This window comes from Somniosus microcephalus, unplaced genomic scaffold, assembly GCF_052327205.1.
Source record: "Somniosus microcephalus isolate GS21.2 unplaced genomic scaffold, FLI_Smic_1.0 scaffold4, whole genome shotgun sequence".
Classification (NCBI taxonomy): domain Eukaryota; kingdom Metazoa; phylum Chordata; class Chondrichthyes; order Squaliformes; family Somniosidae; genus Somniosus; species Somniosus microcephalus.
This window is the reverse complement of record NW_028225191.1, coordinates 255,606-327,694: the sequence shown is the minus strand read 5'-3', so window position 1 is coordinate 327,694 and position 72,089 is coordinate 255,606. Positions and strand designations below refer to the sequence as shown.

At 48.7% G+C, this 72,089-nt stretch overlaps 1 protein-coding gene and 1 pseudogene across 1 annotated transcript; both read right to left on the bottom strand.

The window, feature by feature from the left end:
• Positions 1–16,087: 16,087 nt before the first annotated feature.
• LOC147084021 (uncharacterized) lies at positions 16,088–31,234 on the bottom strand. Its single transcript, XM_085979936.1, has 2 exons — positions 31,215–31,234; positions 16,088–17,156 (listed from the first exon to the last, which is right to left on the bottom strand). The coding sequence occupies exons 1-2, from the start codon at positions 31,232–31,234 to the stop codon at positions 16,112–16,114; spliced, it is 1,065 nt and encodes a 354-aa protein (XP_085836062.1). The 3' UTR covers positions 16,088–16,111.
• Positions 31,235–37,915: 6,681 nt separating this feature from the next.
• Positions 37,916–38,953, bottom strand: LOC147084020 (ferritin heavy chain pseudogene; annotated as a pseudogene).
• Positions 38,954–72,089: the final 33,136 nt, after the last annotated feature.

The window sequence follows — 72,089 nt, the reverse complement described above, 5'->3', positions numbered from 1 at the left end:
CGCTCGATTCATCAGGACCTGAATATCATCGGCCTTTGCACATGGAAGGAGAGAGCAGCGATCGCAGCACTGACAAACCGCTCACGTGTTCCGTGTGTGGACTCGCCTTCAGCCGATCGCCTGACCTGGCGAGACACATGCACCGTCACACCGGGGAGAAACCGGGTAAAGGTGGGGACGGCGGGAAGAGATTCAGTTCCCCGTCTACATCAGAAATTCATCGGCGCAATCACACTGGGGACAGTCCATTCACCTGCTCCATGTGTGGGAAGGGATTTGTTTATTCATCCCACCTGCTGACACACCAGCTTGTTCACTCTGATGAGAAACCATTTAAATGTTCTGACTGCGGGAAGAGCTTCAAATACTCCAGGGTCCTGAAGCAACACCAGCTTGTTCACACCGATGAGAGACCGTTTACATGTTCTGACTGCGGGAAGAGCTTCAAATGCCCTGGGCATCTGAAGGATCACCAGCTTGTTCACACCGATGGGAAACCGTTTACATGTTCCGACTGTGGGAAGAGTTTTAAAAGCTCCGGGGTTCTGACCAGACACCAGCGAGTTCACACTGGGGAGAGGCCATTTCCCTGCTCTGTGTGTGGGAAGGGATTCTCTGATTCATCTACCCTGCTGACACACCAGCTTGTTCACACTGATGAGAGAGTGTTTAAATGTTCTGTGTGTGAAAAGAGTTTCAAAAGCTCCAGTGCCCTGAAGCGACACCATCTTGTTCACAATGATGTGAAACCATTTAAATGTTCTGACTGTGGGAAGAGCTTTAAATGCTCCGGGGCTCTGACCAGACACCAGCTTGTTCACACTGATGTGAAACCATTTAAATGTTCTGACTGTGGGGAGAGCTTTAAAAGCCCCGGGGTTCTGACCAGACACCAGCGAGTTCACACCGGGGAGAGGCCATTTCCCTGCTCTGTGTGTGGGAAGCGATTCTCTAATTCATCCAACTTGCTGAGACACCAGCTTGTTCACACTGATGAGAGAGTGTTTACATGTTCTGACTGTGGGAAGAGCTTTAAATGCTCCAATCACCTGCTGAGACACCAGCGAGTTCAGACTGTTCTGTAGCGCAGGGCCCTGCAGACAGCTGGGGTGACATGAACGTGGAATGGATGAATGTTTTATAAATTCTTGTACTATTGTTTAATCTTTCAATCTGTTGTGCTGATGATTCCCTTGATTTGACTGTTAATGTTATTTTTGTTTTTCTCCTTATCACAGGCAATTGCCTATTAAAAGTCAACCATCTCAACCAATAAAACCTGCAACATAACAAAAAAAGTTTAAAGGAAACTTAAATTAAATTAAAATTCTATTTTCGGTGGCGATGATGCACGCCAGTCCCTCCGGTACCCACCAGTCACGGAAGGCCTCGAGCGCGCCGGTGGACTGTTCATGTTATTACATTGAATGTACAGCACAGAAACAGGCCATTCAGCCCAACTGGTCCATGCCGGGGTTTATGCTCCACACGAGCCTCCTCCGACATATCCTCCTATGTTTATCTGGCTTCTCCTTAAATACATCTATACCATTGGTCTCAACTACTCCTTGTGGGAGCGAGTTCCCCATTCTCATCACTCTCTGGGTAAAGAAGTTTCTCCTAAATTCCCTCCTGGATTTATCAGTGACTATTATATTTATGGCCCCATAAATATGATGAGATTCTGTTAAGCGGCCCAGTATGTTGTTGTACTTTGTCTTTTTCTGATGAATGAAACATTACTGAGCCCCTGTACCCGTGTTATGGGATGAAGTGCCAGACAAGTGAAGGCACAACGTCTGGGTGTGAATCTGATAACCTCACGGACCGTATAGGTGTGATAACCAGACGGGCTTGTGGTTATAGTCTGGTCACAGATGGACTAAATTCCCTGAATTAGCAGGAGTTCAGGAGGCGGCCAACAGACGGGTCCAAACAGTCCCATTTCCTGAGCGGTAACCAAGCTTGTGTATAAGAACAGGCCACTTAAATCGTTGTCAGTTGGAACAGACTCGAGAAGATTGCGCGTCAATCCACTGTACTTCTATTCTCCAGATTGAGGGAATTATCACCCGATCTGTGTTATGCAGCGCTCTTAATAAAGGCTGGAGAGACAATTTGTGTTTTTGTGAGCTTGATTATCTGGTATCCGAAACCCTGGGACTCCCGATCATTAGAGTCAACCTCAGTGTGTGGAAAGGGATTCCCTGGTGTATCCCACCCGCTGACACACCAGAGTGTCCACAGTGTGACTGCGGTGGGTCGATTCCACTGTTTCCGATGCCTTTAATCACATCCAGGACTGAACCATGTTAATTCAGGCAACTGGGGCTTGTTAATGTTAAAACCCCAATAACGGGGCTGGATTTAAAGATTATTCCCTGTTCTCTCAGTACTAGCGTGCAGAGAGAAGCTGATGTTATAGAATCATAGAGCACAGTAGGATGCCTTTCGGCCCATCGTGCTGGTGCCAGCTCTCTGAAAGAGCGATGCAATTAGTCCCACTGCCCTGCTCTTTCCCCACAGCCCTGCAAATTTCTGCTTTTAGTATATATCCAATTCCCTTTTGAAAGTTACTATTGAATCTGCTTCCACCTCCCATTCAGGCAGTGCATTCCAGATCATCACAATTCGCTGTGTAAAAAAAGTCTCCTCATTTCCTTTCTCGATTCTTTTGCCAATGATCTGAAATCTGTGTCCTCTCGTTACCGACCCTCCTGCCAGTGACAACAGCTTCTCCTTCTTTGCTCGATCAAAACCTCTCATAATTTTGAGCACCTCGATCACAGCTCCACTTAACCGTCTCTGCTCCAAGTTACATTGCCAACGTTTTGTGAATTGTTGCTGTGATCGAGGTGCTGGATGTCCGTGCCTGGGGAATGGGACATTCTATCCTCGTGAGCGCCGAGTGTCAGCATCCAGCAATCTCTGGTCAGGGACTGTCTTTTTAAACTGCCTCACCTCAGCTTTTTGACTCCCTGATTTCATTATTAAACATTTCAGAGTTTTTGCAGAGTGACCAAGGCTGAACAGATAAATGTGAGGTATTACATTTTGGTAGGAAGAATGGGGAGGTCACTTATCACTTGGAGGGTGCGAGTCTAGGTGGGGTAGAGGAACAAAGGGATCTCGGAGTACAAATACACAAATTACCAAAAGTTCCGACACAGGTTAGCAAGGCCATAAAAAAAGCAAACCAAACACTAGGGTTTATTTCTAGAGGGATAGAATTGAAAAGTAGTGAAGTTATGCTAAACCTGTATCGAACCTTGGTTAGACCACACTTAGAGTACTGCGTACAGTTCTGGTCGCCATATTATAAAAAGGATATAGAGGCACTGGAGAGGGTGCAGAGAAGATTTACAAGGGTGATACCAGAAATGCGAGGGTGTACATATCAGTAAAGGATGAACTGGCTGGGTCTCTTTTCTCTTGAAAACAGAAGGCTGAGGGGTGACCTAATAGAGGTCTTTAAAATTATGAAAAATGTTGATAGAGTGGATACAGAGAGAATGTTTCCACTTGTGGGGAAGAGCATAACTAGAGGCCTCAATATAAGATAGTCACCAAGAAATCCAATAGGGAATTCAGAAGAAACTTCTTTACCCAGAGAGTGGTGAGAATGTGGAACTCGCTGCCACAGGGAGTGGTTGAAGCGAATAGTATCGATGCATTTAAGGGGAGGCTAGACAGGCATATGAGGGAGAAGGGAATCGAGGGTTATGCTGATAGATTTAGATGAGGAAAGACGGGAGGAGGCTCGAGTGGAGCATAAACACCGGCATGGACTGGTTGGGCCGAATGGCCTGTTTCTGTGCCGTATATCTGATGTAATCCTATGTCAAGTATCCCAGCTGGCTTAGCTCCAGGCACTTTAGCTCAGTGGGCAGCACTCTCACCTCTGAGTCAGAAGGTCGTGGGTTCAAGTCCCAGTCCAGAGACTTGAGCATAAAAATCTAGGCTGACACTCCAGTACTGAGAGAGTGCTGCACTGTCAGAGGCGCCGTCTTTCGGATGAGATGTTAAACCGAGGCCCTCGTCTGCTCTTTCAGGTGGATGTAAAAGCTCCCATGGCACTACATTGAAGAAGAGCAGGGGAGTTCTCCCCGGTGTCCTGGGGCCAATATTTATCCCTCAATCAACATCACTGAAATAGATTATCTGGTCATTGTCACATTGCTGTTTGTGGGAGCTTGCTGTGCACCAATTGGCTGCCGTGTTTCCTACATTACAACAGTGACTACACTTCAGAAGTTCTTCATTGGCTGTAAAGCGCTCTGGGACATCCTGAGGTTGTGAAAGGCGCTATATAAATGCAAGTTTTTCTTTCTCAGCAAGAGGGCGAGTGTCAGTGGTTGGAGGGAGGAGCTCAGTGTTGTCACTGGGTGGACACAGACAGATTGAAGCTAAAAGACAGAGAATGCTGAAGTTTGGAATGATAACACCCAAAGTCAGGAGTTGGGCCCTTTGCCTAGATAAGGGAGGTGGTTGCTAAGAGACCCACAGACCTAATAACACTGCAAACTGCTCAGGCAGCAGACTTGTTGCAACATGTGAGGTCACGAGTGAGTTGGTGCCCAGACAACAGAGCCTCAGGCATTCCTGAGAGACACAAACCGGTTCTGTAACTGGGAGAATAGGTTGAGGGACCACGATAGGGTTCCCCTTGTCCTCACCTTTCACCCCACCAGCCTCCACATTCAACGGATCATCCTCCGCCATTTCTGCTACCTCCAAAGTGATCCCACCACCAAACGCATCTTCCCCTCCCCTTTCAGCATTCCGTAGGGACCGCTCCCTCCGAGACACCCTAGTCCACTCCTCTATCACCCCCAGCACCCCTTCCCCTTCCCCTGGCACCTTCCCGTGTAAGCACAGGAGATGTAACACCTGCCCCTATACCTCCCCCCTTCCCACTGTCCAGGGCCCCAAACACCCCTTCCAGGTGAAACAGCGATTTACTTGTACTTCCTGCAATCTAGTATACTGTATTCGCTGCTCACGATGTGGTCTCCTCTACATTGGGGAGACCAAACGCAGATTGGGTGACCGCTTTGCGGAATACCTCCGTTCAGTCCGTAAGGGTGACCCCGAGCTTCCGGTCGCCTGTCATTTTAATTCACCGCCCCATTCCCACTCGGACTTCACCGTCCTTAGCCTCTTGCATTGTCCCATGGAAGCTCAACGTAAACTCGAGGAACAGCACCTCATCTTCCGATTAGGCACTTTGCAGCCTTCCGGACTCAATATCGAGTTCAACAATTTCAGATCATAACCTCAGCCTGATGCGCTATCAATTACTCATAAAAGACGGAGAGTTACTAAAGGCTTTTATTAGCAAAGAACAGAGCATGCCTCTCGTGGTTTACTGGGTTCCAAGAGAGCAGGGGGCTGCAGGGCAATCACCTTTGTACCTGGGCCTGTGGGTGGAGCCAGCAGAGACATGCTGAGGCATGCATAGGTACAACAGTGTGCAACAACAACAGTGAACAACAATAACAGTGGTTTACCACATGGCCCCTATTACATTTTTACTTATATTTTTTATCCACCCCTTTGCGGTTTCTCCCTTCCCCCCCTTTCCTTTCCTTTCTCTCTCCCACATGGCAGCTGCCTCTCATTCTGCCAGAACATTTCACACCTAATCTGAGCCGTCTTTTGTCTCCACCATCACCATCTCGTCTCGTTCTGAATACCTCTTAATGTCTCTTCACTTCTTTTGTTCTGTCCCAGCCCTGCCTTTCGATCTATTTCATTTCCTTTCCAGTTTTGAAAAAGGGTTAGACCCGAAACATCGACTCTCATTTCCCTCCACGGATGTTGCCTGGCCTGCTGAGTTTTTCCAGCATTTTCTGTTGTTATTTCGGATTTCCAGCATCTGCAGTATTTTGCTATCGAACAGGTTGAGGGAGTCACCCTACGTGGGACAGCTCGTCCGAGGTGTTAACACAGAGTCAGCTGGGGAATGGGATGATCAATGAATCATAGAATCACAGAAATTTACAGCACAGAAGAAGGCCATTCGGCCCATCTTGTCCGTGCCGGCCGACAAAGAGCTATCCTCCCTAATCCCACTTTCCAGCACTTGGTCCGTAGCCTTGTAGGTTACGGCACTTCAAGTACATATCCAAGTACTTTTTAATGTGATGAGGGTCTCTGCCTCTACCACCCTTTCAGGCAGTGAGTTCCAGACCCCCACCACCCTCTGGGTGAAACAAATTCTCCTCAAATCCCCTCTAAACCTCCGACCAATTACTTTAAATCTGTGCCCCCTGGTTATTGACCTCCCTGCTAAGGGAAATAGATCCTTCCTATCCACTCGATCTAGGCCCCTCATAATTTTATACACCTCAGTTAAGTCTCCCCTCAGCCTCCTCCATTCCAAAGAAAACAACCCCAACCGATCCAATCTTTCCTCATAGCTAAAATTCCCCATACGAGGCAACATCCTCGTAAATCTCCTCTGCACCCTCTCTAGTACAATCACATCCTTCCTGTAATGTGGTGACCAGAACTGCACGCAGTGTTCTAGCTGTGGCCTAACTAGTGTTTTATACAGTTCAAGCATAACCTCCCTGCTCTTACATTCTATGCCTCGGCTAATAAAGGCAAGTATCCCGTGTGCTGTCTTAACCACCTTATCTACCTGTCCTGCTACCTTCAGGGATCTGTGGACATGCACTCCAAGGTCCCTGTGATCTTCTGCACTTCTCAGTGTCCTACCATTTATAGTGTATTCCCTTGCCTTGTTAGCCCTCCCCAAATACATCACCTCACACTTCTCCAGATTGAATTCCATTTGCCACTGTTCTGCCCACCTGACCAGTCCATTGATATCTTCCTGCAGTCTGCAGCTTTCTTCTTCATTATCAACCACACGGCCAACTTTTGCATCATCTGCAAACTTCTTAATCATACTTCCTACATTCAAGTCCAAATCATTGATTTATACCACAAAAAGCAAAGGACCCAGTACTGAGCCCTGCGGAACCCCACTGGGAACAGCCTTCCAGTCACAAACACCCTTCGACCTTTACCCTTTGTTTCCTGCCTCTGAGCCAATTTTGGATCCAACTTGCCACTTTGCATTGGGACCAGTCTGCCATGTAGGAGCTTATGAAAAGCCTTGCTAAAATCCAGATCGACTACATCAAACGCACTACCCTCATTGACCCTCCTTCTTACCTCCTCAAAAAATGCAATCAGGTTAATCATACTTCCTACATTCAAGTCAAAATCATTGATTTATACCACAAAAAGCAAAGGACCTTGGAGTGCATGTCCACAGATCTCTGAGGGGAGCAGGCCAGGCACATAAGGTGGTTAAGAAGGCTTACGGAATGCTTGCCTTTATTAGCCATGGCATAGACTACAAGAGCAGGGGGGGTTATGCTTCAACTGTATAAAACACTAGTTAGGCCTCAGCTGGAGAACAGCGTGCAGTTCTGGTCACCACATTACAGGAAGGATGTGATTGCACTAGAGAGGGTACAGAGGAGATTTACAAGGATGTTGCCAGGAGTAGAGAATCTTAGCCCTGAGGAAAGACTGGATAGGCTGGGTCTGTTTTCCTTGGAACAGAGGAGGCTGAGGGGAGACCTTATTGAGGTGTATAAATTTATGAGGGGCCTAGATAAAGTGGATAGAAAGGACCTATTTTCCTTAGCAGAGGGGTCAAAAACCAGGGGGCAGAGATTTAAAGTAATTGGGGGAAGGTTTAGAGGGGATTTGAGGGGAATTGTCTTCACCCAGAGGGTTGTGGGGGTCTGGAACTCACTGCCTGAAAGGGTGGTAGAGGCAGGAACCCTAACCACATTTAAAAAGTACTTGGATGTGCACTTGGGATGCAGGAACCTGCAGGGCTACGGACCAAGAGCTGGGAAGTGGGAATAGGCTGGATCACTCTTTGTTGGCCGGCGCGGACACGATGGGCCGAAATGGCCTCCTTCCGTGCTGTAGGTTTCTATGATTCTATGAAACGGCCCTCAACAAAAGTCACAAATTACATCCTCCACAGCTGTAACCAGTGGACTATCTCTCTTCATCCTTCTCGACCTGCCTGCGAGCTTCCCCACGGTTGATCACACCATCCTCCTCCAACGCCTCTCCTCCATTGTTCAGCCCAGTGGGACTTGTTGGTGTGATTACAGGATAGTCGCTGAGCCAGACCCCCGAAACAAGCTCGTGGAACAGGAAACATTGAGACGTCTGATTGATAGACTTTATTTCACAAATCAATGGTAAAAGGGAGCTGTTGACAGTGGCAGAAGGTGGGTGGTGGTGTTCCACAAGGATCAGTGCTGGGTCCACTGTTGTTCACAACTTATATTAACGATTTAGACTTTGGAATCAAAAACACCATTTCTAAATTTGCGAATGACACCAACTTTGAGGAATAGTCAACACTGATGAGGACTGTAACAAATTACAGGAGGACATTAATAAACTTGCAGAATGGGTATATAATTGGCAAATGAAGTTCAACACAGATAAACGTGAGGTATTACATTTTGGTAGGAAGAATGCGGAGGTCACTTATCACTGGGAGGGTGTGAGTCTGGGTGGGGTAGAGGAACAAAGGGATCTCGGAGTACAAATACACAAATTACTAAACGTTGCGCCACAGGTTAGCAAGGCCATAAAAAAAGCAAACCAAACACTAGGGTTTATTTCTCGAGGGATAGAATTGAAAAGTAGGGAAGTTATGCTAAACCTGTATCGAACCTTGGTTAGACCACACAGTTCTAATGAAGGGTCCCAGACCTGAAACGTTAACTCTGTTTCTCTCTCCACAGATGCTGCCTGGCCTGCTGAGTATTTCCAGCATTTTCTGTTGTTATTTCAGATTTCCAGCATCCACAGTATTTTGTTATTGAATTTAAGGGGAGGCTGGACAAGCATATGAGGGAGAATGGAATAGAGGGTTATGCTGATAGATTTAGATGAGGAATGACGGTAGGAGGCTCGAGTGGAGCTTGGACTGGTTGGGCCGAATGGCCTGTTTCTGTGCCGTATGTCCTATGTAATCCAATGTAACATAGTAAAAACGTCCCAATCAGTTCACAGGAGCACCATCAGACCAAATTTAACACTGACTCATATAAGGAGATATTAGGACAGGTGACCAAAAGCTTGGTGAAAGAAGTTGGGAACCTGTGCAGGGAGACAGAGGAAAGGGAAGCAAGGATAGAAGCAAAAGACAGGAAGGAGAAAAGCAAAAGTGGAAGTCAGAGAAATCAAGGGTGTAAATCAAACAGGGCCACAGTAAATAATAATTCTAAAAGGACTAAGAGTTAAAAAAATCAAGCCTGAAGGCTTTGTGTCTTAATGCGAGGAGCATTCGTAATAAGGTGGATGAATTAGCTGCGCAAATAGATGTAAACGGATATGATATAATTGGGATTACGGAGACATGGCTCCAGGATGACCAAGTCTGGGAATTCAACATCCAGGGGTATTCAATAATCAGGAAGGCGTTGCTGGTTAAAGAGATTAACACAATAGTAAGGAAGGATATTAGCTCTGATGATGTGGAATCTGCATGGGTAGAGCTGAGAAATACCAAGGGGCAGAAAACGTTAGTGGGAGTTGTATACAGACCCCCAAACAGTAATGCTGAGGTTGGGGATGGTATTAAACGGGAAATTAGAGATGCGTGCAATAAGGGCACAGCAGTTATCATGGGTGACTTTAATCTACATATAGTTTGGGCTAACCAAATCAGTAACAATACTGTGGAGGAGGAATTCCTAGAGTGTATACGGGGTGGTTTCCTGGACCAATATGTCGAGGAACCAACTAGAGATCAGGCCACCTTAGATTGGGTATTATGTAATGAGAAAGGATTAATTAGCAATCTTGTTGTGTGAGGCCCCTTGGGGAGGAGCGATCATAATATGATAGAATTCTTCATTAAAATGGAGAGTGAAGTAATTGACTCAGAGACTAGGGTCCTGAATTTAAATAAAGGAAACTTGATGCGCTATCAATCACTCAAAAGACTGAGGTTAAGCGAGTAACTAACAGGCTTTTATTAACAAGAGAATGAAGGTGTGCCTCGAGTGGTCGACCAGTCCAGAATACAGAGGGACTGTGGAGCAGTCACCTTTATACCTGGACTTGTGGGAGGAGTCAGCCGAGGCATGTACAGACATGTACACAGTGGAATACAAACAGTGGTTTACCACATTCACCCCTTGTTTAAAAATGAGTCCGGCGGGGTGAAGTGTATTAAAAGTTTGTGTATTGGAGTCTCTCCAGAGGTTTTGTCTGCCACTGTGATCGACGTGGCGACGGCAGGGGTAGTGAAGCTTCCGGCGTCGAGTCCCGCGTAGGCTGGGGCACTGGTGTGTAGTCCTCGTGGGTGTCGAGCGGGTCGCGGGGCCCAGGCGTGCCGTCTGCTGGGGTTGGATATTGGATCGTGGGCGGAGTGGTAGTGGGTAGTGGGTTACTGGGGCCCCCGAGGGTGCGAGGTCTCGTATGGAGACTGTGTCCTCCCGCCCATCCGGGTACGCAATGTAAGCATACTGGGGGTTGGCGTGGAGGAGGTCGACCCTCTCGACCAGGGGGTCCATTTTATGGGTCCTCACGTGTCTTCTCAGTAGGACCGGCCCTGGGGACGTCAGCCATGGTGGTAGCGATGTCCCCGATGTGGACTTCCTTGGGAAGACAAACATTTTCTCATGAGGGGTGGTGTTAGTGGCAGTGCAGAGCAGTGACCGAATAGAGTGGAGCGCATCGGGGAGCACATCCTGCCAGCGGGAGGTTGGAAGGCCCCTAGACTTTAAGGCTAGCAGGGCAGCCTTCCAAACTGTCGCATTCTCTCTTTCCACCTGTCCGTTCCCCCGGGGGTTGTAACTGGTGGTCCTGCTTGTGGCAATACCCCTAGCGAGCAGGTACTGGCGGAGTTCGTCGCTCATAAACGATGAGCCCCGGTCGCTATGGATATAGCTGGGGAAACCGAACAGGGTGAAGAGGTCGTTCAGACATTTAATGACCGTGGCACTGGTCATGTCCGGGCAGGGGATGGCGAACGGGAAACGGGAGTACTCATCAATAATGTTGAGGAAGTACACATTGCGGTCGGAGGAGGGAAGAGGCCCTTTAAAATCAACGCTCAGGCGCTCGAAGGGGCAAGTGGCTTTTATCAGGTGAGCCCTGTCTGGTCTATAAAAGTGCGGTTTGCACTCAGCGCAGACTTGGCAGTTCCTGGTCATGGTCCTGACCTCCTCAATGGAGTAAGGCAGGTTGCGGGCCTTGATGAAGTGGAAGAACCTGGTGACCCCCGGGTGGCAGAGGTCATTGTGGAGGGCCCGCAGTCTATCGATCTGCGTGCTGGCGCAGGTGCCACGTGATAGAGCATCCGGGGGTTCATTGAGCTTCCCGGGCCAGTACAAGATCTCGTAATTGTAGGTGGAAAGTTCGATTCTCCACCTCAAGATCTTATCGTTTTTGATTTTGCCCCTCTGCTTGTTGTTAAACATAAAAGCAACTGAACGCTGGTCAGTGAGCAGGGTAAATCGTTTTCCGGCCAGGTAGTGCCTCCAATGACGCACAGCCTCCACAATAGCCTGGGCCTCCTTCTCAACAGTGGAGTGTCTGGTCTCCGGGCCCTGGAGGGTTCGTGAAAAGAAGGCCACGGGTCTCCCCGCCTGATTAAGGGTAGCGGCCAGGGCAAAGTCGGACGCGTCGCTTTCCACCTGGAAGGGGATGGATTCGTCCACTGCGTGCATGGTGGCTTTGGCAATGTCTTCCTTGATACGGTGGAAGGCTAAGCGGGCCTCTGCCGTCAAGGGAAAAGAGGTGGACTTGATCAGCGGACGGGCCTTGTCCGCATAGTAGGGGACCCACTGGGCGTAATAGGAGAAAAATCCTAGGCACCTCTTCAGGGCCTTGAGGCAGTGGGAGTTCCATAAGGGGACACATCCGGTCGGGGTCGGGACCGATGACTCTGTGTTCCACAACACAGCCAAGGATGGCGAGGCGGGTTGTGCGGAATATGCACTTCTCCTTGTTATACGTCAGGTTCAGGAGTTGGGCGGTGCAGCGGAATTTTTCGAGGTTTGCGTCATGGTCCTGCAAGTCATGGCCGCAGATGGTCACATTGTCCAGATATGGGAAAGTGGCCTGCAACGCATTTTGATCGACCATCCGGTCCATCTCCCTTTGGAAGACGGAAACCCCGTTGGTGACGCCAAAGGGAACCCTAAGGAAGTGATAGAGGCGGCCGTTTGCCTCAAAGGCAGTATACTGGTGGTCCTCAGGGCGGATAGGGAGCTGGTGGTACGCTGATTTCAGGTCAATGGTCGAGAAGACGCGGTACTGCGCGATCTGGTTGACCATATCAGCTATGCGGGGGAGTGGGTAAGCGTCCAGCAGGGTGTAGCGATTTATTGTCTGGCTGTAGTCGATGACCAGGCGCTGCTTCTCAGCAGTCTTAACGACCACAACCTGGGCTCGCCAGGGGCTGGTGCTGCCCTCAATAATCCCCTCCTTCAGGAGCCGCTCCACTTCGGTTTTAATGAAAACCCTGTCCCCGGCACTGTATCGCCTGCTCTTTGTGGCGATGGGCTTACAGTCGGGGGTGAGGTTAGCAAACAGTGGGGGGGGGGGGTGACTCTGAGTGTGGAGAGGTTGCACCTGGTGCGCGGCGGGCAATTTGGAAGCTGCTGGCTGCGGACTGTGAGTGGGGGGAGGGGTCCACCGTACGCCATCGTAACACTTTTAAGGTGGCACTGAAAATCTAACCCCAGTAGAACGGCAGCACAGAGGTGGGGCAGGAACAAAAGTTTAAAATTATCGTACACAGTCCCATCTACTAAGAGTGTCACCACGCAGTAGCCGCCAATGTCCGCCGACTGGGACTCGGAGGCCATAGAAATCCGCTGGTGCGCAGGCAGGACTAGGAGAGAGCAACGCCGCACCATGTCGGGGTGGATGAAGCTCTCCGTGCTCCCAGAGTCAAAAAGGCAGATTGTTTCGTGACCATTTACCTTAATGTCCATTGCGGACCGGGCCAGTTGGTGCGGTCTCGCTTGGTCCAGCGTAACGGAGGCCAACGTAGGGGTCGGTGTGTCGTTGTGGGTATCAGATGAGGCGGTGTTGGGGGCCTGCTGCATCCCGGCTGGCGTCCAAGATGGCGGCGTCCATGATCCCCATGTGGCTGGAGGCGTCCAAAATGGCTGCTGTTCCGGTGGTTCGCACATGGCTGGGGAGGCCCAAGATGGCGGCCCGCACGCGGTGCTGCTGGGGTTCAGGGTGGCTTTGGCCCTGCAGACGCTGGCGTAGTGTCCCTTCTTCCCGCAGCCCGAGCAGATCGCATTTTTCGCCGGGCAGCGCGCTCTGCGGTGTTTGGCCTGGCCACAGAAGTAGCATTTCTGGCCTTGGGACACTGCTGCGGTAGTTGGGCTGTTGCTGGGATGTGGCTGGGGTGGCACGGCGCTATGAGATGGTCCTACCGTGTCCCAGGCTGTCGTTCCCCGCAGCGTCCACAGTGCAGAGGAGTAGGCATCCATGCCCCGGTAGGCTGCGTCCAATGATAGTGCGAGTTCAGAGGCCTTGTTGAGGTCGAGGTCACTCTGCTCCAACAGTCGCTGTCGGGTGTAATTGGACCTGTGGCCCGCTACAAAAGCGTCCCGGATAAGTTCCTCTGTGTACACGGCGGCCTTTACATCCTTACAACCATAGGCCCGGCCAAGCACAGACAGTGCCTGAAGGTATTCCTCGGTCGATTCCCCAGGTTGTTGTTTACGACTCCCCAGGAGGTGCCTGGCGTACACCTCATTCACTGGGCGCGTGTACTGGTCCTTGAGGAGCTTGATAGCAGCCGTGTACGAGGTCGCGTCCTGGATGACCGAGTACGCTCGGTGGTTCACTTTGGAGGTCAGGACATCCAGTTTGTCCTCATCCGATTTAACCGTTGCAGCGGAGGCGATCAGGAATTTTTCAAAGCACCTAAGCCAGTGAGCAAACTTGGTGGATGCGTCCGCCTCCCGATGGTCTAAGTCCAGGCATGCTGGTGTGAGGATCTTCTCCATTATAAAAAAAACTTGTTAATAAAATTGATGCGCTATCAATCACTCAAGAGACTGAGGTTAAGCGAGTAACTAACAGGCTTTTATTAACAAGAGAATGAAGGCGTGCCTCGAGTGGTCGACCAGTCCAGAATACAGAGGGACTGTGGAGCAGTCACCTTTATACCTGGACTTGTGGGAGGTGTCAGCCGAGGCATGTACAAACATGTACACAGTGGAATACAAACAGTGGTTTACCACAAAACTACGATGGTGTGAGACATGAGTTGGCTAGGATGGATTGTGGAATGTTACTTAAAGGGTTGATGGTGGATAGGCAATGACAAACATTTAAAGATCGCATGGATGATCTACAGAATTTGTTCATCACTGTTTGGGATAAAAATAAAACAAAAAAGGTGACTCAACCGTGGCTAACAAGGGAAATTAGGGATAGCATAAGATCCAAGGAGAGGACATATAATTAAGCCAGAAACAGCAGCAAACCTGAGGATTGGGAGCCGTTTAGGATTCAGCAAAGGAGGACAAAGGGATTAATTAAGAGGAGGAAAATAGATTGAGAGTAAGCTTGCAGGGAACATAAAAACTGACTGTAAAAGCTTCTATAGATATGAGAAGAGAAAAAGGTTGGTGAAGTAAAGCGTAGGTCCCTTTCAGTCAGAATCAGGGGAATTTAATATGGGGAACAAAGAAATGGCAGAACAATTAAATACATACTTTGGTTCTGTCTTAAAAAGGACAACACAAATAACCTCCCAGAGGTGTTGGGGAACATACGGTCTAATGAGAGGGAGGAATTGAATGAAATCAGTATTAGTAGGGAAATGGTATTAGCGAAATTGATGGCACTGAAGGCCGATAAATCCCCAGGGCCTGATAATCTACATCCTAGGGTACTGAAGGAAGTGGCCCTAGAAATAGTAGATGCATTGCTGATCATCTTCCAAAATTCTATAGACTCTGGAACAGTTCCCATGGATTGGAGGGTAGCTAATGTTACCCCACTATTTAAAAAGGGTGGTAAAGAGAAAATGGGGAATTATAGACCGGTAAGTCTGACATCGGTAGTGGGGAAAATGCTAGAGTCCATTATAAAAGATGTAATAGCAGAGCACTTGGAAAACAGTGACAGGATCGGACAAAGTCAACATGGATTTACAAAAGGTAAATCATGCTTGACTAATCTACTGGAATTTTTTGAGGATGTAACTGGTAGAATAGATAAGGGAGAACCAGTGGATGTGGTGTATTTGGACTTTCAGAAGGTGTTCGATAAGGTCCCGCATAAGAGATTAGCATGCAATGTAAAAGCCCACGGGATTGGGGGTAAGGTACTGTCTTGGATAGAGAACTGGCTGGCAGACAGGAAGCAAAGAGTTGGAATAAACGGGTAGTTTTCCGAATGGCAGGCAGTGACTAGTGGGGTACTGCAGGAATCGGTGCTAGGACCCTAGCTATTCACAATATATATAAATGATCTAGATGAGTGAACTAGATGTAATATCTCCAAGTTTGCAGATGACACAAAGCTGGGTGGGCGTGTGTGCTGTGAGGAGGATTCAGAGAAACTCCAGTATGATTTGGACAGGTTGGGTGATTGGGCAGATGCATGGCAGCTGCAGTATAATGCGGATAAATGCGAGGTTATCCACTTTGGTGGCAAAAACAGGAAGACAGATTATTATTTGAATGGCAATAGATTGGGAGATGGGGAAGTGCAACAAGACCTGGGTGTCTTTGTGCACCAGTCACTGAAGGTAAGCATGCAGGTGCAGCAGGCGGTTAAGGCGGCAAATAGTGTGGCACCTCTGACAGAGCAGCTCTCCCTCAGTACTGCCCTGGAGTGTCAGCCTAGATTATGTGCTCAAGTCTCCAGAGTGGGACTCAAACCCACGACCTTCTGACTCTAGAGGTGAGAGTGTCACCCACTGAGCCGAGGCTGACCCCTCTTAAACTCCAGCCGAGTTACTGGGGTTATCAGCATCTTCAAATGGTCCCACCGCCCCCGACCCTGTAATTGCCATTATTAACACAGAATAGTCCTTCATGTGATTAACAGCAGAATGGAACCAGTGCGCTCAGGTGTGAACTCGCTGGTGTCTCAGCAGGTGAGATGAACTGGTGAATCCCTTTTCACACACTGAGCAGGGGAACGGCCTCTTCCCAGTGTGGGTGAACTGGTGATTCCGAAGACTGGGTGAGTGCGTAAACCTCTTCCCACAGTGAGAGCAGCTGAATGGCCTCTCCCCGGTGTGGATGCGTTGATGCTTCTTCAGGTCCTTGGAGCATTTGAAACTCTTGTCGCAGTCGGAACATTTAAACGGCCTCTCGTCAGTGTGAACCAGCTGGTGTTCCCGCAGATAGGCGAGACGAGTGAATCTTTTCCCGCACTCAGAGCAGGAGAATGGCTTCTCGTCAGTGTGACCCAGCTGGTGTTCCCGCAGAGTGGAGGGACGAGCGAATCCTTTCCCGCACTCGGAGCAGGTGAACGGCATATCGTCAGTGTGAACCAGCTGGTGTATCAGCAGGGCAGAGGAGAGAGTGAATCCCTTCCCACACACGAAGCAGGTGAACGGCCTCTCCCCGGTGTGAACTCGCTGGTGCAGTATCAGGTCACTGGATCTTCTGAAGCCCTTCTCGCAGTCAGAGCACTGAAAAGGTCTCTCATCGGTGTGAATACTCTCGTGTATCAACAGGTTGCAAGACTGGTTAAACCTCTTCTCACAGTGAGAGCAGGCGAACGGCTTATCCCCGGTGTCAACTCGCCGGTGTCTCAGCAGGGCGGATTGTTGAGTGAATCCCTTCCCGCACTCGGAGAAGGTGAACAGCCTCTCCCCGGTGTGAACTTGCTGGTGTGTCTGCAGATGGAATGAATGATTGAATCCCTTCCCACACACGGAGCAGGTGAACGGCCTCTCCCCGGTGTGAACTCGCTGGTGTGCCCGCAGGGAGCCTGAATGAGTGAATCCCTTCCCACACACGGAGCAGGTGAACGGCCATTTCACGGAGTGACTGCGTTGATGAGTCTCCAGCTCCAAAAGGCAACTGAATCCCTTCCCGCATTCCTGACATTTGCACAGACTCTCCTCGCTTTGGTTACACTTGTGCCTCCCCAGGCTGCACCTTTGGTTGAATCCACGTCCACACACAAGACACGTGTGCAGTTTGCCCGCATTCTGATTGCTGCTTTCCGCTTACATATGTCGATGATATTCAGGTCCTATGATTCTATAACATCAGCTTCTCTCTGCTCACTAGCACTGGGAGAACAGGGAATAATCTTTAAATCCAGCCTAGTTATTGGGGGCTCTTAACATTAACAAGCCCCAATTGCCTGAATTAACATGGTTCAGCCCTGGATGTGATTAAAGGCATCGGAAACAGTGGAATCGACCCACCGCAGTCACACTGTGGACACGCTGGTGTGACAGCGGGTGGGATACACCAGGGAATCCCTTTCCACACACTGAGGTTGACTCAATGATCCGGAGTCCCAGGGTTTCGGATACCAGATAATCAAGCTCAAAAGAACACAAATTGTCTCTCCAGACTTTATTAAGAGCGCTGCCTAACACAGATCGGGTGATAATTCCCTCAATCTGGAGAATAGAAGTACAGTGGATTCACGCGCGATCTTCTCGAGTCTGTTCCAACTGACAACGGCTTAAGTGGCCTGTTCTTATACACAAGCTTGGTTACCGCTCAGGAAATGGGATTGTTTGGACCCGTCTGTTGACCGCCTCCTGAACTCCTGCTAATTCAGGGAATTTAGTCCATCTGTGACCAGACTATAACCACAAGCCTGTCCGGTTATCACACCTATACGGTCCGCGAGGTTATTATTCGATTCACACCCAGACGTTGTGCCTTTACTTGTCTGGCACTTCATCCCATAACACGGGTACAGGGGCTCAGTAATGTTTCATTCATCAGAAAAAGACAAAGTACAACAACATACTGGTCAGCTTAACAGAATCTCATCATATTTATGGGGCTATAAATATAAAAGTCACCAATAAATCCAGGAGGGAATTCAGGAGAAACTTCTTTACCCAGAGAGTGATGAGAATGTGGAACTCACTACCACAAGGAGTAGTTGAGGTGAACGACATATATGTATTTAAGGAGAAGCTAGATAAACATAGGAGGATATGTCGGAGGAGGCTCGTGTGGAGCATAAACCCCGGCATGGACCAGTTGGGCCGAATGGCCTGTTTCTGTGCTGTACATTCAATGTAATAACATGAACAGTCCACCGGCGCGCTCGAGGCCTTCCGCGACCGGTGGGTACCGGAGGGACTGGCGTGCATCATCACCACCGAAAATAGAATTTTAATTTCATTTAAGTTTCCTTTAAACTTTTTTTTGTTATGTTACAGGTTTTATTGGTTGAGATGGTTGACTTTTAATAGGCAATTGCCTGTGATAAGGAGAAAAACAAAAATAACATTAACAGTCAAATCAAGGGAATCATCAGCACAGCAGATTGAAAGATTAAACAATCGTACAAGAATTTATAAAACATTCATCCATTACACGTTCATGTCACCCCAGCTGTCTACATGGCCCTGCACCACAGAACAGTGTGAACTCGCTGGTGTCTCAGCAGGTCATTGGCGCGTTTAAAGCTCTTCCCACAGTCAGAACATGTAAACGCTCTCTCATCAGTGTGAACAAGCTGGTGTGCCAGCAGTTTGGTGGACTGCAAGAATCCCTTCCCACACACAGAGCAGGGAAATGGCTTCTCCCCAGTGTGAACAAGCTGGTGTGTGGTCAGAGCCCTGGATCTTTTAAAGCTCTTCCCACAGTCAGAACATGTAAACACTCTCTCATCAGTGTGAACAAGCTGGTGTCTCAGCAAGTTGGATGAATTAGAGAATCGCTTCCCACACACAGAGCAGGGAAATGGCCTCTCCCCAGTGTGAACAAGCTGGTGTGTGGTCAGAGCCCCGGATCTTTTAAAGCTCTTCCCACAGTCAGAACATGTAAACACTCTCTCATCAGTGTGAACAAGCTGGTGTATCAGCAAGTTAGATGAATCAATGAATCCCTTCCCACACACAGAGCAGGGAAATGGCCTCTCCCCGGTGTGAACTTGCTGGTGTTTGGTCAGAACCCTGGAGCTTTTAAAACTCTTCCCACAGTCAGAACATGTAAACGGTCTCTCATCAGTGTGGACAAGCTGGTGTTCCTTCAGATCCCTGGGGCATTTAAAGCTCTTCCCACAGTCAGAACATTTAAAGGCTCTCTCATCAGTGTGAACAAGCTGGTGTATCAGCAGGGTAGATGAATCAGTGAATTCCTTCCCACACATAGAGCAGGGAAATGGCCTCTCCCAGGTGTGGACAAGCTGGTGTCTGGTCAGAACCCTGGAGCTTTTAAAACTCTTCCCACAGTTGGAACATGTAAACGGTCTTTCATCAGTGTGGACAAGCTGGTGTTCCTTCAGATCCCTGGAGAATTTGAAGCTCTTCCCACAGTCGGAACATTGAAACCGTCTCTCATCAGTGTGAACAAGCTGGTGTCTCAGCAGGTGGGATGTGCAAGTGAATCCCTTCCCACACACGGAGCAGGTGAACGGACTGTCCCCAGGGTGACTGTGCGGATGAACTTCTGATGTAGACGGGGAACTGAATCCCTTCCCGCTGTCCCCACCTTTACCCGGTTTCTCCCCGGTGTGACGGTGCACGTGTCTCGCCAGGTCAGGCGATCGGCTGAATCCGAGTCCACACATGGAACACGTGTGCGGTTTGTCTGCGCTGCGATCGCTGCTCTCTCCTTCCATGTGCAAAGGCCGATGATATTCAGGTCCTGATGAATCCAGCGACTCTGTCAGATCCTGACGTGATGTTTGGTCTGAGCTTCCTGTCTGTAAATGCTCCACTTCGAAAACCCTGTAAAGGGAGTGTAGAAAGGGGTAAGAGGGAGAATGTTGTCTCATGTCCCCCTTTCCCAGCCCAGGGGCAGTGAAGCTGATTTTCAGGCCCCAGCTGCTGCACAGGTTGGTTGAAAGGATCAACAGTAATGGCGGCTGCAATCCCCACAAGCCCCCGCGCTCCAGAAAGCGCTCTGGCCGCCGCGCTGAGTTGTGGCTGACCCCGCGCATGCGCCCCATGGCCCCGCCCTCCCCTGCTCCACAGGCGCCCGGCCTGCACCGCGCATGCTCAGCACACACCCTGGGCCCCTGTCAATCATCCTCCCCCGCGCCTGTGCGCTGGGCCCCTGAGCTCCAGGCTGCCGCGCGGGGCTTTCTTTGTAAAGTCGGTGTTGGTGAAGAGCCACGATCAGTGAGGGAAACATAGAAACATAGAAGATAGGAGCAGGAGTAGGTCATTCGGCCCCTCGAGCCTGCTCCACCATTCAATGCAATCATGGCTGATCATCCAAATTCAGTACCCTGTCCCTGCCTTCTCCCCATATCCCTTGATCCCTTCAGCCTTAAGAAATATATCCAACTCCTTCTTGAATATATTTAATGAATTGGCCTCCACTGCCTTCTGTGGTAGAGAATTCCACAGGTTCACCACTCTCTGGGTGAAGAAATTCCTCCTCATCTCTGTCCTAAATGGCTTACCCCTTATCCTTAGACTATGACCCCTGGTTCTGGACTCCCCGACCATCGGGAACATCCTTCCTGCATCTAGTCTGTCCAGTCCTGTCAGAATTTTATAAGTTTCAATGAGATCCCCTCTCATTCTTCTAAACTCCAGCAAGTACAAGCCAAATCGACCCAATCTCTCCTCATACATCATTCCTGCCATCCCAAGTATCAGCCTGGTGAATCTTCGCTGCACTCCTTTCATGGCAAGAACATCCTTCCTCAGATAAGGCGAACAAAACTGCACACAATATTCAAGATGTGGTCTCACCAAGGCCCTGTACAACTGCAGCAAGACATCCTTGTTCCTGTACTCAAACCCTCTCGCTACGAAGGCCAACATACCATTTGCCTTCTGAACCGCCTGCTGCACCTGCATGCTTACCTTCAGCGACTGGTGCACAAGGACACCCAGGTCTCTTTGCACTTCCCCTTCTCCCAATCTATTGCCATTCAGATAATAATCTGCCTTCCTGTTTTTGACACCAAAGTGGATAACCTCGCATTTATCCACGTTATATTGCATCTGCCATGCATCTGCCCAATCACCTAACCTATCCAATTCATACTGGAGTTTCTCGGCATCCTCCTCGCAGCACACATGCCCACCCAGCTTTGTGTCGTCTGCAAACTTGGAGATATTACATCTAGTTCCCTCGTCCAGATCATTAATATATATTGTGAACAGCTGGGGTCCAAGGACCGATCCCTGCGGTAACACACTAGTCACTGCCTGCCACTCGGAAAAAGACCTGTTTATTCCAACTCTTGGCTTTCTGTCTGCCAACCAGTTCTCTATCCAAGTCAATACCTTGCCCCCAATCCCATGTGCCTTAACTTTACACACTGTCGAATACCATGTTAACCTCATTGCCCTCATCAACCCTCTCTGTTACCTCATCAAAAACCTCAATCAGAATCAGAGCGTCCGGGCCCGGTGGACGTGTGGCCAGAGCCCCGGCACCAGAAAACCCAGGGTGCAGCGCCTCCCCCATCCGAGCCGCCGCTTCCCGGTTTCTTCAGCCTGTTCCACCGAGTCTGACTCGGGACAAAGGACAGGAGCCAGGCTCCCAGAATGGCCCACGGCCCCGGGGAGCATGCACACTCTCAGCGGGGAAATCAGCGCGTTGGATAGAGCGGTGTCTGGGGCGCGGGGAATTGTGAGTGCTGCGGCCGCCATTAGTCAGTGGCTGTCGGGAAGAGTTTTATTGCAGGTGACGGAAGTCGGTCCCTTGCCTCCTGTGTAGGTCTTTTTGTTGCAGCAGTTTGAGCTGGAGTGGAGATGGAGGAGAAGCTGCTGGGTTTTCGATGGAATCTGGAACAGTACCCATGGATTGGAGGGTAGCTAATGTTACCCCACTATTCAAAAAACGTGGTAGAGAGAAAACGGGGAATTACAGACCGGTAAGCCTGACATCGGTAGTGGGGAAATGCTAGAGTCCATTATAAAAGATGTAATAGCAGAGCACTTGGAAAACAGTGACAGGATCAGACAAATTCAACATGGATTTACAAAAGGTAAATCGTGCTTGACTAATCTACTGGAATTTTTTGAGGATGTAACTAGTAAAATAGATAAGGGCGAACCAGTGGATGTGGTGTATTTGGACTTTCAGAAGGCTTTCGATAAGGTCCCACATAAGAGATTAGCGTGTAAAGTTAAGGCACATGGGATTGGGGGCAAGGTATTGACTTGGATAGAGAACTGGTTGGCAGATAGAAAGCAAATAGTTGGAATAAACGGCTCTTTTTCCGAGTGGCAGGCAGTGATTAGTGGGGTACCACAGGGATCGGTCCTTGGACCCCAGCTATTCACAATATATATTAATGATCTAGACAAGGGAACTAGATGTAATATCTCCAAATTTGCAGACGACCCAAAGCTGGGTGGGCGTGTGTGCTGTGAGGAGGATGCCGAGAAACTACAGGATGATTTGGACAGGTTGGATGATTGGGCAGAAGCATGGCAGATGCAATATAATGTGGATAAATGCAGGGTTATTCACTTTGGTGTCAAAAACAGGAAGGCAGATTATTATCTGAATGGCAATAGATTGGGAGAAGGGGAAGTGCAACGAGACCTGGGTGTCCTTGTGCACCAGTCGCTGAAGGTAAGCATGCAGCTGCAGCAGGCTGTTAAGAAGGCAAATGGTATGTTGGCCTTCATAGCGACAGGGTTTGAGTACAGGAACAAGGATGTCTTGCTGCAGTTGTGCAGGGCCTTGGTGAGACCACATCTTGAGTATTGTGTGTAGTTTTGGTCGCCTTATCTGAGGAAGGATGTTCTTGCCATGGAAGGAGTCCAGCCAAGATTCACCAGGCTGATACCTGGGATGGCAGGAATGACGTATGAGGAGAGATTGGGTCGATTGGGCTTGTACTCGCTGGAGTTTAGAAGAATGAGACGGAATCTGATTGAAACTTATAAAATTCTGGCAGGGCTGGACACACTAGATGCAGGGAGGATGTTCCTGATGGTCGGGGAATCCAGAACCAGGGGTCACAGTCTAAGGATAAGGGGTAGGCCTCTTAGGACAGAAATGAGGAGGAATTTCTTCACCCAGAGAGTGGTGAACCTGTGGAATTCTCTACCACAGAAGACAGTGTAGGCCAATTCATTAAATATATTCAAGAAGGAGTTGGATATATTTCTTAAGGCTAAAGAGATCAAGGGGTATGGGGAGAAAGCAGGGACCAGGTACTGAACTTGGATGATCAGCCATGATCGCATTGAATGACAGAGCAGGCTCGAGGCGCCAAATGACCTACTCCTGCTCCTATCGTCTATGTTTCTATCTCTTATGCGGGACCTTATCGAAAGCCTTTTGAAAGTCCAAATACACCACATCCACTGGTTCTCCCTTATCTATTTTACCAGTTACATCCTCAAAAAATTCCAGTAGATTAGTCAAGCATGATTTACCTTTTGTAAATCCATGTTGACTTTGTCCGACCCGATCACTGTTTTCCAAGTGCTCTGCTATTACGTCTTTTATAATGGACTCTAGCATTTTCCCCACTACCGATGTCAGGCTTACCAGTCTGTAATTCCCCGTTTTCTCTCTACCACATTTTTTGAACAGTGGGGTAACATTAGCTACCCGCCAATCCATGGGAACTGTTCCAGAGTCTATCGAATTTTGGAAGATGACCAGCAATGCATCTACTATTTCTAGGGCCACTTCCTCGAGTACCCTAGGATGTAGATTATCTTCTATGTTTCTATGTATTCAATCTTTCCTTGTAGCTGAAATTCTCTAGTCCTGGCAACAACCTCATAAATCTCCCGTCTCGAGCAGTCACATCTTTTCTGCAATGGGGCGAGCAGAACTGCACGCAGCACTAGCCGGTGGCCTAACTGGTGTTTTGTACAGTTCAAGCAGAACCTCCCTGCTCTTACATGATACAGAGAGAGGCACTGCCCCTTTAAATACCTGGGGGGCACCCACAGAATCTCCACAGTGCAGATAGAGGCCATTTTGGCCCATCGAGCCTGCACTGACACATATCCCACCCGATCCCCGTAACCCCTACACCAACACATATCCCACCCTATCCCTGTAACCCCACGTATTTAATCCCCCTAACACTAAGGGTCAATTTATCATAGCCAATCAACCTAACCCGCACATCTTTGGACTGTGGGAGGAAACCGGAGCACCCGGAGGAAACCCACGCAAACACGGGGAGAATGTACAAACTCCACACAGACAGTCGCCTGAGGCCAGATTCGAACCCGGGTCTCTGGCGCTGTGAGGCAACAGTGCTAACCACTATACCACCATTCCCCTTTAAATGGCCAAGCAATTGTTTTTGTTGAAAAGGGGCCGCAGTCCCCTTTGACTCACCCCCCCGTCACCCACCACAAATACTCACAAGAGAGAGAGAGAGGAGGAAGAATGCTGGTCTTTGTCCCTTTAAAAGTGGCTGCCCACCAAAATGTTCACAGCACCAGGGCTCTTTGTTCTGGATAAAAATTAAAGAGAGAAAAGGTTCACTTGTTTTTAACTGAATGCACTTGATGAATAGCCTTGCAATAAAGGTAATGCAAAGGAATAAACACTCACAAGCTGGGTTTTTTCCACCCCGTCCTCCCCTTCCCTTTAACAGCTCCTGCAGACAATGAAAGCAGGAAAGCGGCCTGCAGCCCACCGAGGTCCCGCCCCTCTCCCGCGCCGCCATTGGTTGGAGGTCCGTCAGCCCGCCCGGTCCTCCCAGCGTTTTCCGTGCTCCTGATTGGCGGGCGCCTCGCGTCAATCACACCCCCTCCGATTACGCGCTGACGCCAGCACGCAACTCCCAGGGGTCGGTTGGATCGGCGCACGCCACCGCAAGGTAAAAAAAAGACGCCCGACACAAATGAGGAAAAACAAGAATAATAATAATCGCACTTTAGAGGGGAGGAGGTTGGGGAATTAATGAGTGTTTTCAATTTGTTTTGGAAAAAAACATTTTTGAAAAGCTTCTCAACGGTGCGAGGCTGCCAGTGCGCCTGCGCGGGGCCTCCGGGGAGCAGACGGAATCAGCGGCCGGGGTAAAGTCATCTGTTGGGGAATCGATTTAAATCGAGGTGAGGGGGGAGCGGAGAGCGAGATTATAAAGTAAAAGACGAGAAAACCCAAACCTGAGAGTCGGGCGGGCGGGACCTCCGCGGACGCCGAACGGAGCGGATTGATCCGCGCGGGGTGGCGGTGTGAGCCGGAGCAATGTGATTCTGACTGACGGGAGCACTGACCAATAGGAAGAGGGCTGAGGTGGGAGGACTGAACTGGGCAGCCTGGTCCTCCAACCAATGGCGGCGCGGCAAGGGGGCGGGGCCTCCTCTCCAGCTCAGGTGCGCTGGGGCCGATTGTGACGCGCTGTCCCCAGGTGAGAGCAGCTCAGTCAGCACAGAGCTGGGGCTGGAATCTGGGAGAGGGGCCGCAGGCAGCGGGCCTGGCAAAGGGGCACAAGCTTCACAATACAAGCTTCTTTCAAATGCACAATTGTTTCCTACACACAGCCTTGGTCACTCTGCAAAAAAAACTGTTTAACAATTCATCATAACTCCCCTGCTTTAGGAGAGGCGTAGAGTGCAAAAGCAAGGAAGTTATGATGAAACTGTGAAAGACTGGAGTCAGCTGTGGCTCAGTGGATAGCAGAGTCAGAAGGTTGTGGGTTCAAATCCCGCTCCAGGGACTTGAGTATATAAAGCGAGGCTGACACTCCAGTGCGGTGCTGAGGGAACGCCGCACTGTCGGAGGGGCAGTACTGAGGGAGCGCCGCACTGTCGGAGGGGCAGTACTGAGGGAGAGCCGCATTGTCGGAGGGGCAGTACTGCGGGAGCGCCGCACTGTCGGAGGGACAGTGCTGCGGGAGAGCCGCATTGTCGGAGGGGCAGTAATGAAGGAGCGCTGCAGTGTTGGAGGTGCCGTCCTACGGATGAGACGTTAAACCGAGGCCCCTGTCTGCTCCCTCAGGTGGATGTAAAAGATCCCATGGTGCTATTTCGAAGAAGTTATCCCCGGTGTTTTGAGCCCAATATTTATCCCTCAATCAACATGACGAAAAAACATTAGAGTCATAGAGTCATAGAGTTTTACAGCACAGAAAGAGGCCCTTCGGCCCATCGTGTCTGCGCCGCCCATCCATCCCTGTCCAGTCTAATCCCATTTTCCAGCATTTGGTCCATAGCCTTGTATGCAATGGCATTTCAAGTGCTCATCCAAATGCTTCTTGAATGTTGTGAGGGTTCCTGCCTCTACCACCCTTTTAGGCATTGAGTTCCACATTCCAACCACCCTCTGGGTGAAAAAGTTCCTCCTCAAATCCCCTCTAAATCTCCTGCCCCTTACCCTGAATCTATGCCCCCTTGTTATTGATCCCCTTATAAGGGGAAAAGTTCCTCTTTGTCTACCCTATCTATGCCCCTCATCATTTTGTACACCTCAATCAGGTCCCCCCTCAGCCTTCTTTGCTCCAAGGAAAACAACCCCAGCCTGTTTAGTCTTTCTTCATAGCTGAGGCGCTCCATCCCAGGTAACATCCTGGTGAATCTTCTCTGCACCCTCTCCAAAGCAATCACATCCTTCCTATAGTGAGGCGACCAGAACTGCACACAGTACTCCAGCTGTGGCCTCACCAGCGTTTTGTACAGCTCCATCATAACCTCCCTGCTCTTATATTCTATGCCTCGGCTAATGAAGGCAAGTATCCCATATGCCTTTTTAACCACCTTATCTACTTGTTCCGCTGCCTTCAGAGATCTATGTACATGTACACCGAGGTCCCTCTGACCCTCTGTACTTCCTAGGGTCCTACCGCTCATTGTGTATTCCCTTGCCTTATTTGTCCGTCCAAAATGCATCACCTCGCACTTTTCAGGGTTAAATTCCATTTGCCACTTTTCCGCCCATCTGACCAACCCGTCTATATCGTCCTGTAGCCTGAAGTTTTCCTCCTTGCAATTTACCACCCCACCAATTTTCGTGTCATCTGCAAACTTACTGATCATCCCTTTTACATTCTCATCCAAATCATTTATGTAGATCACAAACAACAAGAGACCCAGCACCGATCCCTGAGGTACCCCACTGGACACAGGCTTCCAGTCACAAAAGCAACCTTCGACCATCACCCTCTGCCTCCTGCCACTCAGCCAGTTTAGGATCCAACGCGCCAAGGCACCCTGGATCCCATGGGCTCTTACCTTCTTGACCAGTCTCCTATGCGGGACTTTGTCAAAAGCTTTACTGAAGTCCATGTAAACCACATCCACAGCATTTCCCTCATCCACCTCCCTAGTCACCCCCTTGAAAAATTCAATCAGATTTGTCAGACATGATTTACCCTTGACAAAGCCATGCTGACTATCCCCGATTAATCCTTGCCTCTCCAAGTGGAGACTAATTTTGTCCCTCAGAATTTTTTCCAATAATTTCCCTACCACAGATGTTAGGCTCACTGGCCTGTAATTCCCTGGTTTATCCCTGCTACCCTTCTTGTATAATGGTACTACGTTAGCTGTTCTCCAGTCCTCTGGTACATCCCCTGTGGCCAGAGAGGTTCTGAAAATTTGTGTCAGAGCCCCTGCAATCTCCTCCTTTGCCTCCCACAGCAGCCTGGGATACATCTCGTCCGGGCCTGGGGATTTATCCACTTTTTGGCCTGCTAAAACCGCTAGCACCTCCTCCCTCTCGATGCTAATATGTTCAAGTATGTCACAATCCCCTTGCCCAATTTCTATGTCTGCATCATCTTTCTCCATAGTGAACACAGATGCAAAAAATTCATTTAAAACCCCGCCTACATCATCTGGTTCTACACACAGATTGCCACTTTGGTCCCTAATGGGCCCTACCCTTTCCCTGGTTATCCTCTTGCCCTTAATATACTTATAAAACATCTTAGGATTTTCCTTTATTTTGCTCGCCAGTGTTATTTCATGGCCCCTCCTCACCTTCCTAATTTCTTTTTTAAGTATGCCCCTGCACTTTTTATACTCCTTTAGGGCTTCTTCCGTCTTTAGTCTTTTGTAACTGCCAAAAGCCCCCCTTTTATTTCTAATGCATTTTTGTATCTCCCTTGTCATCCAAGGTTCCCTTTGCTTGTTGGTCCCACCCTTGACCTTTACAGGAACATGTTGGCGCTGTACTCTCTCTATTTCCCTTCTGAAAGTCTCCCACTGTTTTGATGTGGATTTTCCTATAAGTAGCTGCTCCCAGTCCACTTTGGCCAGATCCTGCCTTATCATATTAAAATCGGCCTTCCCCCAATTTAGAACCCTTATTTCCGGGCCGTCTTTGTCTTTTTCCATGACCACCTTAAATTTCACCGAATTATGGTCACTGTCGCCAAAATGCTCTCCTACTGATACTTCCACCACTTGCCCGGCTACATTCCCCAGAATTAGGTCCAGTATCGCCCCCTCTCTTGTAGGACTTTCTACATGTTGGCTCAAAAAGCTCTCCTGGATGCACTTTAAGAATTCTGCACCCTCTAAGCCTTTCACACTCTGACTATCCCAATTTATATTGGGGAAGTTGAAATCCCCCACTATTATTACCCTATTATTTTCACACTTCTCTGAGATTTGCCAACATATCTGTTCCTCTATCTCCCCCTGACTGTTTGGGGGCCTATAGTACACTCCCAGCAAAGTGCTTGCCCCCTTTTTGTTTTTAAGTTCTACCCATATGGCCTCATTTGAGGAACCCGCTAATATATCATCCCTCCTTACAGCAGTAATTGACTCTTTAATTAATATTGCAACACCCCCTCCCCTTTTACACCCCCCTCTGTCTCGCCTGAAGATTCTATACCCCGGAATATTGAGCTGCCAGTCCTGACCCTCCCTCAACCATGTCTCCGTGATGGCAACAATATCGTACTCCCATGTGTTCAACAACAACTTCAGTTCATCCACCTTATTTGCAAGACTCCTTGCATTAAAATAAATACCTTCCAGCCCTGCCATATTCCCTTTTGCCTTCACATATTTGCTCTGCCTTCCCAGCTGACTTGTTTTTTCCTCTGTATTTGGCTGTAAATCACCCCCTACTATAGCTCCACTCTGTACCCCATCCCCCTGCCAAGTTAGTTTAAAACCCCCCCAGCAGTGCTAGCAAACCTCCCCGCAAGGATATTGGTTCCCCTCTGGTTCAGGTGTAAACCGTCCGACTTGTACAAGTCCCACCTTTCCCAGAAGCAGACCCAGTGATCCAGGAAACTAAAGCCCTCCCTCCTGCACCATCCCTTTAGCCACGCATTCATCTGTTCTATCTTCCTATTCCTATACTCACTAGCACGTGGCACCGGGAGTAATCCAGAGATTACAACCTTTGAGGTCCTGCTCTTTAATCCTTCACCTAGCTCCCTAAATTCTTGCTGCAGGACCTCATCCCTCTTTTTACCTATGTCGTTGGTACCAATGTGGACCACGACCTCTGGCTGTTCACCCTCCCCCTCCAGAATGCCCTGCAGCCGCTCAGGCATTATCTGGTCATTATCACATTGCTCTTTGTGGGAGCTTGCTGTGCGCAAATTGGCTGCCACGTTTCCCACATTACAACAGTGAATACATTTCAAAAGTACTTCATTGGCTGTAATGCGCTTTGGGACGTCCGGTGGTCGTGAAAGGCAGTTAAAAAGGCAAATGGTATGCTGGCCTTCATTACAAGAGGATTTGAGTATAGGAGTAAAGAAGTCTTACTCCAATTATATCTTCTTCTTTCTGCTTAGGCAGTCCATCGGAACCGAGGATGACTTGCTTCCACATTAAAAATGAGTTCTCAGGCGTGAGGGTAAACCGGGAGAGCTTCTTCTCCCCGAGACGGAACCTCTGATATAAAGGGTCGACTGGATCCATGTTTATCTGTAATTTAAACAGAGGTCTGGTCGTCTTCCGAGCTCTTTCCCCTAGAGGAGAGGGTAGATGGGGGTCTTTAGTGTTAAATGGTTTCACCTGGGTCCATTGCTTCCATCACATACCCATCGGTTCCTGTAGACAAACACACGTATCACTTGTCATTAATACAGTACATGGCCCCATCCAACGGGCCCCATTCCCTTTCTTCCGATAACTTGCGTCATTACTTGTTGACCTATTCTGGGCAACTCGTCTGGTTTAAGTCCAGCATTCTGCCTTTCTAGATCTTTCATCTGTTGTTGGTTCCTTACTTCTTTATTTAGTGCTTGTACCTCCTGATTTAGTTGTACTAAGTATCGCCTTAATCTATCTTGCACTGGTCCTGGTCTTAAATACATATTTTGGTTCTGTCTTCACAAAGGAGGACACAAATAACCTCCCAGAGATGTCGGGGGAACATAGGGTCTGATGAAAGGGAGGAACTGAATGAAATTAGTATCTGTAGGGAAATGGTGTTAGGGAAATTGAAGGGATTGAAGGCTGATAAATCCCCAGGGCCTGATAATCTACATCCTAGGGTACTTAAGGAAGTGGCCCTAGAAATAGTAGATGCATTGCTGGTCATCTTCCAAAATTCGATAGACTCTAGAACAGTACCCATGGATTGGCAGGTAGCTAATGTTACCCCACTATTCAAAAAAGGTGGTAGAGAGAAAACAGGGAATTACAGACCGGTAAGCCTGACATCGGTAGTGGGGAAAATGCTAGAGTCCATTATAAAGGATGTAATAGCAGAGCACTTGGAAAAAAGTGACTGGATCGGACAAAGTCAACATGGAGGGTCCCTAAACTTACATAGAAACATAGAAAATAGGAGCAGGAGTAGGCCATTTGGCCCCTCGAGCCTGCTCCGCCATTCAATGTTCAAGTTTCTGGAGTGGGACTTGAACCCACAACTTTGTGCCTCAGAGGCGAGAGAGCTACCCACTGAGTCACTGGCTGACACTAAAGAACAAGCAGTTCTGACGAAAGGTCATCAACCTGAAACGTTAACTCTGTTTCTCTCTCCACAGATGCTGCCTGACCTGCTGAGTATTTCCAGCATTTTCTGTTTTTATTAAAGAAACGAGGGAGTGATTGCTGACAGGAGGAATGTTGGGTCGTCCTGCACATGCGCACCTCCCTGGCGGCTGAGGCAAAACACCGACTCGCCCCCACCTGAGCCGCTCATGCGTACCAGATGTTGCGGCTCCTCATGCGCGCCCGATGCTCCAACCGCGGGGTTTTGTGTGCTGAGCATGCGCGTTGCGGACCGATCAGGACGGGCGATTGTGGAGCAGGAGGGAGAGCGTGGGGGCCATGAGCACATGTGCAGGACTCAGAGTCAACAGAGCGCTTTCTGGAGCATTGGGGCTTGTGGGTATTACAGCCGCCATTACTGCTGATCCTTTCAAACAACCTGTGCAGCAACTGGGGCCTGAAAATCAGCTTCACTGCCCCTAGGGTCAGAAAGGGGAAAATTAAACAACAGTTTGCCTCTGATCCTTTTCTGATCTCAATTTACAGGGTTATAGAAGTGGAGCAGTTACAGGCGGGAAGCTCAGACCAAACATCATGTCAAGATCTGACAGAGTCGCTCGATTCATCAGGACCTGAATATCATCGGCCTTTGCACATGGAAGGAGAAAGCAGCGATCGCAGCGATGACAAACCGCACACTTGTTCGGTGCGTGGACGAGGATTCAGCCGATCGCCTGACCTGGCGAGACACATACACCGTCACACCAGGGAGAAACCGGGTAAAGGTGGGGATGGTGGGAAGGGATTCAGTTCCCCGTCTATGTTGGAAGTTCAATGGTGCAGTCTCACCAGGGACAGTCCGTTCACCTGCTCCGTGTTTGGAAAGGGATTTGTTTGTTCATCCCACCTGCAAACACACCAGCGAGTTCACACTGATGAGAGACCATTTCAGTGTTCTGACTGTGGGAAGAGCTTTAAAAGCCCCAGGGAACTGAAGGAACACCAGCTTGTTCACACTGATGAGAGACCATTTCAGTGTTCTGACTGTGGGAAGAGCTTTAAAAGCACTGGGGATCTGAAGCGGCACCAGCTTGTTCACACTGATGAGAGACCATTTCAATGTTCTGACTGTGGGAAGAGCTTTAAAAGCCCCAGGGAACTGAAGGAACACCAGCTTGTTCACACTGATGAGAGACCATTTCAGTGTTCTGACTGTGGGAAGAGCTTTAAAAGCACTGGGGATCTGAAGCGACACCAGCTTGTTCACACTGATGAGAGACCATTTCAATGCTCTGACTGTGGGAAGAGCTTTAAAAGCGCCAGGGAACTGAAGCAACACCAACTTGTCCACACTGATGAGAGACCATTTCAGTGTCCTAGCTGTGGGAAGAGCTTTAAAATCCCCCGGGAGCTCAAGCTACACCAGCTTGTTCACACTGATGAGAGGCCGTTTAAATGTTCTGACTGTGGGAAGAGTTTTAAAAGCTCCGGGAGTCTGAAGGGACACCAGCTTGTTCACACTGACGAGAGACCATTCACCTGCTCCGAATGTGGGAAGGGATTCACTCAGTCATTCAACCTCCTGTCACACCAGCGAGTTCACACTGGGGAGAGCCCGTTCACCTGCTCCATGTGTGGGAAGGGATTCACTCATTCATCCAACCCCCTGTCACACCAGCGAGTTCACACTGGGGAGTGACCGTTCACCTGCTCCATGTGTGGGAAGGGATTCACTCATTCATCCACCATGCAGAAACACCAGCTTGTTCACACTGACGAGAGACCCTTTAAATGTTCTGACTGTGGGAAGAGTTTTAAAAGCTCCGGGGAGCTCAAGCGACACCGGCTCCTCCACACTGGAGAGAGGCCATTCACCTGCTCCGTGTGTGGGAAGGGATTCACTCTGTCATCCACCCTCCTGTCACACCAGCTTGCTCACACTGACGAGAGACCCTTTAAATGTTCTGACTGTGGGAAGAGCTTTAAATGCTCCCGGGAGCTGAAGGAACACCAGCGAGTTCACACTGACGAGAGACCGTTTCAGTGTTCTGACTGTGGGAAGAGCTTTAAAAGCTCCGGGGATCTGAAGGAACACCAGCGAGTTCACACTGACGAGAGACCGTTTCAGTGTTCTGACTGTGGGAAGAGCTTTAAAAGCTCCGGGGATCTTAAGGAACACCAGCGAGTTCACACTGACGAGAGACCCTTTAAATGTTCTGACTGTGGGAAGAGCTTTAAAAGCTCTACGAGCCTTAAGAGACACCAGCGTGTTCTCCCAAAGTGCATCACTTCACACTTATCCTCATTTAATTTCATCTGCCTTGTGTCTGCTCATTTCACAGTCTGTCTCTGTCCTTCTGAAGTCTGCTACGACTATGCTCACTATTTACTAAGTTGCCAAGTTTTGTATCATCTGTAAATTTCAAACTTGTTCACCTATACCCAAGTCCAGGTCAGTTATATATAACAAGAAAAGCAATGGTCCTAATCCCGACCCCTGGGGGAACCCACTGCATACTTCCCTCCAGTCAGAAAAACATCCCTCAGCACTGCTCACTGTCTCCTATCCCTCAGCCAATTATATACCCAAATTACCATCAGCCCTTTAATACCATGTGCTTCTCTTTTCCGAGTAGGTCTCTTGTGTGGTACTTTATCAAATGGCTTTTGAAAGTCCATAAGAACATAAGAAATAAGAGCAGGAGTCGGCCATACGGCCCCTCGAGCCTGCTCCGCCATTCAATAAGGTCATGGCTGATCATCAACCTCAACTCCACTTTCCTGCCTGATCTCCATATCCCTTGATTCCCCTAGAGTCCAACAATCTATCGATCTCAGCCTTGAATATACTCAAAGACTCAGCATTCACAGCCCTCTGGGGCAGAGAATTCCAAAGATTCACAACCCTCTGAGTGAAGAAATTCCTCCTCATCTCGGTCTTAAATGGCCGACCCCTTATCCTGAGACTATGCCCCCTAGTTCTAGACACTCCAGCCAGGGGAAACAACCTCTCAGCATCTACCCTGTCAATCCCCCTCAGAATCTTGTATGTTTCAATGAGATCACCTCTCATTCTTCTAAACTCCAGAGAGTATCGGCCCATTCTACACAATCTCTCATCATAGGACAGCCCTCTCATCCCAGGAATCAATCCAGTGAACCTTCATTGCACCGCCTCCAAGGCAAGTATATCCTTCCTTAGATAAGGAGACCAAAACTGTGCCCAGTACTCCAGGTGTGGTCTCACCAAGGCCCTGTACAGTTGGAGCAAGACTTCCTTACTCTTATACTCCAACCCCCTTGCAATAAAGGCCAACATGTCATTTGCCTTCTTTATTACTTGCTGTACCTGCATGCTAGCTTTCTGTGTCTCTTGCACGAGGACACCCAAATCTCTCTGAACACCAACATTGGAAAGTTTCTCACCATTTAAAAAATATTCTGTTTTTCTATCCTTCCTACCAAAGTGAATAACCTCACATTTCCCCACATTATACTCCATCTGCCACCTTACTGCCCACTCACTGAGTCTATCTATATCCCTTTACAGACTCTTTGTGTTCTCCTCACAGCTTACTGTCCCACCTAGCTTTGTATCATCAGCAAACTTGGATACATGACACTCGGTCCCTTCATCTAGGTCATTAATATAGATTGTAAATAGCTGAGGCCCCAACACTGATCCACGCGGCACCCCACTAGTTACAGTCTGCCAACCTGAAAATTACCCATTTATCCCTACTCTTTGTTTTCTGCCTGTTAACCAATCCTCTATCCATGTTACTATATTACCCCCAACCCCGTGAGCCCTAATCTTGTGTAATAATCTTTTATGTGGCACCTTGTCGAATGCCCTTTGGAAATCCAAATATACTACATCCACTGGTTCCCCTTTATCTACCCTGCTAGTTACATCCTCAGATAACTAATAAATTTGTCAAACACGATTTCCCTTTCATAAAACCATGTTTACTCAGCCTACCCATGTTATGATTTTCTAAGTGCCCTGATACAACTTCCGTAACAATGGATTCCAGCATTTTCCCAATGACTGATGTCAGGCTAACTGGCCTGTCGTTCCCTGTTTTTTTTCTCTCCCTCCTTTCTTGAATAGCAGTGTTACATTTGCGATCTTCCAATCCGCTGGGACCGTTCTAGAACCTCGGGAATCTTGGAAGATCAAAACCAATGCATCCACTATCTCTTCAGCCACCTCTTTTAGAACCCGAGGATGTCGGCCGTCAGGTCCAGGGGATTTGTCGGCTTTTAGTCCCATTAGTTTCTCTAGTACTTTACATTAAGTTCCTCACCCTCATTAAACACTCAGTTCCCCACCATCTTTGGTTTGCTTTTGTGTCTTCTACTGTGAAGACAGATACAAAATATTTGTTTTATCGTTTCTGCCATTTCCTTATTCCCCATAATAATTTCTCCTGTCTCTACCTCTAAGGGACCAACGTTGTCAGCTGTGGCTCAGTGGGCAGCTCACTCGCCTCTGAGTCAAAGGGTGGTGGGTTCAAGTCCCACTCCAGAGACTCGAGCACATAAAGCTAGGCTGACCCTCCAGTGCAGTGCTGAGGGAGTGCGGCACTGTCGGAGGGGCTGTCTTTTGGATGAGCCGTTAAACCGAGGCCCCGTCTGCTCTCTCGGGTGGATGTAAAAGATCCCATGGCAGTATTTTGAAGAAGAGCAGGGGAGTTATCCCCGTTGTCCTGGCCAATATTTATCCCTCAACCAACATAACAAAACCGATTATCTGGTCATTATCACATTGCTGTTTGTGGGAGCTTGCTGTGTGAAAATTGGCTGCTGCACTTCCCACATTACAACAGTGACTACACTTCAAAAGGTAAAGCGCTTTGAGACGTCCAGTGGTCATGAATGGCGCTATAGAAATGCAAGTCTTTCTTTACTTTTGCTACTCTCTTCCTTTTTGATGCTTTTGATTTAATGATTAAACATTTAAGAAATTATTGCAGTGACAAAGGCTGTCCGTGAAACTGGAGGAAATTTGTCTTTAAATAATCTTTAAAAAATGTTTTTTAATGTAAAATTGAACATTTTATTGACAGTGAATGACATTTACAGAGCTCAGGTCTCAGCTCTTTGTACAAAGTCACAAGCCCTCATGCCTACAAGGCAGGGGTCCCAGTCTCTACAAGCTTCTTGGTCATCTTCACTTGTTCATCCGGATAATGGGTCTCCAGGAATTCACACAGATGAGGGTCAGCGCTCCCAGTGGAGGGTTTGTGCAGATCCAGCAGACTCTGGTTGACATTCTTCTCCATCTGCAGGGCTCTCTGCATCGCCGAGCGGAGCCTCTCGCTCTCCCGGCCGAACAAGTGGACTGTAATGAAACTTAAAAACTTAAATTAATTTTTGAAACTTATCAAATTAAATTAAATTCACCCTGGCCAGGGTGACAATGCACTCCAGTCCCCGCAGCGCCCACCGGTCTCGGAAGGTCTCAAGTGTGCCGGCAGACACCGCGTGCTCCATCTCCAGGGCCACCCGGGCGTGAACATGGCCGCGGAAGAGAGGCAGGCAATCGGGCCGAACGACCCCCTCGACCGCCCGCTGCCTGGACCTGTTTATGGCCACTTTCACCAGGCCCAGGAGCAGTCCTATGAGGAGGTCCTCCGCCCTTCCCGCTTCCCTCCGCACCGGGTGACCAAAGATCAGGAGCGTGGGACTGAAGTGCAGCCAAAAATCGAGGAGCAGCCCCTTCAAATAGTGAAAGAGGGGCTGCAACCTCTCACATTCCACATAAATATGGAACACGGACTCCTCCAGGCCGCAGAAATAGCAAGCGGCCTGGGAGTCCGTGAACTTATCCAAAATCTTATTGCATGGGACTGCTCCATGCAACACCCTCCAGGCCAAGTCCCCAATAGATAAAGGGAGGACTCCCGCACAGAGAGCCCTCCATTGGGGACCTCTGCCTCTGCTGGACGGCAAGATGGCATGCCAAGGTGTGTCCGGACAGCAGGCGAAGATGACAAAGTGGAGAGTGTGCAGGAGCAGCCCGTACAGGAAACCCCTCCGCGCAGAACTAAACATCACGGAGGGCATTTCCCTGAGATGGCTCAAGTTGAGAGGCGCCGGTTCCCGAGAGGGGTTTTGGGGCCGTGCGCTGATGAGGAATTCCGTCTGAACGGGGGTCAGTTCGGACGGGATCACCCCATGTGCTTGAGCCTCCTCGATACACCTAGTGGAGTTGGGGCCCAGTGCCACTTTCAGCATCTCGATGGCTTTGAACGCGAGCTGGGTGTTGGCCCAGGACAGACGCTGTGCCAGCTCCTCTGGCGCCATCCAGCCCACTCCTCCGCCATCGAGCAGGTCCCCGACTCTGGTTACCTTGCCAGGCACAGCCCTGCCCTCCGCCAGCCACCCGAACCCATGATCATGGAGGTGTGGATTCCTGAACAGCGGCTCCCGAAGGAGAGCCGCCACTCCTGACTGGGGCGAACTCCGCCTGGAGGCGATGCTGTTCCAGACCCATAGCAGTTCCTGGTAAAAGACAGGCAGCTCCCGCAGGTAGGCACGCGTACGGCCCAATTCCACAAACAGGAGCTGCGTGTCATAATTGAGGCCGTGCAGCTGGCGGAAGAAATACGTCACCAGCGCACACCATCTCGGAGGATTCTCCATGTACAGGTATCTCTGCAGCGTCTGAAGATGGAAAGTCGCCGCCCGGGTGCGAAGGCACACCAGTGCCTGACCGCCCTCCCTAAGCGGAAGACTCAGAACCGTGACAGAGACCCAGTGCTTCCTTTTGTCCCCGAAGAAGTCGATGAGCTTCTTCTGCATCTTGGCCACAAACGCAGGGGGAGCGACCAGGTCCGGACCAGATGCTGAGACAAGTGTAATGCAGTAGAGGGCGCTCTTCTGAGTTTGGGGCTCAGGCATTTTTTTAAATTAATATTGAACAATTTATTTACAGTTAATGACATTACAGAGCCCAGGTCTCAGCTCTTTGTACAAAGTCACAAGCCATCATTCCCTACAAGGCAGGGGTCTCACACACAATTATATAAACATGAGTACTAAACACAATAAGCTTGATCCAAGTAGTCACTTTAATCGCTCTCTCCCAGAGTGAGTTTGTCAAACAGGTCCTCTCCCAGGCCATTCTCAGGGGGTTCCCAGTCTCTTCAAGTTGGTGATGTGATCTCCAAGCTTCTTGATCATCTTCGCCTGTTTATCCAAATAGTGGGTCTCCAGGAAGTCACACAAGTGAGCGTCGGCGCTCCCAGTGGAGAGTTTGTGCAGATCCAGCAGACTCTGGTCGACATTCTTCTCCATCTGCAGAGCTCTCGGCATCGCCTCCAGACCATTGCTCCACTCATCCTGCTCTGGTTTCTTGATGGCCGCCAAGATGATTCGGCCTCCGTGCCGATTCTGGAACTTCCTCAGTTTCTCAGCGTGCTCCTGTTCCTCGTGTGACTGCTCCTCGAAGAACTCGGCAAAGTGACGCAGGGCAACGTCATCCCGGCCAAAGGAGAAGGACTGTCGATTTTTCAAATGGCTCTCCCTCCTTCCAAACACATGTTGTTGGTTTCTCTTTGTCTCCCCTCTCACTCTCCTGCAATGGAGGCCATTTGGAGAGGCAGTGATGGCTTCCCTCTGGTCTTTCCACAGAATCCCCACAGTGCAGATAGAGGCCATTTCGGCCCATCGAGCCTGCACCGACACATATCCCACCCTATCCCCGTAACTCCACGTATTTAATCCCCTAACACTAAGGGTCAATTTATCATAGCCAAATCAACCTAACCCGCACATCTTTGGACTGTAGGAGGAAACCGAAGCACCCAGAGGAAACCCACGCAGACACAGGGAGAATGTGCAAACTCCACACAGACAGTCACCCGAGGCCAGATTTGAACCCGGGTCCCTGGCACTGTGAGGCAACAGTGCTAACCACTATGCCACCGTGCCCCCCTGGTCTTTCTCTCTCTTCTCTCTCTCTTGGCACCTCAGTAGCAGCAACGGTAGTGGTGGTCTCCACTCTGCCCTCTGTCTCTCTGGCTCCTCCTCTTCCTCCTGGTCACAGAGAGCGACCAATCCTCTCCTCCCCTCCCCTTGCTGAGACGGCTCGAGGCAGTTGTTCCTCTTTTGACTGGCTGATTAACAAATCAACTGTAACTTAAGAAAACATCAAACAAAACTAACAAGTCAAATCAAGACACTAATATAATATCAAATCAAGATATTGTTGGCCGGGGTGATGATGCACTCCAGTCCCCGTGGTGCCCACCCGTTGCGGAAGGCCTCTTTGTGTGCCAGCAGACACTGCGAGCTCCATCTCCAGGGCCACCCGGGCGCGAACATAGCCGCAGAAGAGAGGCAGGCAATCGGGCCGAATGACCCCCTCGACCACCCGCTGCCTGGACCTCTTAATGACGATTTTCACCAGGCCCAGGAGCAGCCCCACGAGGAGGTCCATCAACCTGCCCGCTCCCCTCCGCACCGGGTGACCAACTGGTACCACAACATGACAGCCACCAGCTGGTTTATGACCAGCGCTCAACCTCTGTAGGACAACACTCGGAGCAGTCCTGTCCAGCATCCTAGGTGAGCTGTGACTTTGGCCTCCAGCTCTTGCCAGTTCGCCGGCCAGGCATCCTCGGCGGGGCTGAGGTAGACTCCCAAGTAGAGGAGGTGCGTTGTGCTCCAGGCGAAGGGCCTGAACTCCTCCGGCAGGGAGTCCACCCACCACTGACCCACCTGGAGCCCGGAGCATTTCTCCCAGTTGATCCTGGTGGAGGATGCGTCCGAGTAAATCTGCTGGCATTCTCACATCCTCCGCAAGTCGACGGGATCCATAACCATGAGGAGCACGTCATCGGCGTAAGCCGAGAGGACGACCTCCAAGCCCGGCCCTTGCAGAGCCAGTCCCGTCAACCTCTTCCGCAAGAGGCGCAGGAAAGGCTCCACGCAGACGGCGTATAACTGACCGGACATGGAGCATCCCTGACGCACCCCCATCCCGAAGCGAAGGGGCGCCGTCAAAGGCCCGTTAACTTTAATCAGACACTCCGCGGTGGCGTACAGAAGATGGATCCGGGTGGCAAAATGCGTCCCGAACCCAAATGCACGCAGAGTCCTGAAGAGATACTCGTGATCCACCCTGTCGAATGCCTCCTCCTGATCCAGGGAAAGGAAGGCGACTGACAGACCAGCCCTCTGGGAATGGTGGACCAGGTCTCGGGCCAGATGCTGAGACAAGTGGAATACAGCAGAGGGCGCTCTTCTGAGTTTGGGGCTCAGGCCTGTTAGTGGAGCAGTGCAGAGGGAACTTTACTCTGCACTGGGCTTTACTCCCTCAGCACTGCACTGGAGGGGCAGCACAGAGTTTTAGACTCGAGTCTCTGGAGTGGGACTTCAACCCACAACCTTCTGACTCTTTGCGTGGGTTTCCTCCGGGTGCTCCGGTTTCCTCCCACAGTCCAAAGATGTGCGGGTTAGGTTGATTGGCCATGATAAAAATTGAGCCTTAGTGTTAGGGGGGATTAAATACGTGGGGTTACGGGGATAGGGCTTGGGTGGGATGGTTGTCGGTGTAGGGACCGGGTGCTAGGGTTTGGATGATCAGCCATGATCTCGTTGAATGGCGGAGCAGGCTCGAAGGGCCGAATGGCCTACTCCTGCTCCTATCTTCTATGTTTCTATTTTCTATGTGCTGCTGCCTGAGCCACGGCTGACACTCTGTGTCTAACCCGTGCTGTACCTGCCCTGGGAGTGTTTGATGGGACAGTGCAGAGTGAGCTTCACTCTGTATCTAACCCGGGCTGTACCTGCCCTGGGAGTGTTTGATGGGACAGTGTAGAGGGAGCTTTACTCTGTATCTAACCCGTGCTGTACCTGCCCTGGGAGTGTGTGATGGGACAGTGTAGAGGGAGCTTTACTCTGTATCTAACCCATGCTGTACCTGCCCTGGGAGTGTTTGATGGGACAGTGTGGAGGGAGATTTACTCTGTATCTAACCCGTGCTGCACCTGCCCTGGGAGTGTTTGATGGGACAGTGTAGAGGGAGCTTTACTCTGTATCTAACCCGTGCTGTACCTGCCCTGGGAGTGTTTGATGGGACAATGTAGAAAGAGCTTTACTCTGTATCTAACCCGTGCTGTACCTGCCCTGGGAGTGTTTGATGGGACAGTTTAGAGGGAGCTTTACTCTGTATCTAACCCGTGCTGTACCTGCCCTCACGAGCAAATTTGGCTAGGGTAAATAAAATCAGAGAGTTAAATGCGTGGCTCAGAGACTGGTGTGGGAGAAATGGGTTTTGCTTCTTGGGACACTGGCACCAGTACTGGGACAGGAGAGAGCTGTTCCGTTGGGATGGAGTTCACTTGGCCAGTGCTGTGATTAGAATCCTGGTGAATCAAATAACTAGTGCTGTAGAGAGGGCTTTTAACTAATTAGCGGGGGGGAGGTTTCAAGAGAGCGAAAAATTAAAATGTTAGCGGAGAAGGCAATAGAGCAAGGTAGCAGTGGGGGAATTAAAAACCAGAGCATGTCAGGAAGGGACAGAATATATAAAGATAAAGGTAAAGTCGTAAAGTGGGTAAAAGCAGGAATAAATTGTCACAAAACATATTTAAAAGTTCTTTACCTGAATGCACGCAGCATTCGTAACAAAATAGACGAGTTGACGGTACAAATAACTGCACATGGGTATGATCTGGTGGCCATTCTGGAGACATGGCTGCAGGGTGACCATGACTGGGAACTAAACATCCAGGGGTATTTGACTATTAGGAAGGACAGACAGGAAAAGGAGGTGGGGTGGCTGTGTTAATAAAGGATGGAATCACTGCAATAGTGAGAAATGATATTGGGTCAAAGGATCAGGATAGTGAAATGGTTTGGGTGGAAATAAGGAATAATAAGGGGAAAAAGTCACTAGTGGGCGTAGTCTATAGGCCTCCTAACAGCTGCAACTCTACTGGTCGGAGTATAAATCAGGAAATAGTTGGGGCTTGTAATAAGGGAACAGCTATAATCATTGGAGATTTTAACTTTCATATTGACTGGACAAATCAAATTGGGCAAGGCAGCCTTGAGGAAGAGTTCATAGAGTGCATTAGGGACGGGTTCCTTGAGCAGTATGTTACTGAACCAACCAGGGGGCAGGCAATCTTAGATCTGGTCCTGTGTAATGAGACAGGATTAATAAAAAATGTCCTAGTAAAGGATCCCCTTGGAATGAGTGACCATAACATGGTTGAATTCCAAATTCAGTTGGAGGGTGAGAGAGTTGGATCTCAAACCAGCGTACTAAACTTAAATAAAGGAGACTATGAAGGTATGAGAGCAGAGTTGACTAAAGTGGACTCGGAAAATAGATTATGGTGTAAGATGGTACATGAGCAGTGGTGTACATTCAAGGAGATATTTCACAACTTTCAAGAAAAATATATTCCACTGAGGAAAATGGGGCGTAAAAGAAAAGACAGCCATCCATGGCTAAGTAAAGTAAGAAAGGATAGTATCCAACTGAAAACAAGGGCATATAAAGTAGCCAAATCTAGTGGGAGGATATAAGATTGGGAAGCCTTTAAAAGCCAGCAAAGAATAACGAAAAGAATAATTAAGAAAGGGAAGATAGATTATGAAAGTAAACTAGCAAAAAATATAAAAACAGATCGCAAGAGTTTCTACAGTTATATAAAAAGAAAAAGGGTGGCTAAAGAGAATGTTGGTCCCTTAGAGGACAAGACCAGGAAATTAGTAGTGGGGAACATGGAGATGGCAAAAACGCTGCACAAATATTTTGTATCAGTCTTTACAGTAGAGGACACTAAAAATATCCCAACACTGGACAAACAGGGGGCTATGGGGGGAGGAGCTAAACATGATTAAAATCACTAAGGAGATGGTACTCGGTAAGATAATGGGACTTAAGGCGGATAAATCCCCTGGACCTGCTGGCTTACATCCAAGGGTCTTGAGAGAGTTAGCGGTGGGGATTGCGGATGCATTGGTGGTAATTTTCCAAAACTCCATGGATTCAGGCAAGGTCCGAGCAGATTGGAAAACTGCTAATGTAACGCCCTTATTTAAAATGGGAGGTAGACAAAAGGCTCGAAACTATAGACCAGTTAACCTAACATCTGTGGTTGGTAAAATGTTGGAGCCCATTATTAAGGAAGCAGTAACAGGACATTTCGATAAGCATAATTTAATCGGACAGAGTCAGCATGGTTTTATAAAGGGGAAGTCATGTTTGACAAATTTGCTCGAATTCTTTGAGGATGTAACAAACAGGGTGGATAAAGGGGAACCAGTGGATGTGGTGTATTTGGACTTCCAAAAGGCATTTGAAAAGGTGCCACACAAAAGATTACTGCACAAGATAAAAAATCAGGGGATTGGGGGTAATATACTGGCATGGGTGGAAGATTGGCTATCTAACAGAAAACAGAGAGTTGGGTTAAATGGTTCATTCTCGGGTTGGCAATCAGTAACTGGTAGTTTACCGCAGGGGTCAGTGCTGGGACCCCAACTCTTTACAATCTATATTAATGATTTGGAGGAGGGGACCGAGTGCAACATATCCAAGTTTGCTGATGATACAAAGATGGGAGGGAAAGCAGTCAGTGAGGAGGACATAAAAAACCTGCAAAAGGACATAGACATGCTAAGTGAGTGGGCAGAAATTTGGCAGATGAAATATAATGTTGGAAAGTGTGAGGTTATGCACTTTGGCAGAAAAAATCAAAGAGCAAGTTATTATCTAAATGGAGAGAAACTGCAAAGTGCTACAGTACAAATGGAGCTGGGGGCCCTGGTGCATGAAACACAGAAGGTTAGTATGCAGGTACAGCAGGTGATCAGGAAGGCCAATGGAATCTTGGCTTTTATTGCAAGGGGGATGGAGTATAAAAGCAGGGAAGTCTTGCTTCAGTTATACAGGGTACTGGTGAGGCCACACCTGGAATATTGCATGCAGTTTTGGTTTCCATATTTAAGAAAAGATATACTTGCTCTCGAGGCCGTTCAGAGAAGGTTCACTCGGTTGATTCCGGAGATGAGGGCGTTGACTTATGAGGAAATGTTGAGTAGATTGGGCCTCTACTCATTGGAATTCAGAAGAATGAGAGGCGATCTTATCGAAACATATAAGATTGTGAGGGGGCTGGATCAGGTGGATGTGGGGAGGATGTTTCCACTGATGGGTGAGACTAGAACTAGGGGGCATAATCTTAGAATAAGGGGCTGCCGTTTCAAAACTGAGATGAGGAGGAACTTCTTCACTCAGAGGGTGGTAAATCTATGGAATTTGCTACCTCAGAAAGCTGTGGAAGCTGCGACATTAAATAAATTTAAAATGGAGATAGACAGTTTCCTAACTGATAAGGGAATTAGGGGTTACGGGGAGCGGGCAGGGAAGTGGACGTGAGTCTAGGTTCGGATCAGCCATGATCCTATTGAATGGCGGAGCAGGCCCGAGGGGCCGTATGGCCTACTTCTGCTCCTACTTCTTATGTTCTTATGTTCTTTTTCTCTTCACATATCTATAAAAGCTTTTACAGTCAGTTGTTATGTTTCCTGCAAACTTACTCTCATATTCTATTTTCCCCTTCTTAATTAATCCCTTTGTCCTCCTTTGTTGAATCCTAAACTGCTCCCAATCCTCAGGTTTACTGCTTTTTCTGGCCAATTTATATGTCCTCTCCTTGGATCTTATGCTATCGCTAATTTCCCTTGTTAGCCACGGTTGAGTCACCTTTTTTGTTTTATTTTTATGCCAAACTGGGATGAACAAATTCTGTAGTTCATCCATGCGGTCTTTGAATGTTTGCCATTGCCTATCCACCGTCAACCCTTTGAGTGACATTCCCCAATCAATCCTACCCAACTCGCTCCTCATACCATCGTAGTTTCCTTTATTTGAATTCCGGACCCTAGTCTCTGAGTCAAGAACTTCATTCTCCATCTTAATGAAGAATTCGATCATATTATGATCACTCCAACCCAAGGGGCCTCGTACAACAAGATTGCTAATTAATCCTTTCTCATTACATAATACCCAATCTAAGATGGCCTGATCTCTAGTTGGTTCCTCGACATATTGGTCCAGGAAACCATCCCGTATACGCTCTAGGAATTCCTCCTCCACAGTATTGTTACTAATTTGGTTAGCCCAATCTATATGTAGATTAAAGTCACCCATGATGACTGCTGTGCCCTTATTGCACGCATCTCTAGTTTCCTGTTTAATACCATCCCCAACCTCAGCATTACTGTTTGGGGGTCTGTATACAACTCCCACTAACATTTTCTGCCCCTTGGTATTTCTCAGCTCTGCCCATACAGATTCCACATCATCAGAGCTAATATCCTTCCTTACTATTGTGTTAATCTCCTCTTTAACCAGCAAGGCTACCCTACCTCCTTTTCCTTTTTTCCTGTCCTTCCTGAATATTGAATACCCCTGGATGTTGAATTCCCAGACTTGGTCATCCTGGAGCCATGTTTCCATAATCCCATTTATATCATATCCGTTCACATCTATTTGCGCAGTTAATTCATCCACCTTATTACGAATGCTCATCACATTAAGACACAAAGTCTTCAGGCTTGATTTTTTAACACTCTCATTCCTTTTAGAATTATTATTTACTGTGGCTCTGTTTGATTTACACCCTTGATTTCTCTGCCTTCCACTTTTGCTATTCTCCTTCCTGTCTTTTGTTTCTATCCTTGCTTCCCTTTCCTCTGTCTCCCTGCACAGGTTCCCAACCCCCTACCTCTTTCACCAAGCTTTTGGTCACTGTAGTGTCCATGTGTAGATAAAGACACTGAAGACAGGAGTTGGTTCATAGGTATTTACTAAGCAAGTCTGGGGGGGTTTCTAAAGGATATACACAATACACAGGCTTATATAGCCCAAGTGGCAATTACCGGCATTACGCACACCTGGGGCTCTTAAAGGCACATACACCACAATTGCTCTTAAAGGCACATACACCACAATTCCTCCCCTTCTAGCTAACTAGTACATCATATTTTAAGTAATTATTAATTACGTTATATGCAAAATAATATACATTGCTGTATTAATTAATTATAAGTTAGTCTCTCAGGAGGCTTCCTGACTCGGTCCGGATAACGCCTCGGGGGTGTAGTAGTTTCTGGTGGTGTAGTAGGTTCTTCTGGCAAGGCTGATTCCGCTTGAAGGCCAGTGTCGGGTTCATCGGGTTCCAGTATCACCAGATCAGAGGTAGATATGGGTATCTCTACTTCATCGTTAGATGTATAGCGTGGTGGTGTAGTTTGTCCCTTTTCGGATGACTTGGTGATTTGGTCAGCATGGCGCCTTATTATGCTTTCTCCGATGTCCACGGTATACATCAGTGGTCCTAGTCGTGTGCAGATAGTTCCAGGCTGCCATTTCTCGGTACGGTAGTCCCGGGCCAAAACCGGTTGGCCTATCTGGAAGGTTCTAGTTGGCCTTTCATTCATGCCTTGAAACTGCCGGTTCTCCACGTCCCTTCTGATGTTGGGCTTGACCAAATCCAGCCGGCATCTTAGGTTTCTATTGAAGAACATCATGGCGGGAGTTTGGTTGGTAACCATATGTGTTGCATTCCTGTATGCGAACAAGAAGTTATCCACCTTGTGCTGAAGTTTTATGTCTTCATTACCCATGGCCTTTATGGCCTTCTTGAAGGTCTGGACAAACCTTTCAGCCAATCCATTGGTGGCGGGATGGTATGGGGCGGATGTGTAGTGCTTAACCCCATTGTTTTTTAAGAACTTCCTGAATTCTTCGGACACAAATTGCGGTCCATTATCAGAACATATCTGTTCCGGCAGCCCATTCCTGGCAAATATGGTCCTTAATACTGTGATGGTTTTTTCCGTGGTGGTGGAGGACATCTTTATTACCTCCGGCCACTTGGAGTGTGCATCAACTGCGATTAAGAACATTGAGTCCATAAATGGGCCTGCAAAGTCGATGTGCACCCTTTGCCAGGGAGATGAGGGCCACTCCCATGGATGTAGAGGGGCCTGTGGCGGAGCATTTTGGACCTTCTGGCATCCTAGGCAGCTCTTGGTCATGTCTTTGATGTCTCCATTGATACCTGGCCACCATACAAACGCCCTAGCTAGGTTCTTCATTTTCACTCCACCCAGATGCCCCTCGTGAAGCTCCTTTAGCACTTTATCCTGGAGTTTGGGTGGAATCACCACTCTGGATCCACACATCAAGGTTCCTCAGCACACTGACAGCTGTTCTCTTCTTTGCGAGAATGCTGGCAACAGTGGTTCGCCATGTGCTGGCCATCCCTTCATTGTTAAATCGTAGACCCGTGAGAGAGTAGGGTCATTTCTGGTCTCCCTTTCAATGGCAGAATTTGTCACCGGTAGACATTCCACTATGGTAGAGTGGAATATCTCTACTGGGTCTACTGTAGGTGCCTCTTCTATCGTTGGCAACGGCAGGCGCGATAAACCGTCAGCATTCCCATGCTGTTTTGACCCTTTGTATTCAATGTTGTATTGGTGTGCCCCTAGAAAAAGGGACCACCTCTGTAGTCTTTGTGCCGTCATAATGGGGACACCTTTCTTAGGGTTGAATATGGAGATGAGGGGTTGATGGTCAGTCAGCAAGGTAAATTTTTGTCCGTGTAGGTAATGGTTGAATTTCTTCACTCCCCATACCAGGCTGAGTGCTTCCCTGTCTATCTGAGAATAGTTACGCTCAGCTGAGTTCAATGAGCGTGACGCAAAAGCTATCGGCCGTTCCGAGCCATCAGGGAATCTATGGGACAATACCGCTCCTATGCCGTAAGGGGATGCATCGCACGCCAGTCTGATTGGTAGTGATGGGTTGTAATGAGCCAAAACTTTCTCGGATGTGATTAAGTCTTTACATTTATGGAAGGCACGTTTGCAGTCTTCGTTCCATTTCCAAATCACTCCTGTGTGTCGAAGATCATTAAGAGGGTGTAGAATAGTTGATAAGTTCGGTAAAAATTTATGATAGTAATTTATTAATCCCAGGAATGACCTCAATTGTGAAACATTTTCAGGTGCTGGGGCTTTTATAACTGCTTCAATTTTTTCAGGTGACTTATGCAACCCTTCCTTATTAATTATGTGGTCACAATATGATATCTGATTTTGGAAAAATTCGCACTTGGGGCGATTTGCTCGTAGGCCCCGTTCTTTCAGCCTAGTGAGCACCTGCTCCAAATTGGCAAGGTGCTCGTTGTCGTTTTCTCCTGTTATAAGGATGTCGTCTAGGTAACACTGAGTCCCCGGAATCCCTTGCAGGACTTGCTCCATAGCTCTTTGCCAGATAGCTGGAGCTGATGCTACTCCAAAAACCAGTCGATTGTACTGGTACAGGCCTTTGTGTGTGTTTATTGTGAGATACTTTTTAGAGGTCTCCTCAACCTCCATCTGTAGATATGCCTGTGCCAAATCAATTTTTGTGAAACGTTTTCCTCCGGATAGTGAGGCGAAAATATCTTCTATCCTCGGAAGAGGATACTGTACCGTGTGAAGGACCGGGTTTACAGTCACCTTAAAGTCCCCACAGATGCGAATTTTTCTCTGTTCCTCAGTTATTTTTCAATGCTTTTTTCATGACTGGAACGATGGGTGTTGCCCATTCGCTCCAATCTATTTTGGATAATACGCCTGCCTTTTCCAAATTCTCCAGCTCTGCCTCGACTGCCGGACGTATTGCGTATGGCACCGGTCTTGCCTTAAATTTTTTTGGAATTGCTGCATCTTCCACTTTTATTGAGGCGGTGATGCCTTTCAAGGTTCCTAGTTTCTCTTGAAACACTTCTTTGGCGTTGGCCAAGATGTCTTTTAATCGTTCAGGTATGATGTCAACCTTGTTTTTTTCCTTACTGGTCACCGTCAGTGCCTGAATGGAGTGCCAGTCTAAACGTATCTTCCTTATCCATCCACGTCCCAACAACGGTGGACCACCATCTTGTAGAATGTATAAATACAACTTTTGTATTTCTTTGCCGTTGTATACCACAGGCACCTTTATTTTTCCTTTGGGGTATACTTTCTGCCCCGTATATGTTTTTAAGATAATGGATGTGTCTTTTAGAGGTATATGCGAAAATAGCCTCTCGTAATCTCGTTGATTTATTACGGTTAGAGCTGATCCTGTATCTAGCTCCATTTTAACTGGGGACCCTGCTATTATGAGGGTAACCCAAATGGTCTGGTAATCTTCATTGGCAATTACATTATGTAATTTGAGAGAGCTTAGTCTCTTGTTCCCGGAGTCGCTATCGCTCTTCTGGTCTTTGGAGCTACTGTCCGTCATCATTTGTACCTTTCTGTGCTTTTCCTTATTGATTCTTTTCCCGTTAGTGGATTTTTTATTTTCAGATCGGCATACACGTGGAATGTGTCCCATCTTTCCGCATCACCTGCATGCTTTTTCTTTGAACCAGCAATCCCTCTGGTCATGGTTGGATCTGCCGCAGCGATAACATCTCTTGAAACCCCATGTCATTTCATGGGTGCCGAAGTCCTGTGGCCTTTGCTGTATCTTTGCCGCTCCTATTGCACTGAAAGCCTTGTCCAGTGTTAAATCTTTTCCAGAAGATACTTTTTTTTGTGTTTCTACACTTAGGGGATCGCAGATGAATTTGTCTTGCAGAGAATCTGCCTCGAATTGGCAGTGTAGGGTATCAACAATCTCCTCAAAATTCTTGTCCATCGGTTCGGCTGGAGTGATTAAGTTGCGTAACAGCTTGTATGTTTCTGCGCCCATTAGATCCAGAAGCACTGAAGCTTTTTTTTCATCTTCTATTCCATTTGCGGTGCAAAACACCTCCACTCTTTCTACATATGTGGTCCAATTCTCTATCTTGTTATCAAAAACATCAATATTGCCAAAGTTAGGCTCTGTTTCGTTATCAAAAGCATCCATATTGCCAGACTTAGGCATTTCAAAAAAAAGATATGGCGCTTCCCGCGTTTTTTTTTTCTCTGTAGCAACGATATGGCGCTTCCTGCGCTTTCCCGCCGCTGCTACCGATAACAACGCTGTTTTACTGTGGTTTCCGTTTATTCACTGTTGGAGACTCGTTCCCGACGGAGGTCTAAACGCTGACCTGCTTGCCGCGCCGGCCATCTCCCGAGTGCAACCTCCCAGTTCGTTATTGCTTGCCTCCGATTTCGCTGCCTGTCTCAGCTGTAGAGCCCGACGCTGGAGCCCCAGCCTGACGCCCAGGAAGGATTAGCGCAGTACCTGCCACCAGCTTGGACAGCTGGTGAAACCACAGTTTCTAGAACTTCCTTGAGTCTTCTGGACGCTGGAGGAATCGATGTCCTTGAGGTGCTGCCGAATTGCAGGTAAGTCCGTTTCCACTTCGTCGCCACTGTAGTGTCCGTGTGTAGATAAAGACACTGAAGACAGGAGTTGGCTCATAGGTATTTACTAAGCAAGTCTGGGGGGGGGGGTTCTAAAGGATATACACAATACACAGGCTTATATAGCCCAAGTGGCAATTACCGGCATTACGCACACCTGGGGCTCTTAAAGGCACATACACCACAATTGCTCTTAAAGGCACATACACCACAGTCACCTGTCCTAATATCTCCTTATATGAGTCAGTGTTAAATTTGGTCTGATGGTGCTCCTGTGAACTGATTGGGATGTTTTTACTATGTTACATTGGGTTACATAGGACATATGGCACAGAAACAGGCCATTCAGCCCAACCAGTCCAAGCTCCACTCGAGCCTCCTCCCGTCATTCCTCATCTAAATCTATCAGCATTACCCTCTATTCCATTCTCCCTCATATGCTTGTCCAGCCTCCCCTTAAATTCAATAACAAAATACTGTGGATGCTGGAAATCTGAATTAACAACAGAAAATGCTGGAAATATTCAGCAGGCCAGGCAGCATCCGTGGAGAGAGAAACAGAGTTAACGTTTCAGGTCTGGGACTCTTCATCAGAACTGATCAACGGTCCCAGACCTGAAACGTTAACTCTGTTTCTCTCTCCACGGATGCTGCCTGGCCTGCTGAGTATTTCCAGCATTTTCTGTTGTAATCCCCTTAAATTCATCGATACTATTGGCTTCAACCACTCCCTGTGGTAGTGAGTTCCACATTCTCACCACTCTTCGGGTAAAGAAGTTCCTTCTGAATTCCCTGTTGGATTTCTTGGTGACTATCTTATATCGATGGCCTCTAGTTATACTCTTCCCCACAAGTGGGAACATTCTCTCGTTGTCCACCTCTATTAGTTCACCCCACAGCCTTCTATTTTCAGGAGAAAAGAGACCCAGCCTGTTCATCCTTTGTGATATGTATACCCTCGCATTTCTGGTATCATCCTTGTAAATCTTCTCTGCACCCTCTCCAGTGCCTCTATATCCTTGTTATAATATGGTGACCAGAACTGTATGCAGTACTCTAAGTGTGGTCTAACCAAGATTCGATACAGGTTTAGTATAACTTCCCTACTTTTCAATTCTATCCCTCGAGAAATAAACCCTAGTGTTTGGTTTGCCTTTTTTTATGGCCTTGCTAACCTGTGTCGCAACTTTTAGTAATTTGTGTATTTGTACTTCGAGATCCCTTTGTTTCTCTACCCCACCTAGACTCGCACCCTCCAAGTGATAAGTGACCTCCCCATTCTTCATACCAAAATGTAATACCTCACGTTTATTTGTGTTGAACTTCATTTGCCAATTATATACCCATTCTGCAAGTTTATTAATGTCCTCCTGTAATTTGTTGCAGTCCTCATCAGTATTGACTATTCCCCAAAGTTGGTGTCATCCGCAAATTTAGAAATGGTGTTTTTGATTCCAAAGTCTAAATCGTTAATATAACTTTTGAACAACAGTGGACCCAGCACTGATCCTTGTGGAACACCACCACCCACCTTCTGCCACTGTCAACAGCTCCCTTTTACCATTGGTTTGTGAAATAAAGTCTATCAATCAGACGTCTCAATGTTTCCTGTTCCATGAGCTTGTTTCGGGGGTCTGGCTCAGCGACTATCCTGTAATCACACCAACAAGTCCCACTGGGCTGAACAATGGAGGAGAGGCGTTGGAGGAGGATGGTGTGATCAACCGTGGTGAAGCTCGCAGACAGGTCGAGAAGGATGAAGAGAGATAGTCCACCGGTTACAGCCGCGGAGGATGTAATTCGTGACTTTTGTTGAGGGCCGTTTCATAGAATCATAGAAACCTACAGCACGGAAGGAGGCCATTTCGGCCCATCGTGTCCGCGCCGGCCAACAAAGAGCTATCCAGCCTATTCCCACTTCCCAGCTCTTGGTCCGTAGCCCTGCAGGTTACAGCATCCCAAGGGCACATCCAAGTACTTTTTAAATGTGGTTAGGGTTCCTGCCTCTACCACCCTTTCAGGCAGTGAGTTCCAGACCCCCACAACACTCTGGGTGAAGACATTTCCCCTCAAATCCCCTCTAAACCTTCCACCAATTACTTTAAATCTGTGCCCCTTGTTTTTGACCCCTCTGCTAAGGGAAATAGGTCCTTTCTTTCCACTTTATCTATGCCCCTCATAAATTTATACATCTCAATAAGGTCTCCCCTCAGCCTCCTCTGTTCCAAGGAAAACATCCCAGCATATCTAGTCTTTCCTCAGAGCTAAGATTCTCTACTCCTGGCAACATCCTTGTAAATCTCCTCTGTACCCTCTCTAGTGCAATCACATCCTTCCTGTAATGTGGTGACCAGAACTGCAAGCTGTTCTCTAGCTGTGGCCTAACTAGTATTTTATACAGTTGAAGCATAACCTCCCTGCTCTTATATTCTATGCCACGGCTAATAAAGGCAAGCATTCCGTAAGCCTTCTTAACCACCTTATGTGCCTGGCCTGCTACCCTCAGCAATCTGTGGACATGCACTCCAAGGTCCTTTGCTTTTTGTGGTATAAATGACTGATTTGGACTTGAATGTAGGAAGTATGATTAACCTGATTGCATTTTTTGAGAAGGTAAGAAGGAGGATCGATGAGGGTAGTGCGTTTGATGTAGTCTATGTGGATTTTAGCAAGGCTTTTGATAAGCTCCTACATGGCAGACTGGTGAAGAAAGTAAAAGCCCATGGGACCCAATGCAAAGTGGCAAGTTGGATCCAAATTTGGCTCAAAGGCAAGAAACAAATGGTCGAAGGGTGTTTCTGTGACTGGAAGGCTGTTTCCAGTGGGGTTCCGCAGGGCTCAGTACTGGGTCCTTTGCTTTTTGTGGTATAAATCAATGATTTGGACTTGAATGTAGGAAGTATGATTAAGAAGTTTGCAGATGATGCAAAAGTTGGCCGTGTGGTTGATAATGAAGAAGAAAGCTGCAGACTGCAGGAAAATATCAATGGACTGGTCAGGTGGGCAGAACAGTGGCAAATGGAATTCAATCTGGAGAAGTGTGAGGTAATGCATTTGGAGAGGACTAACAAGGCAAGAGAATACACTATAAATGGTAGGACACTGAGAAGTGCAGAGGATCAGAGGGACCTTGGAGTGCATGTCCACAGATCCCTGAAGGTAGCAGGACAGGTAGATAAGGTGGTTAAGAAGGCACACGGGATACTTGCCTTTATTAGCCGAGGCATAGAATATAAGAGCAGGGAGGTTATGCTTGAACTGTATAAAACACTAGTTAGGCCACAGCTAGAACACTGCGTGCAGTTCTGGTCACCACATTACAGGAAGGATGTGATTGCACTAGAGGGGGTGCAGAGGAGATTTACGAGGATGTTGCCTGGGCTGGGGAATTTTAGCTATGAGGAAAGATTGGATAGGCTGGGGTTGTTTTCTTTGGAACAGAGGAGGCTGAGGGGAGACTTAACTGAGGTGTATAAAATTATGTGGGGCCTAGATAGCGTGGATAGGAAGGACCTATTTCCCTTAGCAGGGAGGTCAATAACCAGGGGCACAGATTTAAAGTAATTGGTTGGAATTTTAGAGGGGATTTGAGGAGAATTTTTTTCACCCAGAGGGTGGTGGGGGTCTGGAACTCACTGCCTGAAAGGGTGGTAGAGGGAGAGACCCTCATCACATTAAAAAGCACTTGGATATGTACTTGAAGTGCTGTAACCTACAAGGCTACGGACCAAGTGCTGGAAAGTGGGATTAGGGAGGATAGCTCTTTGTCGGCCAGCACGGACAAGATGGGCCGAATGGCCTCCTTCTGTGCTGTAAATTTCTATGATTCTATGATTCATTGATCATCCCATTCCCAAGCTGGCTCTGTGTTAACACCTCGGACGAGCCGTCCCACGTAGGGTGACTCCCTCAACCTGTTCGATAGCAAAATACTGCAGACGCTGGAAATCCGAAATAACAACAGAAAATGCTGGAAAAACTCAGCAGGCCAGGCAACATCCGTGGAGAGAAATCAGAGTCGATGTTTCGGGTCTAACCCTTTTTCAAAACTGGAAAGCAAATGAAATAGATCGAAAGGCAGGGCTGGGACAGAACAAAAGAAGTGAAGAGACATTAAGAGGTATTCAAAACGAGACGAGATGGTGATGGTGGAGACAAAAGACGGCTCAGATTAGGTGTGAAATGTTCTGACAGAATGAGAGGCAGCTGCCATGTGGGAGAGAGAAAGGAAAGGAAAGGGGGGAAGGGAGAAACCGCAAAGGGGTGGATAAAAAATATAATTAAAATGTAATAGGGGCCGAGGTTATGATCTGAAATTGTTGAACTCGATATTGAGTCCGGAAGGCTGCAGAGTGCCTAATCGGAAGATGAGGTGCTGTTCCTCGAGTTTACGTTGAGCTTCCGTGGAACAATGCAAGAGGCCGAGGACGGTGAGGTCCGAGTGGGAATGGAGCGGTGAATTAAAATGACAGGCGACCGGAAGCTCGGGGTCACCCTTACGGACTGAACGAAGGTGTTCCGCAAAGTGGTCACCCAATCTGCGTTTGGTCTCCCCAATGTAGAGGAGACCACATCATGAGCAGCGAGTACAGTATACTAGATTGCAAGAAGTACAAGTAAATCGCTGTTTCACCTGGAAGGGGTGTTTGGGGCCCTGGACAGTGGGAAGGGGGGAGGTATAGGAGCAGGTGTTACACCTCCTGCGCTTGCACGGGAAGGTGCCAGGCAAAGGGGAAGGGGTGCTGGGGGTGATAGAGGAGTGGACTAGGGTGTCTCGGAGGGAGCGGTCCCTACGGAATGCTGAGAGGGGAGCGGAAGATGAGTTTGGTGGTGGGATCACTTTGGAGGTAACGGAAATGGTGGAGGATGATCCGTTGAATGTGGAGGCTGGTGGGGTGAAAGGTGAGGACTAGGGGAACCCTATCGTGGTCCCTCAACCTGTTCTCCCGGTTACAGAACCAGTTTTTGTCTCTCAGGAATGCGCAAGGCTCTGTTGTCTGTGCACCAACTCACTCGTGACCTCACATGTTGCCAACAAGTCTGCTGCCTGAGCAGTTTGCAGTGTTATTAGGTCTGTGGGTCTCTTAGCAACCACCTCCCTTATCTAGGCAAAGGGCTCATCTCCTGACTTTGGGTGTTATCATTCCAAACTTCAGCATTCTCTGTCTTTTAGCTTCAATCTGTCTGTGTCCACCCAATGACAACACTGAGCTCCTCCCTCCAACCACTGACACTCGCCCGCTTGCTGAGAAAGAAAGACTTGTATTTATATAGCGCCTCAACCTCAGGATGTCCCAGAGCACGTTACAGTCAATGAAGAACCTCTGAAGTATAGTCACTGTTGTAATGTAGGAAACGCGGCAGCCAATTTGCACACAGCAAGCTCCCACAAACAGCAATGTGACAATTACCAGATAATCTATTTCAGTGATGTTGATTGAGGGATAAATATTGGCCCCAGGACACCGGGGAGAACTCCCCTGCTCTTCTTCAATGTAGTGCCATGGGATCTTTTACGTCCACCTGAAAGAGCAGACGGGGGCCTCGGTTTAACATCTCATCCGAAAGACGGCACCTCTGACAGCGCAGCACTCCCTCAGTACTGGAGTGTCAGCCTAGATTTTTATGCTCAAGTCTCTGGACTGGGACTTGAACCCACGACCTTCTGACTCAGAGGTGAGAGTGCTGCCCACTGAGCTAAAGTGCCTGGAGCTAAGCCAGCTGGGATACTTGACATAGGATTAGCTGGGATACTTGACATAGGATTACATCGGATATACGGCACAGAAACAGGCCATTCGGCCCAACCAGTCCATGCCGGTGTTTATGCTCCACTCGAGCCTCCTCCCGTCTTTCCTCATCTAAATCTATCAGCATAACCCTCGATTCCCTTCTCCCTCATATGCTTGTCTAGCCTCCCCTTAAATGCATCGATACTATTCGCTTCAACCACTCCCTGTGGCAGCGAGTTCCACATTCTCACCACTCTCTGGGTAAAGAAGTTTCTTCTGAATTCCCTATTGGATTTCGTGGTGACTATCTTATATTGATGGCCTCTAGTTATGCTCTTCCCCACAAGTGGAAACATTCTCTCTGTATCCACGCTATCAAAATTTTTCATAATTTTAAAGACCTCTATTAGGTCACCCCTCAGCATTCTTTTTTCAAGAGAAAAGAGACCCAGCCTGTTCATCCTTTCCTGATATGTATAGCCTTGTGGCGGTACCACCGGTTGCCCCTTACATTGAGATACATAATTCGTTTTAACTTACCTTACTGTATGTATCTGTTACTATACTCAGGCTTCTCTCCTGTACTCTGCATGATGACATCACGCCATCCATCACGTGACTCCTCAATGGCAGGAAGAATGTGATGACGTCATGACATCAGAGCTTGGAACCTTCTGGCAGTAGAGCTCGGAACCTGCTGGCAGTTGAACTCGGAACCTGCTGGCAGTTGAGCTCGGAGCCTACTAGCAGTTGAGCTCGGAAACTTCTAGTCAGTCCTCGTGGCGTTCCCGCTAGGGAAAGACCTACACCACGGTGCTCCTACAGTCAGCCATCTTACCTGTTACCTTACCTGTTGTATTTAACCAGTTCCTGTAAATAAACAACTTATTTATAGTTTGTCGAAGTCGAACTTGATTATTTAGTGCCGATGCACACAAACCACAACATTGGTGACCCAACGACGTGAGTACGGGAGCTCATCAATTCCAACACGACAATTGGTGAACCCGTATCCGTGAACGATTGTCACGGTAGCAACACGCGCCTGAACCTTGTCTTCCCACAAGACGACCGACGCACAACCACGGAACAGCAACCGCCTAACACCAATTCCTCCAAAGGTGACCCCGTCTTTGCGAACGTATTCACAAGGTAAGCGCAGCCTGGAGCAGATCCCGTTTGACACGGACAAAACTCAACCGGACCCCGTTATTTTGTGAGCAATTTTCACAAAAGAAGCACGCCATGGAAGCACCAACCGTTTTGCTGTCGCTACCGCAATCTAGGGAGCCACAGTCTCCCTCGTGCTTTATAAAGGTAGAAACCCCATTCGACGAGAACATCGATGCGGCGCCGACCACGCACTTGCTTACGGTCCCCGTACTCGTCATTCCTACCGCCACACGGATCGTCCGCCTCTACGTCCAAAGCAACAGCAAGTATACATCTCTCCAAGCGCGGGGTACAGCATGTTCGGGCCCACAAAATTCGTGCGCGCCCTGTGGGGATACCACGAGGACACACTCCTCGCGCACGAGGACCCATCCCTCATGAAAAACGACGACTCCTTCTCCACCGCCGACGCACCAGCCGTCATCCTGCTGGTTGTGTTACCTACTACACGTTTCAGCGTGAACAAAAAGCGTGCCACCCTCCCGGCTGTGTTCTCCTAAATTTACAACAGTTACAAGTGTTGCCGCCCTCCAAGCAGAGTTGACCCCTCCTGAAAGCAACAACAACCCGGACCGTTGCCGCCCTTTCTCCAGTTTTCCCTTTAACAAACGCAAACCTCTACTGATGCTGCACAAATCGAGGACGGGTCCAACAGGCATCCTGCCGCTGCGATCAGCCACATGAAAGTTGCTGGCCTTACCGATCACGGACCAATGCAGCAACTCTTCACCCTCCGTTGTGTTAACGTCGTAGCACTATGGCATGCACCGTTCTGTGTGTTCCAGCCTCCTGAAGGTTTCGCTCACCTGTCAGCGAGTTCACCGACCTCGCCTGTCAAGTCCTTCTGGATCGCTCGTTTGGCGTTCCTGCAGAGTTCGTCGGAACAAGGACTTGTTTCAACATCAACGGAGACATCGCCCGTGTCCGCCCAACCTGCCCGTCACTCTGACAAGGCCTGCTGTTTCGCACGTCTCCACGGTCCTTCGCCTGACGGATACGTTTTATTCACCATGACGTGCGTAAGGATCCGCTCGCGAGCAGCATCTTCAGACCTCGCCTACCAAGTCGAGACAGCACGACCGCCGTGACCACCAACTCGTCAGACTATCTCATCCTTGGACTTTCGTTAAAGCGAATTCTGGGGGGGCCTATGAGGCGGTACCACCGGTTGTCTCTTACATTGAGATACATAATTCCCTTTAACTTACCTTACTGTATGTATCTGTTACTATACTCAGGCTTCTCTCCTGTACTCTGCGTGATGACGTCATGCCGTCCATCACGTGACTCCTCAATGGCAGGAAGAACATCATGATGTCAGAGCTTGGAACCTTCTGGCAGTTGAGCTTGGAAACTTCTAGTCAGTGCTCGTGGCGTCCCCGCTGGGGAAAGACCTACACCACGGTGCTCCTACAGTCAGCCATCTTACCTGTTGTATTTAACCAGTTCCTGTAAATAAACAACTTATTTATAGTTCATCGAAGTCGAACTCGATTATTTAGTGGCGATGCACACGAATCGCTACACCCTCACATTTCTGGTATTACCCTTGTAAATCTTCTCTGCACCCTCTCCAGTGCCTCTATATCCTTTTTATAATATGGCGACCAGAACTGTACGCAGTACTCTAAGTGTGGTCTAACCAAGGTTCGATACAGGTTTAGCATAACTTCACTACTTTTCAATTCTATCCCTCGAGAAATAAACCCTAGTGCTTGGTTTGCTTTTTTTATGGCCTTGCTAACCTGTGTCGCAACTTTTAGTAATTTGTGTACTTGTACTCCGAGATCCCTTTGTTCCTCTACCCCACCTAGACTCGCACCCTCCAAGTGATAAGTGACCTCCCCAATCTTCCTACTAAAATGTAATACCACACATTTATCTGTTCAGCCTTGGTCACACTGCAAAAACTCTGAAAAGTTTAATAATGAAATCAGGGAGTCAAAAAGCTGAGGTGAGGCAGTTGAAAAAGACAGTCCCTGACCAGGGATTGCTGGATGCTGACACTCAGTGCTCACGAGGATAGAATGTCCCATTCCCCAGGCACGGACATCCAGCACCTCGATCACAGCAACAATTCACAAAACAATGGCAATATAACTTGGAGCAGAGACGGTTAAGTGGAGCCGTGATCGAGGTGCTCAAAATTATGAGGGGTTTTGATCGAGCAAACAAGGAGAAGCTGTTGTCACTGGCAGGAGGGTCGGTAACGAGAGGACACAGATTTCAGATCATTGGCAAAAGAATCGAGAGAGGAAATGAGGAGACTTTTTTTACACAGCGAATTGTGATGATCTGGAATGCACTGCCTGAATGGGAGGTGGAAGCAGATTCAATAGTAACTTTCAAAAGGGAATTGGATATATACTAAAGGCAGAAATGTGCAGGGCTGTGGGGAAAGAGCAGGGCAGTGGGATTAATTGCATCGCTCTTTCAGAGAGCTGGCACCAGCACGATGGGCCGAAAGGCATCCTACTGTGCTCTATGATTCTATAACATCAGCTTCTCTCTGCTCACGAGTACTGAGAGAACAGGGAATAATCTTTAAATCCAGCCCAGTTATTGGGGTTTTAACATTAACAAGCCCCAGTTGCCTGAATTAACATGGTTCAGTCCTGGATGTGATTAAAGGCATCGGAAACAGTGGAATCGACCCACCACAGTCACAATGTGGACACTCTGGTGTGTCAGCGGGTGGGATACACCAGGGAATCCCTTTCCACACACTGAGGTTGACTCGAATGATCGGGAGTCCTAGGGTTTCGGATACCAGATAATCAAGCTCACAAGAACACAAATTGTCTCTCCAGGCTTTATTAAGAGCACTGCATAACACAGATCGGGTGATAATTCCCTCAATCTGGAGAATAGAAGTACAGTGGATTCACGCGCGATCTTCTCGAGTCTGTTCCAACTGACAACGGCTTAAGTGGCCTGTTCTTATACACAAGCTTGGTTACCGCTCAGGAAATGGGATTGTTTGGACCCGTCTGTTGACCGCCTCCTGAACTCCTGCTAATTCAGGGAATTTAGTCCATCTGTGACCAGACTATAACCACAAGCCTGTCTGGTTATCACACCTATACGGTCCGTGAGGTTATTATTAGATTCACACCCAGGCGTTGTGCCTTCACTTGTCTGGCACTTCATCCCACAACACGGGTACAGGGGCTCAGTAATGTTTCATTCATCAGAAAAAGACAAAGTACAACAACATACTGGTCAGCTTAACAGAATCTCATCATATTTATGTGGCTATAAATATAAAAGTCACTAACAAATCCAGGAGGGAATTCAGGAGAAACTTCTTTACCCAGAGAATGGTGAGAATGGGGAACTCGCTACCACAAGGAGTTGTTGAGGTGAACAGCATAGATACATTTATGAGGAAACCACATGAGGGAGAAAGGAATGGGAGGATGTGTTGATCGGGTTAATTGAAGTAGGGTGGGTGTGGGACATAAACACTGGCATGGACCTGTGCTGTACATTCTATGTAACACCATGAACAGTGAATCGAAGGGAATCATCAGCACAACAGTCTTAAAAATTAAACAATAGTACAAGAATTTATAAAACATTCATCCGTTCCATGTTCATGTAACCCCAGCTGTCTACAGGGCCCTGCGGCTACAGAACAGTGTGAACTCGCTGGTGTGTCAGTAGGTGGGATGACCGAGTGAATCCCTTCCCACAGACGGAGCAGGTGAACGGTCTCTCCCCAGTGTGAACTCGCTGGTGTCCGCTCAGAAGCCCAGCGCTTTTAAAGCTCATCCCAGACAGAACATGTAAATGGTCTCTGATCGGAGTGAACTCGCTGGTGTCTCTTCAGATCCCCAAAGGTTTTAAAGCTCTTCCCACAAACAGAACATGTAAATGGTCTCTCATCAGTGTGAACTCGCTGGTGTTGCTTCAGCTCCCTGGAGCTTTTAAAGCTCTTCCCACAGTCAGAACATTTAAATGGTCTCTCATCAGTGTGAACTTGCTGGTGTGTCAGCAGGTGGGCTGTCCGAATGAATCCCTTCCCACACACGGAGCAGGTGAACTGCCTCTCCCCAGTGTGAACTCGCTGGTGTGTCAACAGGTGGGATGAATGAGTGAATCCCTTCCCACACGGAGCAGGTGAACGGTCTCTTTCCTGCTCTCTCCAGCTGGTGTTCCTTCAGCTCCTGGGACATTTGAAAGCTTTTCCCACAGTCGGAATGTTTCACTGGCCTCTCCCCAGTGTGAACTCGCTGGTGTGCCAGCAGATTCGAGGACCGAGTGAATCTCTTCCCACACACGGAGCAGGTGAACAGAATCTCTCCTGCTCTCTCCAGCTGGTGTCTCTTCAGCTCCTGGGACCTTTTAAATCTCTTCCCACAGTCAGAACATTTAATATGAACAAGCTGGTGTCTCAGGAGGGTGGCAGAATGAGAGAATCGCTTCAAAAACACGGAGCAGGTCAACGGTCTCATCGGTGTGGACAAGCTGGTGTCTCAGCAGCACGGAGGGTGCAATTAATCCCTGCCACACACGGAGTGGGTTAAAGGTCTCTCCCTAGTGTGAACTTGCTGTTGTGAACTCATGGGGGTGCCAGCAGATTCAAGGAGCGACTGAATCAGGTCCTGATGAATCACGTAACTCTGTCAGAATTTGAGGTGATGTTTGGTTTGAGCTTTCTGTCTGTAAATGCTCCACTTCTAAAACCCTGTAAAAGGAGTGTAGAAAGGGTAAGGGGCGAAGCAGGAATTTCTTTTGGCTAATTTTGCCTCAAAGAACAAACAGGGCAGAGCCGGTCCCACTGGTGTCCAGCCGTGCCCACAATAACCAGCGGGCCAGAAACAGCCCAATCTCACTGACTTGGCCCTGAAGTCAAATCAAGTCTCATCAAAGTCTCATCAAATGACATCCTTTGTGACTGTGACTAAGGTAAACTATCCCTCCTCATCCTTCCTGACTTGTCTGCAGTCTTTGACACGGTTGACCACTCCATCCTTCTCCAATGTCTCTCCACCATCGTCCAGCTGGGTGGGACTGCACTCGCCTGGTTCCATTCTTATCTATCTAATCGTAGCCACAGAATCACCTGCAATGGCTTCTCTTCCCGCTCCTGCATCGTTACCTCTGGTGTCCCCCAAGGATCTATCCTTGGGCCCCTCCTATTTCTCATCTAAATGCTGCCCCTTGGCGACTTCTGAAAACACAGCATCAGTTTCCACATGTACGCTGACGACACAAAGGTCGACCTCACCATCACTTCTCTCGACCCCTCCACGGTCTCTAATCCAGTTCTGGGTGAGCAGAAATTTTCTCCAATTAAATATTAGGAAGACTGAAGCAGTTGTTTTTGGTCCCTGCCACAAACTCTGTTCCCTAGCCACTGACTCCATCTCTCTCCCTAACATCTCTCTGAGGCTGAACCAGACTATTTGCAACCTTGCTGTCACATTTGACCCTGAAATGAGCTTCCGAACACATATCCGCAGCATAACTAAGACCGCCTACTTCCACCTCCGTAACATCGCCCGTCTCCGCCCCTGCCTCAGCTCATCCGCTGCTGAAACCCTCCCCCAGCCCTTTGTTACTTCTAGACTCGACTATTCCAACGCACTCCTGGCTGGCCTCCCACATTCTACCCTATGTAAACTTGAGGTGATCCAAAACTACCCGTGTCGTAACTCAACGCCAAGTCCCGTTCACCCATCTCCCCTGTGCTGGCTGACCCACATTGGCTCCTGGTTAAGCAATGTTTCGATTTCAAAATTCTCATCCTTGTTTTCAAATCCCTCCATGGCCTCGCCCCTCCCTATCTTAGTTATTCCCTTCAGCCTCACAACCACCCGCCCCCTGTGATAGAATCACAGCAAAATTATGGCACAGAAGGAGGCCATTCAGCCCATCTTGTCCGTGCCGGCCGATTAAGTGCTATCCATACTAATCCCACTTTCCAGCACTTGGTCCGTAGCCTTGTAGGTTACGGCACTTCAAGTGCATATCCAAGTACTTTTAAAATGTGATGAGAGTTTCTGCCTCTACCACCCTGTGAGGCAGTGAGTTCCAGACCCCCACCACCCTCTGGGTGAAAACACTTCTCCTCAACTCCCCTCTAAACTTCTGACCAATTACTTTAAATCTACGCCCCCTGGTTGTGGACCCCTCTGCCAAAGGAAATAGGTCCTTCCTATCTCGGCCCCTCAGAATTTTATACACCTCAATCAAGTCTCCCCTCAGCCTCCTCGGTTCCAAAGAAAACAACCTCCTCCCCCCGCCCCCCCCGAGACACCTGCGTTCCTCCAATTCTGCCCTCTTGAGCATCCCTGATTATAATCGCTGCACCATCAGTGGCCGTGTCTTCTGTTGCCTCGGCCCTAAGCTCTGGAATTCCCTCCCTGAACCTCTCCGCCTCTCTTGCACAGAAAATAGGAGCAGGAGTCGGCCATTCGGCCCCTCGAGCCTGCTCCGCCATTCAATGAGATCATGGCTGATCAAAAACCACCTCTGTGACCCAGCTTTTGGCCATCTGCCCTAATTTCTCCTTCTGTGGCTCGGGGTCACATTTTTCAATGTCTTACAATACTCCTGTGCAGCGCCTTGGGACGTTTTCCTACGTTCAGATAATAATCTGCCTTCCTGTTTGGCACCAAAGTGGATAACCTCGCATTTATCCACGTTATATTGCATCTGCCATGCTTCTGCCCAATCACCCAACCTGTCCAAATCATACTGGAGTTTCTCAGCATCCTCCTCACTGCACACAAGCCCACCCAGCTTTGTGTCGTCTGCAAATTTGGAGATATTACATCTAGTTCCCTCGTCCAGATCATTAATATATATTGTGAATAGCTGGGGTCCAAGGACCGATCCCTGCGGTACCCCACTAGTCACTGCCTGCCACTCGGAAAAAGAGCCGTTTAGTCCAACTCTTTGCTTTCTGTCTGCCAACCAGTTCTCTATCCAAGTCAGTACCTTGCCACCAATCCCATGTGCCTTAACTTTACACGCTAATCTCTTATGCGGGACCTTATCGAAAGCCTTCTGAAAGTCCAAATACACCACATCCACTGGTTCTCCCTTATCTATTTTACTAGTTACATCCTCAAAACATTCCAGTGGATTAGTCAAGTACGATTTACCTTTTGTAAATCCATGTTGACTTTGTCCGATCCTGTCACTGTTTTCCAACTTTTATAATGGACTCTAGCATTTTCCCCACTACCGATGTCAGGCTTACCGGTCTGTAATTCCCCGTTTTCTCTGTACCACCTTTTTTGAACAGTGGGGTAACATTAGCTACCCGCCAATCCATGGGTACTGTTCCAGAGTCTATCGAATTTTGGAAGATGACCAGCAATGCATCTACTATTTCTAGGGCCACTTCCTTAAGTACCCTAGGATGTAGATTATCTTCTATGTTTCTATGTATTCAATCTTTCCTTGTAGCTGAAATTCTCTAGTCCTGGCAACATCCTCGTAAATCTCCTGTGTCGAGCAGTCACATCTTTCCTGCAATATGGGGTGACCAGAACTGCACGCAGCACTCTAGCCGGTGGCGTAACTGCTGTTTTGTACAGTTCAAGCAGAACCTCCCTGCTCGTACATGACACAGAGAGAGGCACTGCCCCTTTAAATACCTGGGGGGGCACCCATTCCCCTTTAAATGGCCAAGAAATTGTTTTTGTTGAAAAGGGGCCGCAGTCCCCTTTGACTCACCCCACCCCCTCACCCACCACAAATACTCACAAGAGAGAGAGAGGAGGAAGAATGCTGGTCTTTGTCCCTTTAAAAGTGGCTGCCCACCAAAATGTTCACAGCACCAGGGCTCTTTGTTCTGGATAAAAGTCAAAAAGAGAAAAGGTTCACTTATTTTTAAATGAATGCAGTTGATGAATAGCCTTGCAATAAAGGTAATGCAAAGGAATAAACACTCACAAGCTGGGGTTTTTCCACCCCCTCCTCCCCTTCCCTTTAACAGCTCCTGCGGACAATGAAAGCAGGAAAGCGGCCTGCAGCCCACCGAGGTCCCGCCCCCTCCCTCCCGCGCCGCCATTGGTTGGAGGACCGTCAGCCCGCCCGGTCCTCCCAGCGTTTTCCGCGCTCCTGATTGGCGGGCGCCTCGCGTCAATCACACCCCCCACCGATTACGCGCTGACGCCAGCACGCAACGCCCAGGGGTCGGTTGGATCGGCGCACGCCACCGCAAGGTAAAAAAAAGACACCCCACACAAATGAGGAAAAACAAAAATAATAATAATCGCACTTTAGAGGGGAGGAGGTTGGGGGAATTAAAGAGTGTTTTCAATTTGTTTCGGAAATAAAAAATATTTGAAAAGCTTCCCAACGGTGCGAGGCGGGCTGCGCATGCGCTCCAGCCAGCCTTTGTCTCCCCCACGTGGGCACGGGTGCCGGACACGCCCACTTGCCTTCCCCTGCACCAATCACAGCGCGGGCAGGCGCAACACGAGGCTGCCAGTGCGCCTGCGCGGGGCCTCCGGGCAACAGACTGAAGGCCGGGCCCGGGGAAGAGGCGGAATCAGCGGCCGGGGTCAAGTCAAGTGTTGGGGGATCGATTTAAATCGAGGTGAGGTGAGGGAGGGGGAGCGGAGAGCGAGATTATAAAGTAAAATACGAGAAAAACCAAACCTGAGAGTCGGGCGGGCGGCACCTCCGCGGACGCCGAACGGAGCGGATTGAACCGCGCGGGGTGGCGGAGTGAGCCGGAGCAATGTTATTCTGATTGACGGGAGCTCTGACCAATAGGAAGAGGGCTGAGCTGGGAGGACTGAACTGGGCGGCCTGGTCCTCCAACCAATGGCGGCGCGGCTAGGGGGCGGGACCTTCCCTCCCCGGCGCTGGTAGGCTGGAGCCCGATTGTGATGTCATCAGAGGAAGAGGCCCATTCAGGTGGATGGAAGTAACAACAGAAAATGCTGGAAAAACTCAGCAGGTCAGGCAACATCCGTGGAGAGAAATTTGAGTTGACGTTTCGGGTTGGACCCTTCTTCAAAACTGGAAAGAAAAGAAACTAGATCGGAGGCAGGGCTGCGATCGGTCAAAAGAATAAAAGAAACAAAAGAAGTAAAAGAGATTAGAAGCTAGACGAGATAGTAATAGGCTGGGATTAGGTGTAAAGTGTACTGGCAGGGCAAAAGATAGCTGCCAGGTGTGAGAGAGAAACAAAAGGTAAGGGGGGGGGAAAAGGCGTGGAACAATTACAAGAGAAGGGGGGGGGAAAGGAGTGGAACAATTACAAGAGAAAATGAAATGGGGGCCGAGCTTATGATCTGAAATTGTTGAACTCGATATTGAGTCCGGAAGGCTGCAGACTGCCTAATCGGAAGATGAGGTGCTGTTCCTCGAGTTTACGTTGCGCTTCCGTGGAACAATACAAGAGGCCAAGGACGGTGAGGTCCGAGTGGGAATGGAGCGGTGAATTAAAATGACAGGCGACCGGAAGCTCGGGGTCACCCTTACGGACTGAACGGAGATGTTCCGCAAAGCGGTCACCCAATCTGCGTTTGGTCTCCCCAATGTAGAGGAGACCGCATCGTGAGCAGCGAATACAATATACCGGCACCGGCCTGTGACTGACGGGAGCTCTGACCAATAGGACGAGGGCGGGCCTGGTCCTCCAACCAATGGTGGCGCGGCAAGGGGGCGGGGCCTCCTCTCCAGCTCAGGTGTGCTGGGGCCGATTGTGACGCGCTGTCCCCAGGTGAGAGCAGCTCAGTCAGCACAGAGCTGGGGCTGGAATCTGGGAGAGGGGCCGCAGGCAGCGGGCCTGGCAAAGGGGCACAAGCTTCACAATACAAGGGGGGCACGGTGGCATAGTGGTTAGCACTGTTGCCTCACAGCGCCAGCGACCCGGGTTCAAATCTGGCCTCGGGCGACTGTCTGTGTGGAGTTTGCACATTCTCCCTGTGTCTGCGTGGGTTTCCTCCGGGTGCTCCGGTTTCCTCCCACAGTCCAAAGATGTGCAGGTTAGGTTGATTTGGCTATGATAAATTGACCCTTAGTGTTAGGGGATTAAATACGTGGGGTTACGGGGATAGGGTGGGATATGTGTCGGTGCAGGCTCGATGGGCCGAAATGGCCTCTATCTGCACTGTAGATTCTGTGATTCTTTCAAATGCACAATTGTTTCCTACACACAGCCTTGGTCACTCTGCAAAAAACTGTTTAACAATTCATCATAACTCCCCTGCTTTAGAAGAAGCGTAGAGTGCAAAAAGCAAGGAAGTTATGATGAAACTGTGTAAAAGACGAGTCAGCTGTGGCTCAGTGGATAGCAGAGTCAGAAGGTTGTGGGTTCAAATCCCGCTCCAGGGACTTGAGCATATAAAGCGAGGCTGACACTCCAGTGCGGTGCTGAGGGAGCGCTGCACTGTCGGAGGGGGCAGCACTGAAGGAGCGCTGCACTGTCGGAGGAGCAGTACTGAGGGAGCACCGCACTGTCGGAGGGGCAGTACTGAGGGAGCGCCGCACTGTCGGAGGAGCAGTACTGAGGGAGCGCCGCACTGTTGGAGGGGCAGTACTGAGGGAGCGCCGCACTGTCGGAGGAGCAGTACTGAGGGAGCGCCGCACTGTCGGAGGGGCAGTACTGAGGGAGCGCCGCACTGTCGGAGAGGCAGTACTGAGGGAGCGCTGCACTGTCGGAGGATCAGTACTGAGGGAGCTCCGCACTGTCGGAGGGGCAGTACTGAGGGAGCACCGCACTGTCGGAGGGGCAGTACTGAGGGAGTGCCGCACTGTCGGAGGGGCAGTACTGAGGGAGCAATGCACTGTCGGAGGGGCAGTACTGAGGGAGTGCCGCACTGTCGGAGGAGCAGTGGATGTGGTGTATTTGGATTTTCAAAAGGCTTTCGATAAGGTCCTGCATAAGAGATTAGCGTGTAAAGTTAAGGCAAATGGGATTGGGAGCAAGGTATTGACTTGGATAGAGAACTGGTTGGCAGACAGGAAGCGAAGAGTTGGAATAAACGGCTCTTTTTCCGAGTGGCAGGCAGTGACTAGTGGGGTACCGCAGGGATCGGTCCTTGGACCCCAGCTATCACAATATATATTAATGATCTGGACAAGGGAACTAGATGTAATATCTCCAAGTTTGCAGACGACACAAAGATGGGTGGGCGTGTGTGCTGTGAGGAGGATTACGAGAAACTCCAGTATGATTTGGACAGGTTGGGTTCTTGGGCAGAAACATGGCAGATGCAATATAACGTGGATAAATGCGAGGTTATCCACTTTGGTGTCAAAAACAGGAAGGCAGATTATTATCTGAATAGCAATAGATTGGGAGAAGGGGAATTGCAACGAGACCTGGGCATCCTTGTGCACCAGTCGCTGAAGGTAAGCATGCAGGTGCAGCAGGCGGTGAAGAAGGCAAATGGTATGTTGGCCTTCGTAGCGAGAGGGTTCGAGTACAAGAACAAGGATGTCTTGCTGCAGTTGTACAGGGCCTTGGAGATCACATCTTGAGTATTGTGTGCAGTTTTGGTCGCCTTTTCTGAGGAAGGATGTTTTGCCATGGAGGGAGTGCAGCGAAGATTCACCAGACTGATACCTGGGATGGCAGGAATGACGTATGAGGAGAGATTGGGTCGATTGGGCTTATACTCGCTGGAGTTTAGAAGAATGAGGGGATCTCATTGAAACTTATAAAATTCTAACAGGACTGGACAGACTGGATGCAGCAAGGATGTTCCCGATGATGGGGGAGTCCAGAACCAGGGGTCACAGTCTAAAGATAAGGGGTAAGCCATTTAGGACAGAGATGAGGAGGAATTTCTTCACCCAGAGAGTGGTGAACCTGTGGAATTCACTCACACCAAGCTCGCTGTAGTGTCCGTGTGTAGATAAAGACACTGAAGACAGGAGTTGGTTCATAGGTATTTACTAAGCAAGTCTGGGGGGGGTTCTAAAGGATATACAGAATACACAGGCTTATATAGCCCAAGTGGCAATTACCGGCATTACGCACACCTGGGGCTCTTAAAGGCACATACACCACAATTGCTCTTAAAGGCACATACACCACAATTCCTCCCCTTCTACCTAACTAGTACATCATATTTTAAGTAATTATTAATTACATGTTATATGCAAAATAATATACATTGCTGTATTAATTAATTATAAGTTAGTCTCTCAGGAGGCTTCCTGACTCGGTCCGGATAACGCCTCGGGGGTGTAGTAGTTTCTGGTGGTGTAGTAGGTTCTTCTGGCAAGGCTGATTCGGCTTGAAGGCCAGTGTCGGGTTCATCGGGTTCCAGTATCACCGGATCGGAGGTAGATATGGGTGTCTCTACTTCATCGTTAGATGTATAGCGTGGTGGTGTAGGTTGTCCCTTTTCGGATGACTTGATGATTTGGTCAGCATGGCGCCTTATTATGCTTTCTCCGATGTCCACGGTATACATCAGTGGTCCTAGTCGTGTGCAGATAGTTCCAGGCTGCCATTTCTCGGTACGGTAGTCCCGGGCCAAAACCGGTTGGCCTATCTGGAAGGCCCTAGTTGGCCTTTCATTCATGCCCTGAAACTGCCGGTTCTCCACGTCCCTTCGGATGTTGGGCTTGACCAAATCCAGCCGGCATCTTAGGTTTCTATTGTAGAACATCATGGTGGGAGTTTGGTTTGTAACCATATGTGTTGCATTCCTATATGCAAATAAGAAGTTATCCACCTTGTGCTGAAGTTTTATGTCTTCATTACCCATGGCCTTTATGGCCTTCTTAAAGGTCTGGACAAACCTTTCAGCCAATCCATTGGTGGCGGGATGGTATGGGGCGGACGTGTAATGCTTTACCCCATTGTTCTTTAACAACTTTCTGAATTCTTCGGACACAAATTGCGGTCCATTATCAGAACATATCTGTTCCGGCAGCCCATTCCTGGCAAATATGGTCCTTAATACTGTGATGGTTTTTTCCGTGGTGGTGGAGGACATCTTTATTACCTCCGGCCACTTGGAGTGTGCATCAACTGCGATTAAGAACATTGAGTCCATAAATGGGCCAGCAAAGTCGATGTGCACCCTTTGCCAGGGAGATGAGGGCCACTCCCATGGATGTAGAGGGGCCTGTGGCGGAGCATTTTGGACCTTCTGGCATCCTAGGCAGCTCTTGGTCATGTCTTCGATGTCTCCATCAATACCAGGCCACCATACAAACGCCCTAGCTAGGTTCTTCATTTTCACTCCACCCAGATGCCCCTCATGAAGCTCCTTTAGCACTTTATCCTGGAGTTTGGGTGGAATCACCACTCTGGATCCACACATCAAGGTTCCTCGGCACACTGACAGCTGTTCTCTTCTTTGCGAGAATGCTGGCAACAGTGGTTCGCCATGTGCTGGCCATCCCTTCATTGTTAAATCGTAGACCCGTGAGAGAGTAGGGTCATTTCTGGTCTCCCTTTCAATGGCAGAATTTGTCACCGGTAGACATTCCACGATGGTAGAGTGGAATATCTCTACTGGGTCTACTGTAGGTGCCTCTTCTATCGTTGGCAACGGCAGGCGCGATAAACCGTCAGCATTCCCATGCTGTTTTGACCCTTTGTATTCAATGTTGTATTGGTGTGCCCCTAGAAAAAGGGACCACCTCTGTAGTCTTTGTGCCGTCATAATGGGGACACCTTTCTTAGGGTTGAATATGGAGATGAGGGGTTGATGGTCAGTCAGCAAGGTAAATTTTTGTCCGTGTAGGTAATGGTTGAATTTCTTCACTCCCCATACCAGGCTGAGTGCTTCCCTGTCTATCTCGGAATAGTTACGCTCAGCTGAGTTCAATGAGCGTGACGCAAAAGCTATCGGCCGTTCCGAGCCATCAGGGAATCTATGGGACAATACCGCTCCTATGCCGTAAGGGGATGCATCGCACGCCAGTCTGATTGGTAGTGATGGGTTGTAATGAGCCAAAACTTTCTCGGATGTGATTAAGTCTTTACATTTATGGAAGGCACGTTTACAGTCTTCGTTCCATTTCCAAATCACTCCTGTCTGTAGAAGATCATTAAGAGGGTGTAGAATAGTTGATAAGTTCGGTAAAAATTTATGATAGTAATTTATTAATCCCAGGAATGAGTCATAGAGTTTTACAGCACAGAAAGAGGCCCTTCGGCCCATCGTGTCTGCGCCGCCCATCCATCCCTGTCCAGTCTAATCCCATTTTCCAGCATTTGGTCCATAGCCTTGTATGCAATGGCATTTCAAGTGCTCATCCAAATGCTTCTTGAATGTTGTGAGGGTTCCTGCCTCCACCACCCTTTCAGGCATTGAGTTCCACATTCCAACCACCCTCTGGGTGAAAAAGTTCCTCCTCAAATCCCCTCTAAATCTCCTGCCCCTTACCCTGAATCTATGCCCCCTTGTTATTGACTCCCCCACTAAGGGGAAAAGTTCCTCTTTATCTACCCTATCTATGCCCCTCATTATTTTGTACACCTCAATCAGGTCCCCCCTCAGCCTTCTCTGCTCCAAGGAAAACAACTCCAGCCTGTCCAGCCTCTCTTCATAGCTGAGGCGCTCCATCCCAGGTAACATCCTGGTGAATCTTCTCTGCACCCTCTCCAAAGCAATCACATCCTTCCTATAGTGAGGCGACCAGAACTGCACACAGTACTCCATCTGTGGCCTCACCAGCGTTTTGTACAGCTCCATCATAACCTCCCTGCTCTTATATTCTATGCCTTGGCTAATGAAGGCAAGTATCCCATATGCCTTTTTAACCACCTTATCTACCTGCTCCGCTGCCTTCAGGGATCTATGTACATGTACACCAAGGTCCCTCTGACCCTCTGTACTTCCTAGGGTCCTACCACTCATTGTGTATGCCCTTGCCTT

Bases quoted from the DNA above. Each gene is read 5' to 3' on its own strand.
- LOC147084021 (XM_085979936.1), bottom strand. From the start codon at position 31,234: ATGAGGAGCCGCAACATCTG. The intron at 17,157-31,214 runs GTACGCATGAGC...ATTCAACCAAAG, and splicing joins ATGAGGAGCCGCAACATCTG to GTGCAGCCTGGGGAGGCACA.